The 71,456-nt window shown below is 40.0% G+C and overlaps 4 protein-coding genes across 5 annotated transcripts in view; 1 reads left to right on the forward strand and 3 right to left on the reverse strand.

The window, feature by feature from the left end:
* The first annotated feature begins 225 nt into the window (after positions 1–225).
* Positions 226–4,228, forward strand: ankrd53 (ankyrin repeat domain 53). Its single transcript, XM_014986697.2, has 6 exons — positions 226–509; positions 758–836; positions 1,620–1,822; positions 2,095–2,259; positions 2,347–2,467; positions 3,374–4,228. The coding sequence occupies exons 1-6, from the start codon at positions 457–459 to the stop codon at positions 3,914–3,916; spliced, it is 1,164 nt and encodes a 387-aa protein (XP_014842183.2). The 5' UTR covers positions 226–456; the 3' UTR covers positions 3,917–4,228.
* Positions 4,229–5,916: 1,688 nt separating this feature from the next.
* On the reverse strand, positions 5,917–11,622 carry tex261 (testis expressed 261). 2 transcript variants are annotated; one of them, XM_088015311.1, is made up of 6 exons: positions 11,424–11,622; positions 9,726–9,873; positions 9,493–9,646; positions 9,253–9,320; positions 9,067–9,169; positions 5,917–8,321 (listed from the first exon to the last, which is right to left on the reverse strand). In XM_088015311.1, exons 1-6 carry the CDS (start codon positions 11,501–11,503, stop codon positions 8,206–8,208), a joined length of 669 nt encoding a protein of 222 aa, XP_087871437.1. In that variant the 5' UTR covers positions 11,504–11,622; the 3' UTR covers positions 5,917–8,205. The 2 variants fall into 2 exon arrangements, with proteins under 2 accessions (XP_087871437.1, XP_014842238.2); XM_014986752.2 differs by having other exon boundaries at positions 9,726–9,805; positions 11,424–11,620.
* Positions 11,623–14,145: 2,523 nt separating this feature from the next.
* Positions 14,146–28,802, reverse strand: shtn2 (shootin 2). Its single transcript, XM_088015310.1, has 17 exons — positions 28,632–28,802; positions 27,190–27,239; positions 26,750–26,810; positions 25,574–25,668; positions 25,235–25,472; positions 24,637–24,734; positions 24,204–24,285; positions 22,361–22,455; positions 19,071–19,223; positions 18,768–18,987; positions 17,474–17,609; positions 16,807–16,859; positions 16,500–16,597; positions 16,389–16,409; positions 16,228–16,281; positions 15,976–16,126; positions 14,146–14,414 (listed from the first exon to the last, which is right to left on the reverse strand). Exons 1-17 carry the CDS (start codon positions 28,663–28,665, stop codon positions 14,224–14,226), a joined length of 1,830 nt encoding a protein of 609 aa, XP_087871436.1. The 5' UTR covers positions 28,666–28,802; the 3' UTR covers positions 14,146–14,223.
* Positions 28,803–65,725: 36,923 nt separating this feature from the next.
* vax2 (ventral anterior homeobox 2) overlaps positions 65,726–71,456 on the reverse strand; it is a 25,185-nt gene continuing 19,454 nt past the window's right edge. Inside the window, exon 3 of the mRNA XM_014986756.2 lies at positions 65,726–66,841. Within this exon, the coding sequence (XP_014842242.2) occupies positions 66,344–66,841 (498 nt within the window). The 3' untranslated portion in view covers positions 65,726–66,343. The remainder of the gene's footprint in view (positions 66,842–71,456) is intronic.

The raw sequence follows: 71,456 nt of genomic DNA on the forward strand, positions 1-71,456 counted from the left end.
ACAAAGCCTTAAGCTGCATGTGGTTCCTGAATAGACGTGTGGATTCAATTTACTGGTAATAAAAAAAAGGATTTTAAAAAAAGGATGTTTATGTTGTTTAAATTAAAATCAGACATCATCTCTCTTTATCTGTTTTTTTTATCACTTTAGGTAGAATTTGTAAAATGACAAGCAATTTTCAATATTAATATGCTGTATTTTCTATAGTTTGCGCAGAAAACATATTTTCGACATGTTTTTACAAACAAGAAATTGTATTTAAAAAATAAATAAAACGTCACAATACCGTAATAACGCCATATTATATTGTTCAAACGTGAGAAATACTGTTGAAACGATCAAGTTACAGCGCGGTGTAACTCTGTTTTCTTTTGCCTGAAGGACAGCCTCCGCACGCAGTTTTTTTTTTTTTTTTTTTTTAGCAGTTTACAACAAGCGTTCGTTTCCGTGGCAACCATGGAGCGCTCTAACACAAGCAGGAAACGAAGCCGCGGACGAGGTAAGAGCAGGTAAACAACTTTAAAAAATCAAAACAAAGAAACGTTTGAAGTTTTTAGCTTGTGCTGAAGCCTTAGGTCAGAATTTTTTCCACATGCGTAATCTCTAAACGCTAGCAGTTCCGCACTAAACTATATCACGTCACGCATATAAAAAAAAGAGGTGATATTTGGTCATGTTGGCAAATGAAATAAAAATCCTCCCTACTAGCTTCACTTCTAAGGTTCTACATCTCTGTCATTGTGGTTTTGCCTCGCAGGAAGAGTTCCTGTAAAGCGTCATTTCGTGGGCCTGTACTGCCAGATGTTGATCCTGACAGCTTTGAGCTGCTGGTGGAGGTGAGGTCAGACTGGAAAAAAAAAATCAGAACCTGCTGAATAATTGTGCTGACGCCATGTTTGATTCGAATCAATAAACAATCATGTGCAGATGATGGTTATTATTACACAAAATCGCATAGGGTTTTTATTATTTAACAAGAGAATATCTGGCATTTATAAAAAAAAAAAAGTGTGCAAAACGCCTTCCTCTATTTCTACGTGTGAGTAAAGTGGGAAAAAAAGATTTGAAATTTCATTTAAATATTTTACATGATTTTCTTTAGAATTTATTTATCTCTCTATGCATCCATCCATTTTTATCCAATTACACCTCCATTCATAAGACTGATTTTTCTAACATCATTCATCCATTTTTTTATTCATTCATTCATTCATTCATGTATTTTTTGACCATTTTAACCAAGAGTCAAAGCATCCATACATCTATCCATCCATTTCGATGTTCCTCCATCCATCTGTCTATTAGTTCATCTCAGTCTATGTTTTTATTTTTTTGCAGGGTTTATATTTACAGCCATAAAACCATCACCCATAAGGACAACATTTTTGTTTTAATACTTAAAAACTTGCCCAAGACAAACTGAACACTGACTTTAGAAAACATTTTTGACGTTTTGACATAAGAATGTGCAGGAACCCTGTAAAACTGAACTATCGGTGCAATCAAATAAAAAATTGTTTTTAGTGGCACCAAGACTACCGAGTGCTATTAAACAGAAATAACAGGGATCACTGTCTGCTTAAAGCTGGATTATAAAAATGCTTTTTCACTCTGTCCAGGAGAAACTCCCAGCCCTCCATGTAGCTTGCCTGTATGGTGAACTGCGGACTGTCCAGCTCATAATAGAGGCCAGTCCATTGTGGGTCAACCTCAGTGATTCTAAAGGTCACCGGCCCCTGCACGCCGTTCTGTCCTCGCAACGGTTGTCCGACACGTACACCATTTTAAAATACCTGATGGAGCAAGGAGCTGACATCAATGCGTAGGGGCCCCTTCTTACAGAAATATTCTCTTTATGTTGGTATTTAATTCAGCTGCATTTTATTTATATATATATATATATATATATATATATATATATATATATATATATATATATATATATATATATATATATATATCTTAAATCCAACTGGATTTAAGAAGAACTATTGACTGAAAAACAAATTGATTCATTTAAAAAAAACAAAGTATGGATTTTAAAAATAAATGTTTTTTTTTTTTTGTTTTGTTTTGTTTTTTGTCCCATGGTAGTACATCAAATTCAGGGGAAACCCCGCTGCACATTGCCGCCACCAGGGGCCTCTTAAACTGCACAGAAGTGCTTGTGAAGGCCGGAGCGGATATTTTGGCAAAGGACAAAATGGGACTGACGCCTCTGGACATGGCGCACATCTGGAACCACAGGAAGATAGCTCGGTATCCAGCTAAAGACGACGCCGGACCAAAAGCACCTCAAACAGTCTTCAGTCGGACTGATTCAAACTGATTCTTCTGTGTTTTCAGGTACTTGAAGCACTCCTTGTGGTATTACCAAAAGAGGGACGAAATGGAGGAGATAAAGTTGGCTCAGATGTTATACAGAGATCTCATAGAGCTGGTCAAGCAGAAAAATCTGGATATGAAGGTGAGCGCTTGACATATACACTGCAAAACATTAACGTAGAATTAACTACGAAAACACCGGCTTCAGTTTCTCGACTCCCGTACTTGAAATTTCTAAAAACCCTTGCAAAAGTATTCACGTCCCTTGAACTTTTACACATTTTGGCCGCTTAACAAGTACAAATGAAGATGCTGAAATTCACAGCTCAGCTGGGAGAACTTGTTGCTAGGGCAACCCTTAATGTTCGTCACATTATGGAAGAGTGAAACACGACAATGCTCTACTTGCAGTTTTCCACGAGTCATGTACGAGGACTCAACAAACACACGGAGGAGGTTGCTCTGCTCGAAGGAGGCCAACAATTAAAGCAGAACTTTTAGGTGACAGCAGCGTTTTGATGTGGGGATGATTTTCTACAACGGAGAACCAAGAGAAGATTTCAGATACATTTCAGTTTTAACGTGTAACTTGATCAAATGTAGCGACGTTCAGGGGGATTTCCTTCGTAAGGCTGTTTGTGTTCTTTACCGAACGTTATATATCACAAATAAAATGACATCAATAAAATAAAAAAACATTCAAAGGATGGGGTAGCAGTAAAAACCCAACCCTTCTCCAATACGTCACAGTTATAATATCTTCCTATTTATCAGTGTTGTAGCAAAATATCTTCATTCCACTCTCAGGTTATTTATTAATGCAGTAAATTCAAAGATGTGCTTACAATACCCCTTTAGGTATGAGTATTACTAATAGTTGTATTAATAACATTATTGATGTTAATAATGATATAATTACATGATATATCAAGATCATTTCCCATATTTAGCGTAAACCGTTTAGTAGTTTGTATTGTTAAATGTTTGGATGTTGCTTTAAGTCCACAGTCAAACTGTTCCAGACGCTGTTTCTCCATTTTTGCTTCAGCTGGCCCTTGTTGAAGAGTGGGCAAAGAAGAGAGGCTTGTCTCCGCTCAATACGCTCACGCCCAGATCCAAGCCGTCCAAATACCACCGTAAGTGCAGCTTGTCAGAGCAGAGCAAGAGGCAACCCAAACCTACCAAGGGACAGTGCAAACGCATGCAGGGGAAGCAGGACGACTCCAAAGCACAGCAGCCCCGCTTACTCGACAGTCCCTGGACCGTCTTTGGCCTCCACTCAGAGATACCCTCCACAGACCCGGACCTCAGGGACGATGTCGTCTTGCTGAAGGACAGCATCACCCAGAGGCTTCACTACATGACCAAGTGGGACACGGTGCCTCACCTCGCCCCTAACCTGCCTCTGGACGTGATTCAGAGACTGTTGTTTCCCAAAGCGTTTCCTTCTCGGCTCAGCACGTCACGGGACTTTGAGCCGCACGACATCGAGAATATCCAGCACAAAAGATTCCCTCTGGGAAGGAGCACCTCTCCCTGGACAGAGGTGGTCATGCACCTGCTTGAGGTCCTGGAGCTGGGACACTACTAGTCTTCCTCCTGTCCAGGCAATAAAACTAGGTTTAAAATCCTTTATGACATCATGGAGGAAACGCTCTGAGGCTTCGCACGTGGATGTTGATGTTGCTAGAGCAACAAACTCTCTACTGTAGTCTTCCTGAGTAAAACATCTTTGATCAATTATCTGTCAGATTAAATAATGTGCACAAGTTCCTTCCATTAAACCCCCAAAGAGATGATTTGCTTCCAATTGACATGAACAAATAAGACCAGACAAAGTGTTGCGCATTCCTGAAGCAGTAAACTTATTTTGTCAGATTTTATTTTTGCTAGCAAAAGCATCCTGTCATAATGTGCACAGCTGAGGTGTAAATGTGTTATATGAGCAAAAATCCTGAGCTCCACAAAATAACAAATCTCTGCTTTATCTTACAGCTAAAGAAGACCCTTATAGTGGACACACACTGTTAAAATTGAAGTTTTTTCCCCCCTAAAAAAAATTCCAGCCATGAAGAATAATTTCCAAACTTTCCCATTTTTTGTACATTTCAACAAAATGTTAGAGGAAAAATATTTTTAAAGACTAACAAACAGTCCAATATCCTGGTTGCACAAGAGCACACATATTTATTGGGCTTTAATGAATCTGATAAACCTGAAATGGAGTTCAGCTGTTCTAGATCGATTTTTTGGACATTTCCATCCTTTAGCCCAATGTGACGTTACAGAGCATCAAAATCTTATTGCATAAAGGAGTCGGTTAAAAGAAGTCTAAAAATAAACATACGCATTGCTCAATGACAGGAACCAAAACCAGAAGCCTTTCCAAAACTAATTTAGACACAAGAGTGAAACTGGTCAGAGAGCCTAATACGTCTGTAAAGTAATTTCCAGCCGGTACAAGTTATATTCTACTCATGAAAACACTCTCCTGAATTCATCAAGTCTGAAATATGGAGGAAGTACAGTTACAGCACAGACCACCACCAACTGGGGAAAATTAGCCTGGCCGTAGGCATTCTGTCTAATCCGCTCGATTCTCATCTCCCTTGAGTGCTCTGCCTGGGCTTTCTCCCATTGAACTGGATTCCTCCATTTTCTACTGGGACTATGAGTGAACAGAAGAAGTCGAGAATGATGTTGATTTTCTGCTGTGCTTTAGAATTGAAGTCATCCTGTAGTTTTAGCAATGGCAACGGAGAGAGTGAATAAAGCCATTCAGTCCATGTTGACCACATATTGAATTAACATCAACAGCTGCCTCGCTAATGTTTTCTTACAGCACAAGCCATTTCCAGTAAACTTCATAGTATCAAACTAGTCCATTGCATACATATACAGGGCAATCATTAGCCAATTAGCATAAAATTTAAAATCCCAACAATTAGGTTGGCAAAAAAAAAAAAAGTTTCAAGCGATTCGTCACGGTCTTGAAAAGTTGGAATTATAACAGGGACGTGGAGACTTTTTGAGAGCCACTGCATATCCCAGAGTTTGACAATACGTAGCTAAAGTGACAAAGCCAAACATGTTATGCTCTCCAGATGCTACCCCAATGAAAGCAGGGCTGGCACAGGGTGAGTGAAAGGTGAGAAAACCTCAGTGAACTGGGTCGCCTGTCACAGTTGCATGCACTTTCACTGATCTGCCCCGGGGAAATGAACCAGGATCCAGGTAAGCATGCGAGTTTGAACCACAAGTCACAGTCTGTCAGCTGAAGGCGTTTGGTGTTCTGGAGTTTGTGTGCGTGTGTGTGGGGTTTTGTCTTTTTCCTTTACTTGACGAAGCACTTCACACCTCGGTCGGGGTCAGGGTCCACACTGCTATGAACCCGGTGCTCCCCCTGTGACCAAGTCACATGAGACTAGAATAACATTATCCCATTCGGTTTGACAGGCTCAGGCACAGAAACGCGTTCTGCGAACGGTGAAGGTCAACCGTCTGTGGTCGACTGGACGCGTTGACCTTATTGAACTGTAAATCGTGACCGCAACACTTTGTTTCCTTTAAACATCAAGTTAATTCCACAAATTTGTTTCATAAAATTATTTATTTCACATCTGTGTACATACCGACCTATGATGAATTTTGTAAAAACGGTTTCAGCTGCTTTAGCGTTTCTTTAATAAAATCAGTTTGTGCAGTTTCTGTCCGTTATCAGTAATCCTGAAAAAAAATTAAAAAATTATAATTTCACAGGTTTGATTTGACATGAAAGAAGCTTTCATGTCAAATTTAGTCTTAAACACATTTAGAACAACAACAAAAACCAAACGGCTTTATTACTATAAACTCCAACATTAAGACAAATAGCTAGTCGTCAGGATCGGGTTTAACTGCAAGCGATGTGACCAGATGTAGATGCCTGGGTCACTGAACGCAGTTTCCAGTGAGCTTCACTGAGCTTGCAGTTTACATATGTCACAACCAAATGTTAGCGATTGGGAACAATCAGATCCAGTTGTTTAAAACTTACAGAGCTCTCCACAAAGCAATTGTTTATTGATAGCCGAGGGTCCAGACTGTGTATGAAACAAAGGGCTGGTTTATAATCAGGCTGATTTTGTTCGAACCAACCTCAAGTTTGTGTCCTTAGAAACTATTTTATATTCATGGACTACGTGAAAACGTGTAAGATTATATGGAAAGAGAATTAAAGAGGTTTTATTTACTTGTCATTGATTGAGGTTCTGACTCGTGTTTGAGTCGGTTGACTCTTCTGACATCGGATTTTACGATCAATGAGTAAGTCAAAATAACTAAATAACCTTCTGCCTGCATATCAGGCTGATTAGAATCTCATCACTGCATTTCCTTAAACAGATTTTACAAAATTGCTTTAAGACCTTGGCTGTCAAATCTGCTACAGACTTTAAAAACCTTGCACCGTCAAGATGACAAAGGTGGTATGAATTGAATTGGTAGTTAGGCAGGAACGGGTTTCTGCTACCACACAAATGTCTCTAAAATAGTTGCAAATTGCCGCACGATCTGTCCAACACATCCCAAATTGTAAAGAAACGTCCTCCAACATGTACAATAACAGTACAGGAGGTACAACCTGACACACTGTTTGTATGAAACATCCCCAAAGCAGCTCTGAATGGATACACGAGTCTTAGGAAATGGTTATTGTAGGGACAAACGGTTAGGTAGGAATGCGTGCCTCGTTTGCAACGAGTGGTGCGGTTCGGTACGTGTCTGTTTTCAGAACACACTACTCCTGGTGCGCCTCGCAGGTTGTAGGTTTCATCGGATGACGGTACGGTTAAGGTGAAGCTTCTGGCATCACGCAACACGTGGCGGAAAGACTCCTGAATCCGCCAAACTATTTTTACAGTACGACGGACACCAAGCCTCAACGACCCGCGCTTTGGAAACGAGGGATTAACATCCTGAATGCTGGTGCAAACTGAAGCGCTGTCGATACGAACCGCTCCCGTTACGGGCACAAATGAACGAAACATTTGTGTCGTCCAGAAAACAATTCTTCTGCGGTACAAAACCAAAACTGCAAATTGACAAATTAAACACCCAGTTTAACTGATCCAGAGCAAAGTGATGTGCTGAAATTTAAGATTAAATTTAGACCTGGAATATGCATCTATGTGACCGATTTTATAGGAAGTAAAGGTCACTTTCCACCTATACTGGAATAAAAGTCATAATATTTATTTGAGAACTCCCTCGCAGATTTTCAAGTAACCTTTAAAAGTGATTGCTGGATTTCTTGTTAGTTTCAGCAGCCAAGTTGTTTCACATGTTTTTTTGCTGTGCTTTCTAAGATTACCGCTTTTCATGCCATTGCTCTCTCTCTGATCTATTTTACTCATTTAGTGGAAAACATTTCACCCCTCTGCGTGACTTTGGTGCTACCTTGAAGACTTAATCAGACAAACACAAAAATGACAAGAATAGATCTTTAAAAGGAAATCCAATTATGATTTATCCATCCGCAACAAGTTTGTCAGTTAGTATTTTAAACCCCTCTCTCAGAATTGCTTCGATACTAAAGCTTAAAAAATATGTCGATGATACAAAAATCACTGCGCTACAGTCATGATCCCCCAAAAAAAGGTCTCAAAGAGGTGCTCTTGGCAGTCGGAACAAACCCAAAGATGAACATGGCCTTTGTAAACTCAATCAATCATCCAGTCTGTTTATTGGTCCATCCTTTTTGTGCGCTTTCCTCCATGTTTTGGCCACTGCTTTGCTTCAGTCCAATCCACAAAGGACTTCCGACGTCCTTCTTGCTCTACCGCTTGTTGTCCAACTTCTCCACACACCTACACATCCCCGGCCCCCCCGAATCCGAGCCCGTCAGTACATTTTCTGTCGGCTGGGTAGTATCGCCTCCTTGAGGAAGGAGAATATGAGGAGGATCCCAGACCTCTTGCCTCGCTTGCCCTTGGTGAAATAATTTGACACAACATCGTCTGAAAAAGAGCAACAAAGAAGAAAATAAAACGTCAAAGGAAGGGGCTTCAAATGAGCGGAAGGAAACAGTTCGATAAGCGGATAGGTCAAAAGAAAGAAATCTGGTACAGACAAGAAAATAATTGTGGTGAAAATGAGCCTCATCCTCCCATTAGCAAACAAAAAACAAATCTAGCTAGCAAAAGTATATTAGCAGTTAATAGCTAGTAACCAGAGCATCAACTGAGTCACATAATACAATGAAGATGTCTGTGCATAAATTTTGGCCTGACAAAAAAGTCCTGCGAAAAAATAAAATTACATATCTGTCATTAAACAATACTGCCACAACAAAATTTAAGACGTGATAATCAGATTTAAGACCAATGCACATTTTTGTAATAGATTTAAGACAATTGAAGGCCTTAATTTTAGATACATGAATCCAAGACTTTTTAAGGATCACCCTCTATTTAAAATATTTCCTGTCATAATCAGCTTGAAATGACATATATCCACATTTTGACGCCCAGACACAGATTTTTACCCATGTCTGATCTGATCTCTATCAAAGCCTTAAAAACATGTTCCTCTAATCGGTTCCAAAAATGTTGGGATGTTTGTGAGTAGAAATAAAAAAATTAAAAAAAAGCAGTAAAGAAAAGGAAAATTTTTCTCTAGGTTACACATCAGGTGGAGGGCCGTCATGTTATACTTTCAACCTCCATTGTGCTAAACTATTATCAGCCATAACCAAATTCTCACCTCCTTGCTGTATGGTGGATGGAAGCACATTTTCTCCCGCTGACAGCGACACGAAGAAGGCAAACGGGATGACCCACAGGCAGATGGTGAAGTAGGACAGCACCTGACACCAGTCAGAAACAGTCGGTAAAAAACTGGACAAGAAACACATTTCCATGCTTCCAGAGCCGTAATGACATGCAATACCTCTGAGAACGGGTAATACTCTTGTGCAAAGTACTGGAAGGCCATGTAATGGTTCACCACCACTAACACTGCAGTGTAAAAACAAAAGTACGTAAATCATACTGAAAACAGTAACACGTGACCAGAAGCAACTAATCAAGCCTCAACGGTTAGTGTGTCGCTTTATTATACTAACGTATTCTTCAGCATTGGTGAATCCTGCAACAGGATATAATGAAATCTGATCCAAGTCGCGCTCACCACAGGAGAGGATGAAGTTGGGAGAGCTGAGCAGAATGTAGGGAAAGGTTCGCAGGAGGCCAAAATACACCAGGTTCGTAAAGAGGCCGACGCCGACCATGAGGAGAGGGAAACCTTCAAAGACGTAGAGGCACACCAGCACACCTGTCGAGAACTGGACATACATTCACACGCAGTGAGATGCCCGCCGTGTACAGATTAAAAAGTGCATCATCCTGCACCAGCATACTCACCAGGATCATGTATTTTATTATTCGACTTGTGGCTACTGTGTACTCCTCTATTAGCTCTGCCAAGTAGTATAGGCCAGCCGCTGGTGGAAGACGAAAGGGATTACGTAGGCTGCAAAACATCTCTGATGCAAGACTGCTTAGCAAGGAGCTAAAACAGGCGTCAGAGGGTGTAAATGGTATCGTTGCTTCATGACTGGAGTAAGACTGGAGTCAGTCGAAACACTTACAGATGTACCACACAGCATTACCAGCATAGATGCCTTACAAACAAATATTTCTCTAAAACTAAAACATTATCATTATTAACCATGCTAACCTCTCCACCAGTTAGATGAGGCGAAAGAGCACACATTCAATCTTATTTTTTACAAATTGTTCAAAATTTGTTGGTACCGCTTAGTGTTTGGTAATATTTTCTAGCACAATTTAAAATAATCCATAGTAGTTTATTGGGGAAATGTAGGTCAGAGTAATAAAAGATATTTTATCTTTATACCACTATCTGTTTAGTTTAAAAATAGGCCTTTCCCCCCCCCCCCCCCCATCAGCAAAGGAAAAACAAAGAAGAAAAAAAAATGTTTTGTGACATTAAAATACTTAAACTATTTCAAACTATTATTTAAGAAACAAACAGCTATTCAAATTATAAAGAAAACTTAGTGAAGGCTAAATAGCAAAACTCGTTTCTCTTCATTTCTTGAATGTGACATGCATGTGTTGCTTAATAGATTTTTTTTTAAGACTTTCATCTAATTTAGTTCGAGTTAAAATCCTCAAATACTCTCTGATGCACAACCAATAAAAATGTAGGAAAGATCTGGCTATCACACTCTGGTTTAGCTTGTAGTTTCACTAAAACAATTTGATTTAATTGCACTTTTTGTTTTCCTTTTTTGTTGTTTCAAACCAGCTTCTCTTTAGGAAATAGTTTTCTACACATTTTAATTTCATTAGTGGACAATAACTGATTTAATGAGACCCCAAAGAAAACAAAAAAGACTGCAGCATCCACAAAACTTACACATGTACAAATATCTCCTTCTGAAGCTAATTATTTTCCTAAAATAAAATGAATGCGTCATCTCTGGATTGTTTCTTCAGCCCTAAATAAAAAACAGTATTAAAGTTTTTTTGTCTCTTATATTGTGTGTTATACGGTTTTTGTTTCACATTAAAAAAATAAAGAGGCCTGCTTGATACCAGCCAGCTAAACCGATTCTTAAGTCTAATGTGCTTCTTTGTGTGTTTGTTTTGGGCAATAATTTACTAATTACTGAGCATTCAGTAAACTTTTGTACTTTGTTTCCACATATAAACAATTCCCCACTGACTTTGTGAAACTGATAGCATTGTCGTCTTCAAGTTTCGGCTTCCTGCTGTAACTCTGATCTTTGCTTAATCGAGTAATGTCAGCGTTTGTTCTAGATTATAAGATTAGTTTTACAGTAAACCCACAAGGAACTAAAGGAGCTTGGAGTTAAACGGCAGCTAGCTAGCTAATTTTCAACAAATTTACATCTAAATTGCATCTCCTGCATGGAAATCACCCCAGTCATCTGAAAACTGCGACATTAACTTTGTTTTTCGAAGCTCCGCTGACGTTCACCTGAGCTGATTCACCTGTTCACAGCGTTAGCATTACCAAGCTAATTTGAGCCGCTACGTTATCAGCGGCGGACATTCTCAGCTTCAACTCACCTATCGCTAGAGTGACGAAGGACACTTGGACGATCAGCGACAGCCAGCTCAGTAAATAAATAAACCACATCTCTCTGCATATGCTACAACACACACAATAAAGAGAATAAAGACTAAAATAAGCTAGCTGCCTGCTAGCGCTGTTCAGAGCTCTTTCCGCTGTGTTTTCAGCACGAGCCGACAAGTGCAGGAAAGAAGGGAGTTTTTTTTTTTTTTGACAAGAAGGTTGCGACGCTGTCGCGACAGCGCCACCCGTGGTAGGAGCAGGAATGCAATTTTGTCAAAACTTTTAATCGTAAATTGTTTTAATTAGACATGCTGAACATTATTACACACGATTAAAACTATAACTTTCGAAAGACGTAGTTAAAACTAACAAATGAGCGGATTAAAGGAAACTTAGCAAGATGAGACAATTAAATTAAGGTTTCTTCCCAACAGTAACAACAAGAATGGTTCTGGCATCACTAGACTCTGATTAGTCTCACAGATCAGGTATAGTGCCTCTTTACAAATTTCTTCCACTTTTGATACACTTAAGAGTTTTAAATCATTAAACTAATTTTGATATCACAAAGGCAGCATGAGTAAGTAAACACAAATAAATAAATTATAATTTAATTTATCAAGGAAAGAAGCTGTCCAAAGCCATCAGTTAGCTAACTAAGCTAATTATTTGCTCTCTAACTGTAATAACTGGGTGCATCATTCTTGTTGGCAACAGTGGCCATCAAACATTTGCAGTCAATGTTTGTTTTACATCAGTGTGGAGGAATTTTGTTTGGCTCTTCTTAGCAGAACTGTTTTTGTTTTACCCACACTGGCATATTTACAACCACGCGCTGCCTGTAAAGGCCACACCATAGTACCTCAGTCAAATTCAAGTACAGACTTTAAGTAGGCCACTCTAAAGGCTTCATTTTGTTTTTTGAGGAATTCAGAGTTGGAAATGTTGGCATCATTGTCGTGATTCAGACCTGATAGTCAGACATTCTCCATAAGGATTTTCTGATAAACTATAGAACTCATGTTTCCATTAAACTTAAGTTATTTTCATCATGTTTGATGGTTCGTTTGACAGTTTTTTGTTCTTGAAATTCTGAGTTAGTTTTAGCTCAAATGTAACAGGAAGCAGATCTTAAATAATAATTTAAAAAATCCTCTTTTGTCTCACCAGCCCTCTGGATACTTTTTTTTTTTTTTTGCCAAAAGCCTTGGAGTCCACCAATATGTGTTTTGGTGAATGATTCCCATTATTCAATCTCTAGCTGCCTTGATGCGTGTCTGGTGTTCAATTGGCTATTTTCATGTCTTTTTGTTATACAGATTTCTCAAGTTCGCACATGGAAACGTATCAAGAGCTGCAGGTTTGAACATAACAGGAAAATGAAATAACCTATGAGGACTTTAACCTTAAAATGGAACAGGACTTCTGCTTTAAAGTGGCTTATAAATGGTTCAAGATGGGGTTAATATTTCATAAATTATGACATCTAGATTATGAATATCATACTTATTTCAATTATATTTAAATGACTAGAAATGTCGTCTCCATAGAACATGTTAAAAGAAAAAGAAGCATGAATTTATTTATTCTTCCCTCTTTATTTGAGTCTTTAACCTACACTCACTCCCACGTCTAGGACACACGTACACACACACACACACACACACACACACACACACACACACACACACACACACACACACACACACACACACACATATATTTGTTTTGCTATCTTTGTGGGGACTTTCCATTGACTTCCATTCATTTCTACAGCCTAAAGGTTTCCCCTCGTGGGGACCAGGCTCCGGTCCCCACGAGGAGCAATTGGTCCCCACAACGTAGTATATGTCAGGAAAATTGTCCCCACAAGGTATTACAAACACACACACACACACACACACACACACACACACGCACACACACGTATAGATTCAATAACCAAAAACCAAAAAAAAAAAAGCAGGTGCCACGCATTTCTACATCTTAAAAGGCGCCACTTTTAAGACCAAGGTTCAAAACAATAAAAAATGTATACCTGGGCGTGAAAAGGCAGGTGTTAAATAAGGTAAATATATAATGCGAAACAGTGTGAAGACACTAAAACGGTGTCAGAGTGAAAGGTGAGAGGAATGTCCTCTTTTCTTCAAATGCTTTCAGCTGAGGCGTATAGACGGGCAGCGAGGAGCAAAGGTGTGCGCATTCATTCATCCGTGCCGCATATATATGCAGCATCTGAGGAGAGGTGAGAAAACTGAAGGGAGTGGGGAGAGGGAGGGGAGGTGGGGAGGGGGGTCTGCTGCATTTATTTAAAAACTTTCAGGAGGGGAAGCCATGGCTCTTATCTCAGCGACGCCTCTGGGCTCGGGGTGTGACAGCCTTAATGTGCCAAAATAAGAGGCAGCCTGTATTCTGCTGCCGGATCACGCTTCGGGAAAGAAAGAGACACCCAAGGAAGGAATTGGGCGAGGGTATTCATAGAAGGGTTTTAATGGCTCTGGTCATCTTTTATCTATTTTCTGTTGAGAAAAAAAAGTCCTTTAACCTACATCTGGTGAAACACGAGGGGTAAAAAAAAAAAAAAGGCTGCTGGACATTAAATAGAGCTGAAAAAGCTCAGGTATATATGTCACAACAAGGACCGGCTTTTTTCCAGCTAAGGTCAAACATCAGTCTATAGTGATATCCTAAAATGACTGCAAGAAGAACAGAATAGTTTGTTTAATACGTGTTTTATTTGAACATTAACCAAAAAATAAATCAGGCAGTAGGAGTGCGTCTTTACGTAAGGCGTTACGATGGCACATTTTGTTGGAGAGGCTGCTGTACGCCTCCGTGGCTGACGATCAGCGCTGACGCTCTGATGCGGGAATCTCTCTTCTCCCTGTTTTGCTTCAGCCTCCGGAGCACAGGTGCACTGCCGCTCTCACCGGCCCAGGGACAGTCACCTGCCGCTGGGACACGCTGCTGGCCCTGCTGGAGATCTGACCGAGAGAGATAAGCACATATTCAGGTTAGGCACGAAGCCGAAGAATGAGAGCTACGGGACGCACCGGAACACATCCGTTCGGACAAAGAGGCTCGTTTCGGATGTACAGGGAGCTCTCGGTCACTGTCCTTCTGCAGTCGGACACCATACAGCAATTCCTTTATTTTAAAGATCAAATTCTTTCACTTTTGTGTGGATGAAGTCGTTTTTACGACGCAGTAGTGCAAACAAGCACAACTTTCGAAGAGTCCTTTTGTGGTTTTATGAGACAAAACAACACAAAGCAACACAAGATTAAGCGAAGGGAAAGTGACAAAAGCAAATCTTGACAAAATGTGGTCGCTCTCCACGACCAGAACTTTCTAAAACTACATTTCACAGATGTTAACAGATACAAGAGACTGATTTTGTTATTTATTGGTATTTGACTTTTGTCTCTTGGTCTTTAACTCCAGCATCAACTTCATCCAGCTTTTATTCCACCAGCGAAGAAACGTAATCCCGCAGCATAATGCTACCACCCCCACGTTTCGCAGCAGGAATGGTGTGTTAGTGTGTGTTGGTTTCCCACCACGAATATCATTATTTTTGAGTGTAGACCAAAAGTATTACAGCTTCCACATGTTTGCAAACCAACTTTCTTTTTGCCGCCGATTCATAAAAGTCAGGCTTGTTGCGTGAACGATGTCTGTCCTTGTGGGTCCTTAGCAGCACAGATTCAGTACTGACGTCGTCTCAGGGCATTTTTGCACAAATACACTGTCAATTCACTCATACGTACACTTTCAAAGTCAAGTAAATACATTCTAGCAATCTTAATTATTAAACAATGCAGTTAAATTTAGTTTATTATTCTAGAGGGTGAAATGTTTCCTGAGAATATCTGGCCGATAACGAATCCCTGACTTTGCAGCGCTCATCTTCTTTCCATGTCAGATTCAAGATGATTGAACAGAGTACAGTCAATAAGTTATAATTTGATGAGGCTTGTTTGTGAATTCAAAAGTACTTTTTGACAATAATCTTGAAGCAGATGGTAAATACACTTCTCGTTAAGACCACATTTCCATGTTAAAATATTTCATTTTCGTCTGAAATTATCCCAATGGTAAATGTTGTGTTTTTTTTTCCATCAGCCGGTAAGACGAAAATCTTCATAATTAACAGAAATAAAAGCTCGAAAACATCAAACTGCTTGTAGTTAATGAACACAGTGTGTGTGTTTCACTTAGGAAGCCAAATAAATGAACTTTTTAATAATTTTCTAATATTTTGATTGAGTGCAGTTTTTTCAACCTGAGCATGGTTTAAACTTCTCTACAACTTTCTCCCCTTTAAATGTCTGAAGTTACTTTGCCTCCACGATGCCGGCTGTTTATTAATCTCCTCCAAATGACATCCGAGTATCAAAAGTTGTTGTGTTTATTCAGAAAAAACGTCTTACAGGAACTAACAGGCTGGAAGACAGAGAAACAAACAACAGAGAAACAGTAGAGGATAGAAAATGGCGGCCAACCAAACTAACAGAAGACAGAGGACAGTAGAAGTGGCTGTACCGCAGGTTGGAGCTGAGGACTGCCGGTCCGGGTTTTCTCCCATCGCTCTTCTTCTCCTCTGGAGGACCAGCTGCAGCTCTGCCTCGCCGACGTTCCTGCCGATCCCCCTCCTGGAGGGCACCCTGCGGAGGTGCTGCCGCTTAATGTTGTCCTGTTACAGCGGGCGGCAAAGCAGCACAAGAGAATTAGAAAACTAAAAATAAAGAAAAGCTCAGCTTCTCGGCGAAGTGATGAAAGCTCTGAGCTTATTACCAGCATTCCCTTTAATTCCAGGACGGCTGACTTCCTGTTTTCACTCCTCTGGTCCTGTAGGAGGATACGGTGTTGGAAAAATAAATGTTTTATTAAAAATCATATAATTCTTCTCATAAAGCGAAAGAGAGAAGGAGAAAGAAAGGTAATCTATAGCTGACCCTCCATGAGCTGTCTTCTTCCTGCAGGCAGAGAAGATGCAGATACTCAAGACAGTTTATCAGTTTTATCTTTAGATTAGATTCATAACACGCTCAGTATGCATTAATTACCTGGATGTTTTTTATGGGCCTCAGGACAATGCCTTTCCTTATTCTCTCCATCATTTCATCCACTGCCTTTGCCTTAATGTCGTTCAACGGCGCTGGCTCTTAAAGAAAGTCAAGTCACACGCATTGCATCATGGGAAGGAGGCAGCAGAGTAACTGCTTTAAAAAAACCTCAGTTTTCAAACAAAGCATTAGAGGAACATGGATTACTTTATGAGCTCCAAAACACTGAACCGAGTTCAGATTTTAAACCTCATGTCAGGGAGCAGAAAAAGTAAAAACAACACCAAAAAAAAAAAGGAAAACTCACTGTTATCGCCTCTGTCGACTCGATGCTTCCTGCTCCTGAGGAAATCCTGCAAGCTGCATGTGGGTAGAAAGACAGTTCAGTTTTAACTCTAACGGCCTCCTTACTAAAAATAACGAATAAATACACTATGTGGTAAAAGTATTCATCTCCTGCCTTCTCCTCCAGGGCCGGTGTCCTGCTGCTTTTAGATGTTTCACTGCTTTAACTCACCTGAGTCAAACAGGTTAAATAATTAGCAGGAGTCTCGAGACCCTGACTGGATACTGAGAATGTGATTCAGCCGTTCGATTCAGGGACACATCTGAAAGCTGCAGGACACTCGACCTGCGGATGCCTGGATCTGAGGATCACTGGTCCAGAGGAAGAGTTTATCCAAACGGTTTAAAAACGATGTCGGCCCACCGTTTGAATCTTCAACCACCACAGTTTGATGACTGGCGTTAATACACAGATGACAAGCTATAACTCTGGTTCTGTTTGCAGAGTGGATTCTTCACACGTGCTGTGGCCAAAGTGATCGAAACATCTGAATTCAAGTATTTGGAGAGCTACGCATGTATTTATGCTTGGGACTGCTAGTTGGTTTTAAAAAGAAAACAACTGAAACAGTAGTTCAACCTTCATGCCATCCAATGGAAGAGAGCAGAATGAATTTTGATCGACGTACTTGATGACAGGAGTGGCTGAAGGAAGAGGAGGTGGAGGAGGAGGAGGAGGAGGAGGAGGTGGAGGAAGAGGAGCAGTTACTTCCTCCAGATCTTCATTTTTCTCCTCTGTGTTCATCCTTTCCTGTAATTGTTTCACTATAAAGAAAGACAAATAGTAACACTTTATTTGAAGGGATGTGCATAATACTGCCATGAACAGGAAGGAGTCGTCATGAATGCTTATGACTGTTGTCATTCGGTAAATAATGACTCTTTTAATGCGAGGTTGTTCTAAAACTTCCATTGAAAGCGCATTAAAAGTGTCAAATTTGCACTAAAAGTGTCTTTATTTATCCAATGGCACTTCATGACAACAGTCATAAGCATTCATGAAGACTCCTACAGGTGTTATAACATGTTTATGACAGCATTATGTCAGTCTTATACACACCACTTCAACTAAAGTGCTACCAGACAAATGAACCATGCAGAGCATGTCCAAGTTTTATATGACAGCAGTTCATATTTATATGTGCATAAAAATATAGTTCAGGTAAGACGTGGCAGTAAATTGGTTCTTATCTCCTGCTAAATAACTAAAATCTTGAAAGTGATGACTGGAAAAAAGCACATTAGCACAAAAACCAAACAAAAAGGGTTTTTTAATGCTGCCGCTGCTACTCTCCGTCCTGCTGTGCCTTGAGTCCTGGCGAATTGATAAACATGTGGGTCTAAATGTGACGTCCTGTGTTGTCTTTGAAGAATGCGTGTCGGTTTCTGAACGGTGTGTGTAAATCAGGATCAGTGCTGTGGAAACCCATTAAATCTTCAGTGTGCTGCTGTTCTGTGAAATACTGATGGATAAAAGGATCTGGGAACGACATGTCAGTGCTGTGTGATGCTGTCGGTTCAAGCGTCCACCATGCCATCAGGACTTGCATCAGATTAAGTCATGTTGCGATTGGGTCATTGGTGCGTAATCGGTGCTGCAGCGGCGTCGGTTCTCTCCAAATCAGCTACAGCATAAGTTTGTGTGAGTGTGAGTGAGTGCAGTGCTTATGTCAGACTGGCTTATGTGGTGATCCATTGATGTGGAAAGCGATATTCATGTCTTCCAATGTCAATGAAACAAAAGGCAGTAACAATCCCGACTGCCTAACGGCGCGGCCCGGGGAATTAAACAGCATTCAGAACCAGCTGGATCGTGCTTCATCAGGCCAAACCTTTACCGAACCCCAAGATTCAGATTGGTGCGTCTCCAGTTTTCTGCGCGTGGCGTTCGCTGTTGTTGCTAATGATGCTTCAAGCTGTTACCTTCCTCTCTCAGCTCCGCCACTGACGCTTCGGCCTGAGACAGCTGACCCTCCAACGTCTTCCTCTCCTCTTCACTCTTCCTCAGCTGCTCCCTCAGCTCTGTGACTGGTGCGTCGGCCTGAGACACTCGACCCTCCAACGTCTTCCTCTCATCCTCGCTCTTCCTCAGCTGTTCTCTCAGGTCCTGCAGCTCCTCCTCAGCGCCTGTACCCGGTTTGATCTGACCCACAAACACAGGAGAGACTGACGAAATGTCGCTGCATATACGTCACAAATCCACGTTTCTGCCGCTGCGGCGCGCACCTGGTCCTGGTAGTAGCGCTGGATGTTGCACAGGGCCGTGTTGATGCCGCAGATCTGCGTCAGCGCCTGCTGCAGCCCAAGCCGCACGTCGGCCTCGGAGGCGCACGCCTCCGTCGCGCTCGGCCTCTCGGCCACCTTCTGCTCCGCCAACATCTGATGAGACAAACCAAGTCTGGCTTCACCTCTAACATTTTCAACCCATCCTTGTAATCATCTGCTTTGAAGGAAATGGAAAAGAAACACATCGACTACAATGAACCGCCATTAGAGGAAAATGAAGGGAACTGAATTGCTGGTTGTAGAAAACGTCTCTCCCCAGGAGGCTGTCACAATGCGGGGGGAAAATGTTTTCAAACCATGTGTTTGACTGAACAACGACTCGGGAGCCGTCATTACTCATAGGCTTCACTGTAGAGCAGGAACTGTGTAAACAGGACGGTTTTTCTGTGAGACAAAGCGTCATTACTCTTCCATTATGAAGAAACAATTCTGGCTTTGCCTCAATTCACTGTGAAATTGTTTCTTTCTCTTTTTTTAACCCCGTCTTTTCATTGTGACAGATGAATGCACCAGTTGTGGTTATTAACTAGAGAATCAAGTTCCAAATAAACCTTTTGTTCTTTTTGTTCTTTTACCCAAATCCTGTCAAGAGCTCGAATGTTACAGCTCAGATCTCTGCGACGTGGTCGTCGAACCGGTTTAAAAGCAAAAACAGAACAAAAAAAAAAATCCAATAAAAGTCACACATTTATAAAATGCTGGCAGGTCTGATGAAAACTGATTCCGTCCAGGAACGCTTCCTGCCCTCTTCCAGGTTTTTAGGTTCGTAAAGATTTTCAGGGCAATTTTTTTTAAGCAGGAAATTTTAAAAATGTGTTTTCTGAAAGTGAGCAATGCACTTATTTTCTAATACTTTGGTGATCTGAAATACTTTAGTGACGCATGTCCAAGTTGAGCCAGTGTTAGTGGCATTAAAACCATTAAAACATGTCGATGCCGCCTGCGGTTTTCTCGTCCGCCCTGATTTTGACACATAAACAATGACTGCGTTACCAGAAACTAATTATTTGGTTTCATTCTAGGTATTTTTAATTTTCCACTGAATACATAAATACAATTTCAACATTGTATTTATCTCAGATGAGATTATAAATGACATTCTTGACTTTCAGCTTAATTTTTAAACACGTGTTTTCAGATTCTGCCGGATCTTTAAATGTTATTTTCAATTTATTAAGGGATGACCAACGTCTGACTGAACAAATGTATTTGATGTCATGAGCAAAATGATTGGTTTTCAGCTTAAAGTTGAATTTATAAATGCTGTTTAGAGCTTTCAGCTAAGCTTACAAGCACAATTTTCCTCTTTCAGATAAATCTGTAAAGTTCGTTCTCTACATTCACCTGAATTTTGGACTTCCAGCTGGTGAAACAAAAAGTTTTAACCTCCAGCTGAGTTTAAAAGCAACTCTTTTCGTCTTGAGGCTGGATTTTAAAATGCTGTTGGCTAGTTTACAACATTTTTAAACCTCAAGATGAGTTTTAAAAATGCATTTTTTTGGGGTTTCTGTTGAGTTTAAAATCAGAATCTCTGGGGGGGAAAAAAAACATCCAGAAGCAGCTGTTTACATCCTTTTGCATCAAACAGTCATTGGGTTTACATGTTCTGTGAGGATCACATTGTAATTGTTTAAAGAATGATCCAAATCCCTTTTACTCAACATTTCTTACTGTTTTTTTCTCTTACTGGTCAGGAAAACTGATCTATTTGTATTCATTATCTTTTAAACTCTGTGTTATCTTCCTTTCTTCTGTTTTTCCTCTTAGTGCACGAAACTCTTCCTACAACATAGCAACCAGCGGCGTGTGATGGGTTAAAGTTTGCTTAAAGCCACATAGCTCACTTATGATGAGAATCCTGAGGACATCCACTTGCCGTCCCTGAAATCAGCTAAGTGAGCATTTTTATGATTAAGTACGCCACTGAAAAACAGGAAGTGCGAGCAGAAAATGGGTTTTCATTTCTGCGTTTTTAGCCTGAGAACACACGGCAGCTTCAGATTCGGTTTGGTCTCCATCGGCGACGTGAACCACGAGTCTTTACGCTGCAAATTACACCACTCCGATCTCTGGTTCCCCTTCAGACGAGAGCCGTTTTCACACAGCAATTAGCACAGTTAGTTCACACACACTCACACGCACACACAGCAGAGCAAAGAGACAAAAGACACATCCGCACACACACACACACACACACACACACACACACACACACACACACACACACACACACACACACACACACACACACACGCACACACACACACACACACACAGGAAAAAAAGCTCAAAATTGTTTCCTGTTTGAGGATCCACATCATTATACCACCACACATGGCGGGGAAGAGGTGTGAATGGTTGTTGTTTTCAAAACACATGAAAACAGACAAATAGCAGCGCATACAAGAGGCATTCAGCGCACGGGGGGCCGGACGCCGGGGGGGTGAAGGGGGGTTTCTTTTACCCTGAACTGAGAGTAAAGGGGTGGAATTGTGTGAGGAGTTGGGGGTCCCTTTCACAGGTAAGGACCCCTGCAAGGCGGCCCATTGTGCGCCTGTCCGGTAAATGGAGGACGCGGCGCACAAAGGCGACAATTGCTATATGCTCGGCAAAACATAAAGGTGTCAGGCGAAGACAGGTTGTGCTTGAAGGCCGCTATTCTCCCACAGCAGCAATGATGACCGCTAATTATGGGGAGGGGAGGGGCGGCGCGGGAGGGGGAGAGATGTTTTGAAAGAAAAAAACAAAAAAAGCTGCCTTTATTTAAGGAGCAGCTGGGACAAGAAAAACTGTGGCTCGGTGTGCGTGCGTGTGTGTGTGTGTGTTTGGGTGTGGGGATCTCAAGTGAATTGATGTTTTCTCTGTCTGTGTGTGTTTTTGCTAGTGTGTGCGTGAATGCCAAGCCTCGTTGAGAGGGTCCAAATCTGACGGGCGGTGTGAAAACGGAGCCCCCCCCCTTTCATTTGACCTGCCACCTCTGTTGTACCCTGACACCAAGACCGCATGTGTGTGTGTGTGTGTGTCCCTGTCCTTTCTCTCACCACGGCCACCCGAAGGTCAGCGCCAACACCCCTTCTACCTTCCTGTGGCACGACCTGTCACCCTCAACGTCCACAGGTGCAAATGTGTGATAAAAATATTTCTGAGGGAAGATGAAAACACACACACACTCACACACACACGCACACACACACACACACACACACACACACGCGCAGACGCACACACACCTGATGGGCGAAGACTTCGGCGTGTTGCCGCAGGCCCTGCTCCAGCTCCAGCTTCTGAGACATTTCTGTGAACTCCTCGGTGACAAGCTGGGAGACTGGGCAAACACAGAAAAAAAACATAACAAAAAAGAGGAAAAACAGAGAGATCCAGATTCATTATGGTAACGCATCCCCGCCGGGGGAATTAACATATTATTTAGTCCGAGGGAAACAAGCTGAATTTTACTTTCAAATATCAACATAAAAGTAGCATGTTGACTATTCATATCCGTTCTCATGACCTCACGTTGCCCCGTTCACTTCTCATTTTCTGCCTCGGCTCTTTCAGCGCCTCAGATTCTGCGCTTGCTTGTGTTTGCAAGCATGCAGACATGTGGTGAGACCAGGCCACCAGGACGAGATCGTTTTTACACTTCCAGGCCCGTCAGCCGTCAACGACTTTGACGGCTGAGTGCAAAACGACCCGGGACGACTTATGAAACAGCTTAAAACCCGACTGTGTAGAGCTGCTTTTGGTTGGTAGCAAGTGGAACATCGATCAACATATTTGATGCGCATTTGCTTGACGATTTTCATGATGGTATTTGACAAAATGTTACGACTGTTGCTTGTTTCATATTTGGTGACCGCATGATATTTTTTATATCCTCGTTGATGAAAATGTGCCAGACAAATAAACTTGACTTGAAAGACATTAAAATTATGCTGCAGTTTCTTTACGCAGCTGTGCACTTATGATGAGAAACTATTCTTCAAACTCAAGTTAGAAAATCTGTCTCGTTATCGCTGGTTCTTGACCGCAGAGGTGAAAGTTGGGAGATATTTTACAAATTTTATCACTTTTGACTGAAATGATCTTGACCACCGGGTGATAAACAGAGGCCGCAATTATTGCAGCTGCAATTCCCACAACCAGGCAAACAGACTTAATGTCATTCAAATGGCATTATTTAGACATTAAAAGTCTATTCCTTGTAAATAAACTTTTCCCAATATTCAAAAGTCCAAAAAAATACATATGCAGTGCTGTGAAAAAAACGTTTGCCTCTTACAGATTTCTTCTTTTGTCACTTTTGTTTTGTTTTTTTGCCAGTGTTTCAAACCAGCTGGTAAATTTTAATATGAGACAAAGACGAAAAGACAAAAAGGAAACAATAATCCAAACCAACCTGACTGGGTGTGAGAATATAAATGCTTGGAAAACTGTGGAATAACTGCAAACCAATTGTTGTGGCCTGGTGACTATCAGACCTGTGGCGTTACGTCAATATGGCGACTCGAACGAGGCCGGAAAAAGCAGCAACTCGTGGCGTCTGTCATTCTGGAAAGGGGTTTTAAAGCCTCTTACAGCTTCAGGACTCCAGTGAGTTACAGTGAGAGTCGTTGGAGAAAACATGGAGCAGTGATGAACCTTTACATCCAAAATGACTTTCGAGCTCATTCGAAGGGTCGTGAAAGAACGTAAATTCAACTATTTCACATTTTGAGCTGCCGCCACAACATTGCGCAAGATTTGGAGTCTGTCTTTAACGAGACTTGTTCAAAAACGAATCGTAAAAACAACCCAGCCCCGTTTTCTCGAAAACTACAAATAGTAGCAAGTGACGGATATCTTCCTGACGTTGCTCCCCCCGTTTTAGTTGCTGTGAAGACAACTGTCTGGAAAACGAGCACACATTGCACTTCTGACGTACAGGTTTAAGACTCTAACCTTCCTTTCATGTCAGAACCCTGTGTTTGGTTAATGACTGGTGAGAAAGTTCACAATTACAATGAGTGATTAAAATGTTCCAGTGCAACATGCTTGATAATAACAGAAATTAAGATTTTAAGGAGACTTTACCTCTTTTGATTTTGGTCATGGTCTTGGTCTGCTTGCTCATTTTCCTCAGGATGGCTTCCTTCTCCTCCGCCTCTGCAACAAGCTGAAAAAAACATCAAGGTGAGATTCTCTCCCTGACCTCCATCATAACTCTTTCACCTCAGAGAAACTTTTTTATGTTTTTTTCTTTTCTAACCCATGACCTTTACAACTACCTGCCTTATTCTTTAAACATGCAACTACGTCACTTCCTCCGATCCTGAAATTGAAGAACCATAATCTACCTGCAGGGGTTCAATCGCAGTCCCCACATGCACAAAGAGTCCAAAACAGGAGCCGTCCCACCGGACCACAGATCCCAACACGATAAAAAACAAACACCCACGCACACGCACGCACGCACGCACGCACGCACGCACGCACACACACACACACACAGAGTGGTATTTAATACCTGCTCTCTGAGCTGGACCTGCTCTCTGGTCAGTTCCTCCACCTGATGCTCCAGCTGCAGCTTCTCAGCCAGCAGGCCGTCCAACGACGCCTGCATTGCTACAAACACACAGACAGACCCACCAAACTCACCATTAGGCTTTAAGAGTTGAACTGTTTTTAAGTGGTAGTTTTTTTATATCTTCATCTTCACGCTCTTTGGAAATACAGTCAAAAATGATGCAATACGTATTCTGTGCCAATAGGAGGCGCTGACATCGACAGCTTCATAAGGCAAAAGAACAACTTGAGCACGGCTAAAGCACTTCTAGGTTACACGGCCCCCCAAAACCAACAATGTTGGTTCTCCTTAGTCATTAAAAACCTTTCTTAGAGTTTTTTAATGAACTTGAGCAGATGAGAGTAGAAATAATTTCAGTTTTGTTGAATATTGACACTGCAAATTGTAGATAGCATTAAGGTTACCCAGGTCTTATCTCCTTGCTCCTTGGCTAAGGACATGGAGGTAAGATCTGTTTTTTGTTTTGTTTTTTTGTTGTTTTTTTTTAAGAAAAATGTTTTTAGAGGAATTAGATGAAATTACGTTCTGAGCAACTAACCTGTGATCTTGGCCTGACTTTCAAGCAGCAAGTTCTCTTCACTGTTACTTTCCCTGAAATTAGCCAGACTTCCATCAAACACATCGCCATCAACCACATCGCAACCAACCGCATCGACATCAACCGCCAGGTCAGTCTCTGGGTCAAGGGTCACAGTGACCAGGTGCTCTGGAAGGTTGGAGATCAGTGGCAATAGCATCTGGCTCTTTCTTTTCAGGGCCGTGTTCTCTTTGCTGACCTGTGCACCAGAGGAGACGACGGTTAGATGAGGAGAACGATGCAGCGCCATTGCCTGCCTTATTTGTGAGCTTTAGTTAATTTCTTGACATGAAGAGTTACTTTGAAAGCCAGAGCCTCCGCGCTCTCCCTGCAGGAGCGTTCCACCTGGAATTGGATCTCCAACATGTTCATCTCCTTCAGCAGCTGATTGGAAGCTGATCACAGAAAGGAGAGAGGGTTTTTTTTTTCTTTTCAGGCACAACAAAAAAATACCCTAGAAGAATCTTTATTATTTTCAATTTGGACATCTGAAACATTTTTGTGTGACATTGAAAAATCTACAATGCCCTAGAAGTGTTTCTACTATTTTTTTTTTTATTAACTTTTCACATGGTGTAAAGTCGAGTGATAGACCAACTGCATTCCTTAAGGACCAATGTCTTAAATGTCTTAAATGTCTTAAATGTGTCCCTGCTCCAGCAGATCCAAAGCATGTCAGCTGGTTCTATTCATCTCATACTGGTGTGTTGAATCAGGGAACATATGTAAATCATGCAGCACATCATCCTTTGGTGACTTTCAAGTTTTGATTTTTTTTTTTTTTTTTAATGCTCGCCTTCATGCACAGGAGAATTTAAAATTCTTTACAGATAAAATAGATGGAAGTGGAACAATATTTGGTGTTCAATTTCCTTATTTAGCCCCCTTTATTTTAATACCCTTAAATGATGAAATGGTTTTTATGGTGGAATAGTTTAGATTAAAGCATATTAATGTTGTACTTCCCCAAATCTAGTAGAAAATTGGAGGCAAAACTTAATAAATGGTTGAAATAAATCTTTTTTTTTATGTCCAAGCGGTAAAGTAGAAAGAAGAAAAATTCCTTCACCAGAGAAGTTTCTATTGACTCCAGAGAGCTGAACAGATACACACATCTCTCTTTTTTGTTGTTGTTTGTGAACTATGAATCACGTTGAAACATTATTACATCCGTGATTGAACACTTCTTTTATGTTAGCCAGTCATGTAGTGTTACCAGGAAATACAATAAAGTTTGAGGCTTTCAAATAAAAAAGTCTGACAGCTGTAAAGACATTTGCAGAGTACTGTATGTTTTTGATTCCCTCCTTCCAAAAGGGAAAAATAAATAAATAATACTTCTGCACATGAACTCAGTCGAAGCTCAGCAGAAATGCCAAGAACCTATCAGTGAACGTGTCCCTGCTTTGCGTCGCTCTGTTTGTGTTGTCGCTGAAACAAACCTGCGACGATCACAAACCTGCTGCAAACTCTCACCTTCCTCCAGCTCCATCAGCCTCTGATTGGCCTCGTCTCGCTGCTTCTCCAGGATCTCGCACTAACAATCAAAATCAGCGCAAGTGAGCAGAAGAAAACACATCAATCCGCTCGCATAAAATTCATTTTTATTCGCATTCTAAAGCCGTCGTCAGCCTCCACCGGAGGCACAAATATGATTTTGCCATTATTAATGCAATCAAGGCTGCAAACGTGGACTCTGCATTGTGCTTTGAGTTCCGCAATTTTGGCTCATTTTTTCACCTTTCTCGCAGATGTCGTTTTAAATTACACCGGGACATTTGCTAAGAAAACATCCAAATAGGAGCAGTGAAGAAGAAAAAAAAAAAAAAACAGATGTCAACACATCTGAGCAGGATTCATCTTTTTCCTCATGTGCTGCTGCTGATTGTCTCTAATGCACACTGTAACAGCAGTACCTGAATATCTTCCCAATCCTCAGAAGACAAGCAGCTGTCCTCATCAGAGTCTGCAAGGAGAAACAAATCATTTTTTATTTTTCATTCGCACAAAGCAGACAGATTGGGGAAACTAATTTGGAAAAGACAAAGCAGACGCATCCCAGCGTGGCTGGAAAAGGAAGTCCTCCGTGCGTTTCGCTCGCACAGATAAAAAAGGGATGTGAAATTTCAGAAAGAAGCCGATCAACATGTTTCGGTTTCTGTCACACTGGACTCAAGTGACAGGGAAAGTGAGTCACTCGCTGCTCGACAGTCTAACACGTCGTTTTCACTGATCTGGTGATGAGACTTTAAATCCCGCTGCAGGCGACTTGGTTCGCTTAGATGAGATGTTTTAGATGATCGAGCTATGTAGTTTTGTTAATTAATGTAGCAAGAAAGTAAACAGTTGCATCCTAAAAGTCTCTCGTTTGGCCTCATCGGTTCCACCAGACATACCTTTTGATTCGCTGTTCTTCTCAGAGAAAACTGACTTTCTCATGAAAAACCTTCCAAGCACTTCAATTATCTTCTTACCGATCGTTCCTGAATTTCAACATGGCGCTCTTGTGTCTTTCTTTTTAGTATTTCTTTGAGCATTGATCTTTGCTTGAGGTAATTTTTTACAGGTTAACTTCTAGAATATAGTGTCAAATATCTTTAAATCTTAAATAACTCTTGCCAGTGTAAAAATAATGGACTTCATGTAGTTTTGGATTTGCCTTACAACCATTCCCAGATTGATTGTTGGCCACAGTTGCTGCTCTGACGTCATTGCTGGTGTCTGTCCGCCCTGACATAAAGAAATCAACCAAAACTCCTGTTTCTATACCCCATCAGTCAGTTATGTAGAATTATAATACAATACAGTAAATTTTGAGGCTTTACTGCACATAAAAGCTTCAATTTGTCCTGATAAATAAATAAAAAAAAAATCAAAGTTTAAAACCCACAGTTCATGAATACAATCTTAAGTGCAAAGGACAGACTCATTGTCATTTTTGCAGTCTTAATTCCTTTTAAAAAACAATGTGAAACAACGTCAACTTGCTTCATGTCTTTTTTTTTTTTTTTTACAATGCTATACACACGATGTTTTAAAATGTGCTTCCAAGCAACATTTCATTTACAGTTTAAAAGTCTTGAAGGCTGCTTCAATTCCTGGTAAACCAGATTAAGTCAGACTAGGTGCAAAAAGTTTAATCAAGAAATGCATCAAGTGAAGCTTTAAAAAAAGGCAAAAGTGAAAGAAATAAAGTTTTCAGAGAATAAAATAACATGTCTACTGGCCAGCTGCCAAAAGTGAAACATTTTCTGCTTTTATGATCATTATTTTAACCAATTTAATCACCACCAATTTAAAAAAATATATATATGTGAAGTTAATTTAGCAAGATTTTATTTATTTTATCCATCCATACCTGCAACTGTGCTCTCCTCATCTTGTACCCACATCTTTCTGAACGCAAGATTTCAGATGTTATAATTTTTTTTTTTGAAAAAAGCTGTTGAATCCAGCACAATGAATATGCTATGATTTCTCTGAAAAGCAGCCAGTTTATACTGAAACTAACAAGTGGTATTTCTGACTAAACCTCGCCCCCACTGCCAAATACAAAAATGAGGAACTTCACGCCTCACTCAAAAACGTAGCATTAGTCACAAGAAGTTTTTCTTATTAGAATAAAGTCAGTCTTAATCAGTGGTATTTAGTGATCAGCAAGTTTCACGCAGTAAAAAGAAAAAAAACGCAGCTCTGCTTTGTGCATGCGGCGTCTTAAGAGTCGACTCTGTCTCTCTGCTGCAGACTCAATGTCACTCAAGCAGCCGGAGCAATGCAAGAGCTGCTTTCACTCCTCTATTAGCATCTGTGCTGGAGTTCATGACCTGTGAAGCATCAGCAGCCCACCGTAGGAACCATATTTCTGGGTGAGAAGTTGGCAGATGACTGAGGGCTGGTGGCACCGATGATGCTGATGACACACATTCCTCCACTGTGAATAATTTACGAGCTTCAAATTCCTGATCCCTCACTCCTGTTTTATTCATCCACCTGCCTTCCAGGAGTTGATTTCTAGTAGGACGCTAGATTTACTGTTTTTGGTGAGTTTTGGCAAATGCTGGATTTGATGAGCTGGATGGAGGTTAGAATATATATATATATATATATATATATATATATATATATATATATATATATATATATAGATATATATAGATAGATAGATAGATAGATAGATAGATAGATAGATAGATAGATAGATAGATAGATAGATAGATAGATAGATAGATAGATTTTTTTCTGAAACACCATAAAGTATAACATTTTTATTTTTATTTTGTTGTAAGTGTACTGTAATAAAGTGAACATTGAATTTTCCACCACTTCATACTATCACCAAAGTAACTGGTAGAATATATTCTTCTTTTTACAACATTTTTTATACTTAAATGTAGAGAACGCAGCAAATCTCTTAACATGATTTATTTAGAAATAATTCGAAAAGTAACATTTATCAGATAATATTTCGATATCTTAAATTAACGCAGTTATTTAATAGAATGTAATAATTGAGTGACATCCTGGTCCACACTCCATACCAGTTGGTGGCGGTAATGCACCATTTTCGTCAAAGAAGAAGAAGAAGAAGAAGAAGAAGAAGAAGCGGCGTCTCTTAACATGACGACACAAATGGACAGAAGCAACAGCAAGTCTTAAAACGGCCAAATAGCTAAGAGTAAAATGAAACGCCTCATGTTGGAGTATTTCACAAGAAAACCAGGTAATGAGTGTAAATTATGTAGTTTCTCTTCCAACTTTTAACAGCTGTTTTACATTTTAAATCTAATCAGCTCTTTTCTACCATTTTCCCCCTCTAAAGCTAACCTGTTGACGTGACGCTAGCACGTTTCTAACAAACAGTTGTTGCTTTTTCAGACTGAAGAAGCTGAAAACAGCTTCAATTTTCAGCTTTTTGTGTAATACTGATTTTTTGTCATTTTAATTTTATTTACCTTGTGCCATTAATCCTAAATTAGTACAAGCAAACTACTTGGCTAACGTCATCATAGCATGCTAGCTTGGTAGCTAAATGTTGAGGGAGGTTAAAAGAGAAGGAAACATACAACGTTTGACCCAACCGACCTTTGACTCCACAGAAAATAATCTTTGCATAGTCATAAAAAAAGTAATTTATCACACTTCCTACAGAGAAGATAAAAAAACAATCAGATATATATTTTGTTGCATATGAGAGCCATATGCAACAGTATTTTTTATATGTTTATATTCTATATTAAGTTTTTACTGCTTTCCAACAATAAAAAAAAGAACTGTTACTTCACTCACCACAGATAAAGCTTCAATAAAAAACTAAATGTCCTCATTTAAATTCCTGCAGACACATTGCTGACAGCCGGACCTCTTTATTTTTAGAAATATTTAAAATAATCACAAGAACTCATTTAAATTTTATTCTTTTCTTCCGCCCCCGGGGTTCAGGAGGACTTCCTGCACAGTGCAGGGATGAAAAGCGTTTTTGTGATGCTTCATCCTTGTGATTTAATGGTTCTTTTCTTCCCTCCTGTACTGCTTGTGGCCGTTCCGGGCTCCACCTGAGCACCAGAACCTCCTGCAGCCCAGGGCCGTGACCTTCACTCGTGACCCTTCAGCGTCTTCAGAAAGCTTCGCCATATCGGGTCACATTAGTGTCTAGAAGAGCTGGACATCATTTAGGAAGTTGATTCTTCTTATTTCTTTTTTTTTTCAGTGTGTTTTATTCATTCTGGTTCGATGGAAAACATTTCTTTGTGAATCACTTGGATCAGTGAAAGTATAAGTTTATGTCCATTCAGCCTTTGTTGCACTTTTTTGTCTAATTACGTTAATTCATCTCTATTTCACTCGTAAGTCTGCTTTCTTTTAATGTGAAAGGATAAAGTTATAACAAATGAATGCATTAAGCCAGTAACATAAAATTTATTAAATGTGTACAATTTATATAATTACCTTTTACAGAAAACAGTGTAATTAAATACAAAAAGTAAAAATGATAAACAGTAAATCATCTTATGTTCACCCACAAAGCATTGAAAAAGTAACCACAAATTTACAAATCTTCAGGTTACAACCACAACTTTCATTGTACTTTATTGTTTCTTGGGACACATTAACACAAAGTAGCACTTAATTGTGGATAATATAATGTGATCAAACTTTTTTAACAATTAAAAATGCAATAAAATAAAAATGAAAAACCCTTAATAAAATCAATTTCAACCAATTATCTCAATTTCAACCAATTATCTCATGAATTTACCTGATTGGTAAAAATAGTTCACCTGTGCATAATAAATGCAGCAGTTCTGTGAAGGCCTCAAGTGAACATTGGGGAACAAACAACACCATGGAGGGCAAAGACGGCAGAGAGAAGGTTGTGGAGAAGTTTGAAGTAAAGTTAGGTAATAGATAAAAATCCAATGGGGCGTAACAACAAACACACATCGACAGACCAGGCAAGGGGAGCGTCAACCAGGAGTCCCGTGGCAATTTGGACGAGCAGTAGCTCAACGGAAAACCAATATTCTGCTCTTATTAAAGACCTGAAATAAGAAAATCAAGTGTGTGCAGTTTGCCACAAGCTGTAAAGAGGACACCGAATCACGTGGAAGAAGTTGTTCTGGTCAGCTTAGACCAGAATTTAACTTTTATTGGCTTCATGAAAAATTACTTGCTGACAGGAAAAGTGGTCAGATGTAATAAAGCTAAATCCAGAGCAGCGGTCAGAGGGAACAGAGTCTTTAGACATGCTAGTTGGACAAATCCAACCAACATCTGGGTATACAGATGTTGGAATGAAGAAGTCCAAAGTATATTGGGTTGAGTAATGACCCAAAGTCCTTGTTTAACCCTTGTGCGTGCGAGGACAGAGGCAAACGTAGAGGACTATGGCAAATGGCAAATGATACAAGTTTTACGTGTGTGGGGTCGGTTGGACCCCATTCTACATACAAGGATTAAGAATGCAAGTAAAGAGCCCACTATTCAGATTTTAGAAACAGTTTCATTTTCCTTCCACGCTCCATTTACGCCATGCTTACATCACATTTATCCCCAATAAACAACCCAATCGAAGGTTGTTGTAGTGTGAGGACGTCCTTAAAACTCCTAAGGATGTGAATACTTTTTCAAGGCATTTTGCAAGTTGAGGATTTCTTCACACGTTTGTGCTGAGATCAGCCCCGTCTTCAGTTCTTTCCTCATTGAATCGCGCGGACGATCCGAGACTCCGTGAAGTCACGCAGCATGAAGTAGCTAATGTGCTTTCAGCTGTGAGCCGCAGCCTGCATGTGCTGCTACGCACTAATGACCGAGCACCGTGCAGGCGAGGGCAGAGAGGGGTTGAGCGAGTGTTGTCCTCGGACTATAAGTCGATGGCACACCAACAACGCAGGCGAGCTGATGAAACGACGCAGTTCAGAAATGAAGCGGCTGCTGTCCCAACGAAGAGCGGCGAGCTGACCTGTCCGTGTTTGACATCAGTCACAACAGGCATTTCATTTCATATCAGATTTGGACATCACCATAGATAAATTTCAGCCTGACTACATTGAAATATTTTTTTAATCTGACATCGCTGCGGTTCATAAAAGAAAGAGAAAAAGCTGAAAAGCCGATGTTAAAAGTTCAAGTTCGCGGTCATCTGAGGACACGAAACACGTGCAACCCACTAATCTGCCTCTGAACTGTGGCCCTAACGTTCGCTCTGCCGTTTCCTATTGAGGGATATAAATAGTGTATGTGCGCTCAACTTTTATTTGACGCCATGTGATGTTTACACAAAATGAAATAATCTGACCCCTGAAAAAAAAAAAAAAGAAGGATCCAGCCTGTGTTTTGATGTGGAGGTTGCATCTTTTGTGATTTGTAGGAGGAACATTTACAGAATGAGTTCTTTTAAATCCTTGGTTGCCCTCAGCGTTTTACCTTTAAACAAGCTGATTCAATCATAAATATATTTTAGGATTAGAATTAGGACAGAATAACTTCCTTAATGAGGATAACTATTTGTTATCCACTTTTCAGAGAAGCTACACTATAAAACCCTAAGCCTTAAACATTTTTAAAAAGCTTTTTCTAACTTTGCTGTAGAGATATGATTTTATTGTATGGTCTGCAATCTAAAAACAATCAATTTTCTGACATTTTAATCTCTTAATTTCTGATTTAAGTGTTTAAAGTTCCTCTTTTGTTTTTTTTTCTTCAGAAAACAAAAGTTTTTCTTTGTCCCATTTACTGAATTTGTAAATTATACAGAGGGTTTTTATCTATTGCCTGAATCAACAACTGGCTGCCACATTGATTGATTTTGATCAATTTTTATATTTCGTGGAAAGTTATTTGACAATAAAGTGCTCCATAAGGGTCCCTTAGAGACACACACAAAAAAATGCTATAGAAATGTTTCAACATGTTTTATCAATTTTAAATTAAAGAATGCTATCATTAATTACATTCCTCATCACCTGGCAAATATAAAAAAATTTTCTGAAAATACTTAACCCTTTAAATCTCAGTATTATTGATTAAGATATCTCTTTTTTTTTAAAGAATTTAATAATGTTTAATAAAATTTTGGTGGGCATTATTTAAGTTTGTAAAGAATTATATATATCATTTGTTTTATTTAATTTGTTTTTATTTTTATAATTTTTTTTATTTTAAGGTATGCAATAAGTTGATTTGCAGCACATAAAATACAATTTTCATGTTTTGTGAAGAATAAAACATGAAATATTGAAAAGATTTCAATATTCTAATTTTAATGTGTTATCTTGAATTTTTAATGGGAGACAAAACATTGCCAGAGAAGCACAGATTAACTTATTTAAATAAGAAAAAAACTAATGATGAAATATGAGATTTTATTGAATCTGCATTCCCACAACTAAAGTTATGTAACAAAAATAAATCTAAATCTAATCAAAAACCCCAAAATAAATGTCCTAGAGGAGGATTAAAGGTGAGCAAAGCATAAATAAGCTCCAGGTTTCAAAACGCTATAGGCAGCAGAACGACTCAAAACGGGTCGCTTAATATTTTATTAGTTGCTTAAAGCGTCGCCAAGCAACAACCAAAAAAAATGGACTCAATTAAAGGACATAATCTTTCTAAAGCATCTTAATTGTTGTTTATAGGTTTTTCTTCCTCCCTGTTGCCTCACTTCCAAATATCACGATTGGTTCGAGCACAATGCGTGCCTCTCAAGTTAAAAAACTGAACCCTGGCAACCCTTTACGCCCTCCGTCATCTGCATGAACTCAGCTGACTCTGCTTAAAAAACAAACAGCTCCCTAATGAAGCTGAGAGAAAGTGACGCGGCCGCGGCATCAGTTCGTTTAATACTCGCAGCACAATGGGCCGAGGTGACAGATCGTTGGATTTCATCACCACTGATATGATTTTTGAGGGAGTGAGGGGAGCAGAGGGGAGGGCTGAAGGATGTGATTATGGGCTGGGGTTTTGCATCCAGCGTGTGAAATTAGCCAAATCTGAGTCAGGCAGCGAGATTAGGAGGCAGAGGAGGGGGGGAAAAATATTTTTAAAAAGTCACACTCACCTGTTTCGGGGCCGCGGCCTACTCAGCTCTAATAACTGTGTGATTGGATTATGCCGGCTTTTAGCAGCGCCGCAGCTGCAGCTGACAGAGGGAGCTCTCCGCGCTCAGGTCGGGGCCGGGGTCAACGAGAGGCCAGCGGAGGCCGTGACCTTTTTTTTCTTTCTTTCTTTCTGCGGAAGACGCAGCCTTCGGCGGCGCTGCGCAACAGGAAGGGGAATGAAAGATTTTAAGAGACAAATCACAAGAGGAGGAGGGGAGGGAGAGGTTTTTCTTTGTTGGTTTCTTTTTTATTTTCATCTTAGCTCGGTGGTGACATGTTTGATTTCTGTAAATTCACAGAGGAGGATGTTTGAATTTAACAGGGGGAGCGGGAAAGATGGAGTGTGCTTGAGGAGGGAGACGGGATGTGTTGTGACAGAAGAGCCTCGCAGATACTGCTGGCCTCCTGGTGACTCCACTGTACGCTGGAAACACAAACAAACAAGCCAAACGCTGCTGCTGCCGCCTCCACCAAACCTATATCTGCTGCCTCACACATCCCTCCTTTCACAAAACCTATTCAGTTTTGTCCAAACAGGAATCATCTCTTTTTTTTTTTGTAGTAATAATTTAGTTGTTTTTTGGGGTTTTTTAGAGCCACCGGCTATTTATGCATCCTCCTAATGGGATTTTGCATACGATTCCCATTTGACATCATATCATGAAGTCACAGCTTCCAATGGCAGCTATTCCATAATCCTCACGCAAACATCCGAGGCTGCAGGTGTAAATGAACGAGTCCGGGCTGTTGTCACTGAGAATAGCAGCCTGATTATTCACTCCTCCCGTGGGGGTGGAGGTGGGGCAGCGGATTTGTCTCCGCATCACTTTAGACCAGGGGATGATGTCCGAGTCTATTGGAGAGAGTAAGTGACGATATTCCCCCTCTGGGATTGGTCTCAGTGCAGCAGCGCACAGACGCCCGAGCTCCCTGATTGGTAAAGCCGAGAGGACGAGCGTCCAGAAAACGGGATTTCAGGCTTCTCAAGGACGAAACGTGCAATCCGGCATCGTTCACACCGAAACACTCTCATCCGGCTGGGTATTCCGTATGAAGTCTAATCGATAATCAATGGTGAAATAGTACGTCTGCCTTAAACAGAGCGGTAGCTTCTTCCTCACCGTATCTTGGTTGCAGGTTTTTTATCACAGATGTATCCAAATTACAATGGCTCCTGGAAGATTTCTGAGTTATGCTGCACCAGGATAACCAGACTATGTTTTCTCAAACAAACAATATTGATCGAAAGAACATAATTTAGAATCTAATACATTTTCCAGGGGCTTGCTATGAATGAATAAATGATTTTCTGTAACTTTTTATTGTTGTGCTGTTCCTGCCATGTTTATGAACGTCACTGTAAAACAATACAAAAGAAATGACTGACTCTGCAGGTCATTTTGACATTTTGGATCATTTTTGTGTGTAATTCTTTTCTGCTTCAGAAGGATTATTTTTTGTTTGCTTGCTTTATCATCAAAGAGCAAACCAAATAAAACAATATTTTCTCTCTTTTTTATTTGGGCTTATCCTTTTAGTTAATTTGTGTAAAATAAAAATCAATTGAAGAAATAAAATCAGGCAAAACGTAAAAATAATTTTGGAAAATAAACGGTCAAATAAGAGGTAGTCTAAATATTAGAAAAATTATTGAAGATGTTTTATTTTTTGTGTATCCACATTTTTTTTTTACTTAATTTTTCTTGGAAGCCTTGTAATAAAAGCTCTTCTATTAAATCATAAAATAATCTGCTTATGCTGTATGTTTACTAATGTTTGGCTTTAATAGTAGCAAACGAACCGTCTTTTCTGAAAGCGTTTGTGTGTGTGTGTGTGTGTCTGTTCCCTTCATGCGCTGTAGGTGGCGCTCTAGCTCTGCCATCTGCCACTTGTTGCTCTGCTCTCTCTTCAACAGGTTCCTCTGAGCTGCAGAGGTGAATCGCTTCATAAATTCACATTTTCTTCCTGTAAAACAAAGAGGAAGGTGCTGCCTTCCAGCATCCTCTTCACTCCTTATAATAAAAAAATATAGAATAATTATTTTTATTATTCTATATTATTTCTACACCTCTGCATTTATCTTCACGGCTCCACACAGACGTCATGCATGACTCCAGAAACAACGGCGCCTGACAGCAGCCCAGACGTGCCGTCAGAGCCGTCCCTCACTGTGTTTTTAGAAAACCATCACCGCCTCACAGGGATGAGTTCAGGGGTTGGGGGGTGGGGGGGGGCGGCGACCGTCTGCTGGACCCGGCACTAAGTGGCACCATCTCTGGGTTTTTACAGAGGAGGAAGCCCGGTGTCTTATGGTGATACACTGTCTGCAGCTCAAACAGTGAACAAACACCGAGCGCTTGGCGTCCAAATCACACTTTAACACCGGATCGCGTTCTTCACTTGCTATTATTGTTTCTTTCAAACTGAGGAAATGTGTTGGATTGATTGCCGAATAGCACGAAATGGACTGGAATAAGTTCAAAATCAGGTCTGACAATAGAAACAGAATAATCAGATATAAAGGAGATGATATTTGTATCGTCTGAAACATAAAAAACACCTGAAGAAGGAGTTGATTTTTTTTCCTATTTTGCCCTGAATTAAGTTTGTTTTTTTTGTTGTTTTTGCTAAAATGCTGGCTATAATTTCTGAATTTTTTTTCTTAATTTACAGATTTCTAATTACTTGATTCTAGTATTTATTAAACAGGTATAAAAACTTTTGAATCTGCAACATCAGTAAAGATGAGCAACTAATTAAATAGACCGATGAGTGAAAGGGTTTTTTTTTTTTTTTTTAAGTGACAAGAATTTAAATATTTATCCATTTCATTAACACTTTATTTATGCGCATTAAAAATATATCAAAACATCTAAAAATTATTAGATTTCTTTACATAAGAAATACAAAAAAAAACATCTATTTTGTTTGCTCAACTTCTTTGTTTTTCTAATGTTTCGGTTTTTGTGACATCCAAATATTCAAATGAAATTAACACTGCATAGTGCTAAAAATGACTGAAAACAAACTTTAAACTCTTTTGTTTTGTTGTTCCAAATATTAACTGGAAGCTGTAATGGAAATAAATATTTTCTCCTAAGCAGAAATGTTCCTATAAATTTTATAAAAACTGAGTTTCTTGATGCGCAAAGAAATGAATACATTTTGTTTTACTGGTATTACATTAAACTTTATTCAATAACAACATCTAATAAGTAAACGAGAGAATGTAGAGCATTACAGCCATACTTTACAGAATTAAACTGTCTAAATGTAAAGGTGTTTTTTTAAGTACTTGAAATTAAAAGTGACACATTTTCATAATTTGTTATAAAGAATTTTTATTTTGAAGAAAATAATTTTTCTTTTTTTTAGTTGGGAGTTTACGGCATAAATTAAAACAAAACTTATGAACTACAACCAGTGAATTTATGAGTATATTTACATCTGTGGTGAGACAGAAAAAATTTGATTTTAACTCTTCATTGAGACATTAATATTGTATTAAATAAACGTCAGACTTCAGTATTCTGAAATATCTTTATTTTAGATTAAAACTGCATGCTTCAACAAGAATGTTGGCTTAATTAAATCCTGGCGTCAGATTGTGTGTGCAGAAGTCTCAGTTTTACAGCGACGGTTTCAGTAAAGCTGCTGATGGAGATTAAAGGACGGGCCGGTCCAGAACCAGGAGCTAAAGGGAAAAAAGTCAGTTTTTATCTCTCAGACCACACCCATGTCTCTGTTTCCTTCCATCTCTTCATCCCTCTATCTCTCCTCCCTCTTTTACGGTTACACAAACACATTTTCATCTGCATCATGTTGTTGTTTCTTTTTTATTCCTTACCTTGAATTTTCTTTTAGAAACCTTCTGTTTCCACTCAGTATCCATGTTTGCAATATTCCCTCTTCTTCTTCTTCTTCTCCTTTCTCCAACTTTTTTCTTTAAACACTCAGCTCTCCCCTCAAACTTCCCTCTTAAAACTCTTCCTCCCCCCGTTTCCTCCCACCCTCTCACACCTCAAACTACTTCTTCTTCTTCTTCAGCGCCATTTCTCCTCCCACCATCCCTCCCAAAACTTCCCGTCCCGTTTCTTCTTCCCCTCCCCACCGCCCCATCGCAGTGTTTGTTCACTTCTCCTTACTTCACCCACCTCTCCTCTTCCTCCTCCACCTCTTCCTCCTCCTCGGTGCAGCTGGTGGGGCCCTTCCATTAGTCCTGACATGCAGAGGCACTGATTCTGTAAAGGTCATGACCTCTCGCAGTAGGCTGCACCAGGGCTTAGCGCGACACTCTTGCACATCTGCGTGCCCTGGGTTGCCCATTACATGCATAGCTTGCCCTTTCCACAGCACACACACACACACACACATATACACACACACACACACGTACATACACACACACCATCACAAAACTGCAAAGAAACAAACCCACACACACACACCGTTAGATGAACACACACAACTCTGGCCCACTCTCATCAATGCTGACAAGACTTAACCCCTCCTTCGGTAGCACCTACTGAGTTCACAGCAGCTCTGTGTGTGTAGGTGTGTGTGTGCGTTTGTTTGTAATACCTTGTGGGGACGATTTTCCTGACATATACTACGTTGTGGGGACCAATTGCTCCTTGTGGGGACGGGAGCCTGGTCTCCACAAGGGGAAACCCTGTTTTTGGGTCAGGGGTCAGAGTTAGGGCTGAGGTATGAATTGAGTTTTGGTTAGGGATGTGATGGTTAGGAAAAGGGTAAAGGTAAGGTTTAGGTTGTAGAAATGAATGGAAGTCAATGGAAAGTCCCCACAAAGATAGCCACGCAAATGTGTGTGGGTGTGTGTGTGTGTGTGGGTGTGTGTGTGTGGGAGGGGTGGTGTGTGTGTGTGTGTGTGTGTGAAAGAAAGTCAGATGTGCAGAGGGAGAAACCCTGATTAATTGGACTGCTGTGGTCTTGGGAAAGACCTACAGCCGACTTTTTACCTCGCTCCCTGTTTCTCACGCCTCTTCTTCATCAGCTCCAGTCATCGTCGTCATCATGCTTCGGCGGCCATGATGTTTCGGACACGCTCAACAGGTGTGAAGGTGTTTAGACTTTCAGGTCAGATGTGGTGGGAACATAATTGGCCCTTTAAACATGTTTTTAAAAAAATGAGCATAAACTCAGTGCAACAGCATTACAGTAACAAGTTTTATTTGTAGCAATATGATAAAACTTATCCTAACTTTTTTTTCTGGAAGTTTTTGATGATATTAAAACCAAATTTTTAATGTTTCAATATATTTGTATCTGACTTCGAATGTGTTTTAAGAACAGCGGAATGCTCCTTTGTTTTTTAACTAAATCGAGTTTTAAAGCACCACTCCAAAGTTCAGCTGTTTTCTCTGAATCTGTTTCTTAACAAATGTAAAGAAAACTAAACATTTCTTATTCTTTCTGATTCTTTTCCATAAATAACACCTGTTGTTTTAAAATTTGTCACCATTCATAGAACCGGCTCGGCATTTGATTTTTCCTGACTTTTGTTCGCGTTCTGTAACCCTGCGTCTAACGAAATGCTTTATTTCATCTGTTCAATTGGCTCAACTTGTTTGTTTTTCATTTCTTTTCTCATATTGTTCAAGGTTTTGACTCTTAAAAGCACCAGAGCTTATATGCAGCTCTGGTGATGTGACGGAGTTCATCTTTTCAAATTCAGACGGGTTGCAAATGGAAATGGAAAGCACAACTCGACTGAGTCCAGTGGAGGAGCTGCAGACATCCACAGCTCAGGTGGGAGGATCTGTTTACAGGACAGCTTTAGAAAGAGCGACAACAAAGTGAAATCATATAAAGTCTCATTTAAAGTTTTCCGCAAGTCAGATGAAACCAGAACTGATTTGTTTGGCCTTTAAATGAAATCCTATGTCTGGAGAAAAACTGGCCCTCTGAGCACTTTGTCTCCTTAGAGAAGCACAGTGGTGGCAGCAGCATGCTGTGGCAATGGGGCTGTGAAGCTGGAATTCAGTTGAGGTGTTTACATCCCAAATTTGGTCAGAATTTCTTCGGCTGTGATTTGTGTTTGCTTATGTTTGGCTTCTTCGTAGCACATTTTCACCAACAAGGCAATTCAAAGTGCTTTACGTGAGTTAGAGGAAATGCAAACAAAAATAACAAAAGAAAAGCAAGGGAACAATAAAAGTACAAAAAGGTAAAAGTATAGAACTACATATTGGTTCCCCGTGTTAAATAAGAATAAGAGTTTATAAACTAGTAGGGGTTTCTCTGCACTCATGACTTGATAAAACTAAATGTTGGTTCTCCATGTTTGAGTCTATAAAGTAGAGGGTCTTAAGTGTTCATCTAAGGTAATGAGTTGTTTCTCTAGATGAGTTTCTCTGGATTCAGTGATCTGAACCTTTTCTGTAACGTTGAAAGATCTAAATAGGACTTTCTGTGCTCGTTTCTAAGAGTGACTTCACTTTCCTGCAACTTCGAACAATTGAAACAGAAAAATCACTCGCTCCGAAATGAAACGTAAACCGGCACGCAACTCACAGAAACACTCAGTCGAAGCATCGACATCTCATTTTCAAACCATTTTAACATTTTCAGTTTCGGAACCCTGGCAAACTCCTCCTCCTCTCCCCCCTCGGTTTCCATCCTCCCGCCGCTCTGGGTCCGTCGGTCCCCACTGTAACCGGCGACTTTGTCTTCTTTCCCCCCCTTTGTGGCCGGGACAAAGGGGTCCAGTGCCCTCTCACAGGCTAGGTTACAGGCTGTCACATGAGGCGGACACTCTTGGACCGCGCAGCGTTATCTACTGTGACAACTCCGATTACTTCCACAGCCTCCCATCTGATCAGCACATCCCATTCAATTAGTGGCAATTAGTCCTGGTCCCCCCCTATTCTCCACGGCTACAAACCACACCTCCTCCTCCTCTTCCCTTCTTTGCCACCTAACTCTTTACCCCTACCCTGCTGTGATGCTCCGAAAAAAAAAAAAAGAAACTCTGAGCCTTCAAGAAACAACCTGGCACTCTGGCTGGTGAGCAACTTTGGGTCAAATTGCAGTCTTCCCCTTCGGACTCCCGCCGCCCGCCTTCGTCCCCACAGCCCCCTGCCCCTCGTCCTCCAGTTATCCTCTCACACACACCCACACATGCACACAATGACTCATTCACACATTCATACTCAGATGCACCACCAGAGCACATATTCAAAGTGACACATTGCACAGAAACCGTCTGGTTTTCTGCGCACAAACTCCCACTGGTCCGGTTCTGAGACTTGCAGGAAGGTTTTCGTTTGCTTCACGCTGCGGTGCTTACAAAACGTGAAATGTTAAATGCATTAACGTAAAGCAAGAAGTTCTTAAGAGCACATAAGAGTCAGTTAGGGCAAAAAAATATTAATTTTCACACAGTCTGCAAAGATCTCTGTGAAGTTTACAAAACTCTAGCCTGGTCATCGGCGTCCTAAGTAGCTCCACTTGATTCTCATCTCTTTTCACTTGGGTTTCTCCCATTGACTTGGATTCTTCCAAAAGATTTTCAATGGGGCCAATCAGCGAACAGAAAAAGAAGCTGTGAGCCATTATTTGCTGCACAGTTTTAGAAGTGTAGTCTGCCTGTAGTTAATGGCAGCGGAGGAAGTGAACGAAGACGTTCAGTCCATTTTGGCCATGCTTCCAAACACCGGCAGCCATCTTGTTCAGCTCAGCACTTCTCTCTTCTCAGAGAAGGATGGTTGTTTATACTTTTTTGCTTTTTCACAGAACATCATAAAATGCTTTTGAGAAATTTGTTGCAAATTCCCAACGATAAAATAAAAGAGGAAAGCACAAAACTCTTCGATTAGACGACAATGCTGTTGTCACCGTCTATCATGTTGCCTTCAGGCCCATCTGAAGGTCTCGACCCCCAGTTTGGGAACCATAGGCTGGATATATGAATTCAGGCTACAACACAAAAATTCCCAGCATCATCCCAAGGCCTTAGTTTAGCTGTGTATTCCCTTTGTATGCTGCCAGCCCCCCCTCTCCCACCTCTCCCCTGGCGCTGTGAGTTTGCACACACCTGGCCTTCACAAATGAGGGCCCTGCAAACACAGCAAGCGAGGGGAGAAATCGGGATGCACGGAGGCGGGAGGGGAGGAAAAATGGGTGTTCGGTCGTCAAGGTCTTTCAGCATTCCGATGGAGCAAAAAGTTAATGACGGCTCCATTGTGTTGGGGGAAAGCTGGCCGGAGGAGAAGTGTTACAGGGAATCACCGCCTGTACCAGTGAGCAGCAACAAAAGGGGGCCGGCAGTGAGCCGCGTCATGTTTTCTCTTTAAAAAATTATTCAAAGGCGATATTTATTTCATTCCGAAGGACTTTGGGAACATTTTGGCCATTTCGAACGTCCAGAATGCATGCATCGACTTTCTCTTCTGAAAACAACTGAGGAGGAAAAGCAGGGAAATATTATATAATACGAGATTGATTGAATCGCTTCTTGATCAAATTAAATCAATTTATCACTCAGTAACTCCCTTTCGGGTTTTTCTTTTCTTTTTTTAAAGCCGCCCCAGCATGCCCGCCTTCCCTGCAGGCCCTAATGCGTGCTGACAGTTTCCCTCCATAATTGGTGATCACACCCAGATGGATGGTTCCTTAATTTGCTGTTCCCAATAATGCCGGGCGGGCAGCTCAAGGGAAAAGGGGGGGCGGGGGGGCGGGGGGTGGAGGGCAGTGGAGAGCTGCAGCGCTAGTGGAGGTGAGGGGAAGAGGGTGGGGGGCATCCTTGATTTGTTGGTCATAGATACGAGAGCAGTAAACACCCTGGGCTGCAGACCCGACAGTTTGACCAGGCTTTTGTTCACACGTCCGTTGAAAAGCAACTCCCTCCTCCTCCTCTCCTCTTCCTCCTCTTCCTCCTTTCCGAATAAACCCGGTCTCTTTCCAGCTCTTCTCCTCTGCCTTCATAAAGTGATTGTGTTGTGCCTCGGATTCTCTCCTGCGCGTGCGCGCCCGCGCCTCCGGGGCTTTTTGTCGCAGAGACAGGATGAGGAAGTGATGTCTCGTGTCCCCCCTCCCCTCTCCCCCGGTCCTTTATTTCGCCCCCGCCCACCTTTTCCCAAACTAAACGGATTTCTGCGGCTTGTGTGAATGAGGCGTGAACGCAGACAAAGAGCGAAATGAAGTTCCCGAGGTTATAGGTTACAATCCGGGTAGGAACTTTGACTCATGTGTGGTCGCGTTGGCTTTAATAGGGAGAACACAAATAAGGTGATGGACTGGGTCGAGACCCTCTGTTCCTAATGAGGGCAAGCCGCCGTGACCCTGGAGAGCCAGAGGACGAAGAAAGGCCCGTCCGGATGATCCAATTGAAGGGCTGGAATTAGTTTAAGAACGATGCAGGGGCCATTTGAAAGGTGAAACCACCTGCTCTAAATAAAATCAAATGAGAACTTAGTTTAAGGGATTATTGAGGGGAATACCAGTGCACCCATAGCAGCTAAGTGGGACGTTCCCGATTCGCCATCATGGCGGTTTATGGTGCAACATTATAAAAGTGCGCAAAATTTTGTCAACGTTATGCTAATGTAAAAAAAAATAGTATTTTTGTTTCTGTTAAATAAGAAATGATGATGCAAGACATGAATGTTTGTTCTCCAGATAAGTTATTAAAACAGTCCTACCACTTCCTGTCGTCTTCTTCGTCTTTAATGACATCCGGTTGTTGATCACATGACCTGGAATAAAAGTGTACGCTAATTTCAATACGACTGAAAAAACACATCATCCTGGTGCAAGAACTTTTCAGTGAAAACATAACTTGTTTAAAAAAAATGGCATGTTTTCATTACACAAATTGATATTTATAATTCCAATTTGCGCAAATATTGTCAATGGAAACGCTGACTTCTTCAAACTCCTAATACTCAAATAATTCGCGTATCTGACAAAGTTACGTCCCATAATTCTGTTTCATGGCTAAGGAGACATTCAGATGAAACTTATTTCATGTTCAGTGCTGGATGTTCAGCATGAAATAATGAGCAACTACCAATAAAAACCAAGCGTAGCTTGTTAGCTAAGTCAGTCATCAGCTCAGCATGTCAGCCCAGGATCTCTGACTCTGCAAACACAATGTCCTCTACGATTACTGCCGGTGCTGCTAATGCAGAGCAAATGGTTGCTATGAGGACGTCAAGATTACACTTTTTTCTCAAGGACGTTTTTTTTTTCACCTTCCCGTCCATCATGCTCACTGTGTGAAGTAACCTTGTTTCTCACAGTTCTGGTTGTTTTCAACTTTTCAGTTTTTGTTCCGATCCGACTGCGGCCGTTTCATTTTTTGCCATTTTAATTATTTACAGAAGTAATTAAGTCTGTATCACATGTCCTGTTCTCAGGGCATTTTCTCCTCTCATATTTATACTTCAGGAACACGGAAAGTTAAGAATTGCCACTTAGATATCCCTGACAGCGTGAAAAATGTAGATTTTCAATAATTGCTGAAAAGTTTATGTTGGTTTCACGTTAATTAGAAGGAGTACCAATCAGTGAGCGTGGGTTAGGTTTGTTTGTGAGTTTCTTTTTCTCCTGTTGATACAAAGTGCTTAAAGTTTGTAGTTTTCTACATTTTTTATGGAACATTTTAAATATTGAGAAAGAGCCCATGTTTATTCGTTGGCTTTTTTTATTTACATCATCTTCATCAGTAAGTGCTCTATGAGAAATCCTGTTAATGGAAACAAAAAGGAAAGACTCCTAAAAAAACATGAATCTTCACAACATCGCTGACATCAAAGCACTAATCAATATTATCGCTGAGTTATTCAACTGAGTGACTCAGTACTCTTATATATTTTAATAAAAGTTCATTCAGCAGGTCAGCTAATAAACATGAGCCATGTTCTTTACCAACAGAAAGACAAAAATAAGAAGATAGAGTTCAGTAATGAGGTAATTTAATTTCTAATAAAGTTTTCTTTTGTCCTGGTTGTAAATTGCTTCATAAGATTTTAAACTGTAATTTATTTAGCCTCTAAGTCCTTTTGTAGGATTGATTTATCAATATCAATGCAAACAGAAATAAACTGCAAACCTTAAGTTGTTTTCATGAAAAGCTTTTATGACTTCTTCTACAGAGAAGCGAGTTCAACAATAATTTCATGATTAAATATGAGCTTAATCTCTTTTCTTAACTGTAAACAGTGGTGGAAATTTACTGGGGTCGTACTCTTTTACTGCTTTTTATTTTCATCCTCTTGCTTCCTTTTGAGGGAGAAGAGAGCAGACTTTGTGTTAACAAATGTTTTTTTTTTTTCCCAAGAATGTGAGTTTTCTCCAGTTATCTGAACCGGTTTCACCTGCTCGTTTTGCTTTCTACTCCATGTTAATGAGGATAAGACTTTTCTTGGATCAGACAACCCAAACTTGTCCCTAATTCATCAATGGCTTATTATGTGAGATTTGAAGAATGTCATTTTACCAGAGCAGCGAACAAAGAGAAGTTGGGACTCAGCCAGACAATGGCAAAAGCAAACAAGTCTACTTAATAGAATAAGTGAAAATAAAGGAAATCTAATGAGGTCAAATTGACCCGGTCATTCAGGAATGTGCGAAATACCTGCTAGCTCTTCGCACCTCATTATCTAGAGGCGCCTGAAATTATACGGCCGCTTCGGCGCAATAATGCTGATGGAAAATCAATCGGCACCTTTGCGGAGCTGAATGCATAAATCTCAGGGTTCAAATTAAGTCACAGAGAGGAAAGAGAAACGCAAGTTGACATTTGGAAAAAGTGGCATATGTATAAAGTCTGAAATCCTTTAAACTCCACAATCCTCAAATACTAGGAGGGACGAGGTAACAGGATTGATTTCTCCATGCAGTGTTTGTTTCTATTGCCTGCAGCTTCCATTAATGTTTCTGATAAACAGGAAAGCTGCAAGAAGACAGTACAGGTCAGGTTAACTCATCAAAAAATGACAACAACAAAAACACTAAAATGGATTTTGCAACAAATGTTTACCTGAAAATGTCCTACCTTGTCATATAAACTGCTGGTTTCCACCTTTTGTGACTGACAGCATTACTTGAGGGTTTGCCAAGTTAAAAACTGTAATACAGTTTTATAAAGTTATGAATTCAACACGACCAAAATTGTCTGTCTTTCAATTCCTGCAATCAAAGTTGTTGTTTTTTTTAAGGATAGGCAGAGAAAATACAGGGTTTGCTCTGGTAGGTGTTTTTCAGAGTAAAGGCAGCAGTTCATCTCATCCCCGTCCTGCATGCAGCTGGTCAGCTGCACATGTCAGCCAACTGAGGAGATTTCCTCAAAATGTTCCCTTTATTCAAAAAAAGTATTTGGAAATATTTGCTTTCGTGAAAAAATCTCTCTTATGGTGAATGAGAAGTTAGAAATGTTTCTGACAAAATAAGAGACGTATTGTCTGCTGCGCACTAGATTTTTTATATATTGTGTTGCGTTATCAGAATATTAGCAACTGGAGAGAAAACTACATGCAGGAGCATTTGGTCCGTTAGCAGAGGAGCGATAAGGGGTCTCTGCAGCAACTGCAAGGGTAACCAGATTAGAGAAACTTGCTTTATTTTTTTTGTCTTGTGGCGCTCTAGGAAAGGTTGCTGAGAAAAACAAAGGATTTGGAAATGAGACCGGCCAGCTGGAGAACTTTAACACGAAGCAGGAACATTTACAATGAAGATTAATACATTTAGGGAGTGACAGCTGTTACAATCAACCATGCTAACTGCGCTAGCTGGGCTAAAATTGTAAAAAACAGCTTTAAAGATGTTACCATCTGATGTTTCTGACTTTATGTCATGAAAGTAGTAAACTTGCCAAGGTTGTTTGGTGTCACTTCTCTTAATCTTAAAAGTGAATAATTAGAGTAGTTGGGGTTAGGAAGTGCATAAATAATGACCATTAACAAGAGAAAGTAGTAGGTCAAAACAAATTAATTTTAAAAGGCATTAAAAAACTTTTTGAATGCACCAGTACGGATTATCCAAACTAGAAATTAATTCAGATGTTGTAAAGTTAGAATTTGCAGGGGAATATAAGTCCTTCAATTTACCATTTAAAATCTGAGGAAATCTGGCTGATTCGCTCATTTCATTCAGAACAAAATATATACGAATGTTTTCTGGTAATCCAGTGAGTTTGTGTTTATCTCTAATTAAACTCAGATGATATTTCAGTAATTACCAGAGAAGGACCTGAAGTTATCATACTGATCTTTCAAACTTCATGTGACAATCATAAGTGGTAAATAACCGACCTGGTTTTTAACCAAGCAGGGCTTTATAAGTACGTTTCACAGGCAGCATATAAGAAATATTGATTATATTCCATTTTGTTTGTGCTGCACAAGCAGGCAGGCGGTATCCCACCCATCGGGGCGCGGTGCGATATTTATTAAAGAGGACATGCATGAAACAGTAGGAGGCACGAGGATAAATGACAAGGAGCAAACCGGTGACACATCGATGATGGAGAATCTAGAAAAAGACTATAAATACGCAGGGAACAAGTTACAAAGAACAATGAGGAGGAGCCAAGGAGAGCAATGTCAATTACTGAGAGGAAATAGAAATGACAAAATAAAAGCACAGGAAAACAAAGTTAGACTAGATTACTATAATATTTAATATTACACTAGAGAAACACCAGGATTACGATGACAAAACATGAAAATGCAACAAACGCACAACAGAAACCATATTGACACAAATCCTAAAGAATGTAACTTTAAATTCATCTATATTCACGAGCTAAAGTAAAAAAAAAAATAATAATCTTATTTAATATTATACAGAAACATATGACCTCATAATAATGTGGCTGCAGTGCTGTTAAATCTATCAGATTGATTTTAGATTTCGTCTAATTCTGATTTTCTGTTGCACCTGATTGTTTTAGATCAGGGGCGTCAAACTCATTTTCATGAATATCTTCAAAGGGTCGTTTGTGGCAAAACATACAGACAAAACTGAATGTCAAAATATGAATAAATAACTGTCTCTGCTTTCTCAAGATAGAATATTATTAAACATCTTTTCACATCTATGTAATTTGGCAGTTTACAGATTTGATTTGGTTGATGTCAAGAATGGTGGTGGTTATGTCATTTTATTTCATAATTTTATTTTAGTTGACAAAATGACAAATTCTGGTTTCTAGTTTAGCCTAAAGCTAGCTTGATGTGTCAGCCTTTAGCTGTGGTGGACAAATTATTACAACAAGCCAAAATGGATACAAAATAAGAGGAAAAAAAACATTAAACCATTTATTTAAACATATCTGCTCAGGCTGACTTTGTCCAATTTTAAAATCTATTCAGTCTGAAACATTTAAATGGAAAAAAAAAAAAAAAAGAAACCTCCAAAAACTGAAAGGAGTTTTATTTTTTCACAGCACTAGAAGTCTGACTGAAATGTGGAAAAAAAAAACATCAAGAGATTGTAATGGAGCGCTATAATACGATCATTAAGCTGCATTAACGTTAAATCAGTATCCTCAAGCTTTCAATGAGACGCTGCCTGACATTAAGACGCAAACATAAAAAACACTCTCTAATAAGTTTGTCTCGTGTAGATTCTTGTTTCTCGTCGTCATGCCGCGATTTCCTTGAAAATAACTGCGGCGTTTTCACCGCAGATTGTACATTACCCGAGTTATTTTCAAAAACACATTAATGTCCTCGAATCCTGAATAACAGGCTCATCACCAGAGTCCCTGAGTATCTAATTAGCTTCTATCAGTTCACCTTGAATGCATTCCCAGCTCAGTGAGTCTTGATTTTCTGACAACAAAGAAATGTATTGCTTCCTGCAAAAAAAAAAAAACCTTGCATGCATTAAGCTGGGAAGCACTTTGCATTACTGCCGTCAGATGACTGAACATAAAGAAGAAGAACAACTGGAAGTCATTACTTTGGATTCGAAAAAACAAACTTTTTTTCAGTTTTTCCTCTCAAGGCTGCTGATGGTTAACAGACAAACGGGTGCTGCAGAGATCTCGCTCATTGTTGGTCGAGGAAACAAAGCACGGTGCCATCTTGTGTCCTTGAGCTGTGATCACTTTCAACTACTGCACTGACCTAATCAAGGCAGATGAGCACAGAAATGGGGCTGGTTTATATCCAGACTCAAACCAGACGAGGCTGGAAAGTGTGTGTGTGTGTGTGTGTGTGTGTGTGTGTGTGTGCGCGTATGTGTGCTTGTTTTTAATACCTTGTGGGGACCATTTTCCTGACACATACAACATTGTGGAGACCCACTGCTCCTTGTGGGGACCGAAGTCTGGTCCCCACAAGGAAAACCATTGTTTTTGGGTCAGGGGTCAGATTTAGGACTAAGGTGTGAATTGAGTTTTGTTTAGGTTTAGGGTTATGACAAGGGTAAGTTTTAGGCTGTACAAATGAATGGAAGTCAATGGAAAGTCCCCACAAAGATAGCCATGCAAACATATCTGTGTGTGGGCTTGTGTGTGTGCGTGCGTGTGTGTGTGTGTGTGTGTGTGTGTGTGTGTGTGTGTGTGTGTGTGTGTGTGTGTGTGTGTGTGTGTGCGTGCGTGTGTGTGCGTGTACATGCGTTTGTTTGTAATACCTTGTGGGGACCATTTTCCTGACACATACTACATTGTGGGGACCCACTGCTCCTTGTGGGGACCGAAGAGGAAATGCTGTTTTTGGGTCAGGGGTTAGATTTAGGACTAAAGTGTGAATTGAGTTTTGGTTAGGGTTATGATAAGGATAAGGTTTAAGCTGTACAAATGAGTGGAAGTCAATGGAAAGTCCCCACAAAGATAGCCATGCAAACATCTCTGTGTGAGTCGTGCTTGTCTCACGTGATGCACCTGAATAAAGACAAACGATCAGAGGTGTAAAAGCAGAGGGGAGGAGGTGATGGAAAGTATCGCCCGCTCATGTACTTGGTTGCACAAACAAAAGAAGCGACCTTGAAGCCTCTATAAGCAGGGCGGTGAGTTTGAATAGAAGGATTTAGGAATTAAAAAAAGAGAGAAAGAGAGATATCTGGGCAGCATCACCACAACCATTTCAGGAAAAAGACTGTGGGCTCTCTTCGTATTACACCATGGTTTAGATTTCCTCTGCGGAAAGGGAAAATTGAATGTGCCAGCTCAACTTTCCAAGCAATCGGCTGCACCTCTTTGCATGAAGGAGGGGATTTATTTAGCCCTGTGAAAGGTTGACAGATTGAAAGAGGGGAAGATTTAGGCAGCAATGATGGCCAACGTGTGTGTGTGTGTGTGCGTGTGTGTGTGTGTGTGTGTGTGTGTATGTGTGTGTGTCACAATGCCACAAAATACACAAAATATGATGGATCACCTTCTATTCTTGATTATGAATGCTGGCTATTTCAGCTTTCATCCTGCAGCAGGCCTTGGTTTTCAAGCTCGCAGAAGGGACTGAAAATGATTTTTTTTGTATGTTTGGAAACACAATTCATCTACAAGCTTCCAAAATATGCCCTCCAAAAATGTTGCAATAACAAAGCTGTAATTCAAAGGCATAGTTTTAGCATAATGATATTTTTAAGGGGTTATTTATACTTTATTTTGATCATTGTGGAAAATTCATATCGGATAGTAACATTGTAAATTCAGATTTAGGCCATCTGGTCCATAATGTAATACCAGGACTTTTGAAACAGCCACAGATCATGAAATTATTTCATCCATTCAGTTTCCATAGCTGAATAATAACAATCAAAACAAAGAGGCTAGATGGAAATCAAAATATCACTCAAGCAAAGGAATTTGAGTTCTGACTGGTTTCCTTTCACATCATCCATTTTTAAATATCTATTTATCATAAGATTTAATGAATTTTCATCCAAAATGGTTCGTAATGTGTTTTCATAGACTACAGACTGGTGACCTTCCATTTTTGCTACCATTTGGCAGAAAGACTTTGTATCCCTTTTGTTTTGTTTTTATTGTTTTTAAAATAAAACCCAGAGTCAAAGTCACTGGAGGGAAAGTGTCTGTGAATATCAGTTTTCAAGTCTGGCAAAGATTCCCAATTGGATTTATTTCTGGACATTGAATGGGTCATGATGTGATTTGATCAAAACCAGTACACCTCCTCCTGCTGGAAGAGGAACCTCCAGTGTGGACTCTTAGATTTTCTTCCAAGGTTGTTCCTGGTTTCATCATCTCTGAGCAGCTTCACTGTGGAGGACGATGTTAGGCCAAAACGTTCAGTTTTTATTGTCCCTATATTGACAGTTTGCTGTATCTCTTCCAGGGCCTTTGGTAAACTTTCTTCCAACAATGAATGTATTTTTCTTGCTCTTTTTAAAAAGTTGCAGATTTGTGAAATGGGGAACATACCTCTCAACAGATTCTTCCACCTGAGCCGTGAATCTTCGCCACAGTCACCGTAAGCCTCTCAGCTGCTTCTCTGATTTTTGACCTCACTTGCTGCGTGACATCTGTGTCTTGGTAGGTTTTACGGTTGCAAATCCTCTTTGCTCATTCTGTCCTCAGTAGATTGGTTGAACAGCGTTCTGTTGGACATTTAATGTTTCCGAAATCTTTTCATAACCTAGTTCTGCTTTAAACTTTTCTGTAACTTCCTGTCTGAACTCTCTGGTCTGCTCCTTGGTTTCAGTGATGCTCCTGTGTCTCCATGGATGCCCTGATGGACGATGTTCACTGATTGGATGGCTTCTAAAGACAGTTGATTGCACAGAATGCAACTTAGGGGTATCAGGCCAAAAGGTGTTGGAAACAAAGACAGTAAAAACATTTATTTCAACATATCATTTAAACACCTTCATAAGACCCGGTGTTCCACTTCGTCTCACATCCAGTGAAGAAAGAACCGTTCCTCCCGCTTCCCGCCGTGGCGTTTGGGTTGGCCTGGTTCTCAGGAATGCAGCTGTGAACCTTTGGGGCGAGCTTAAGCCCGACTCTTGTGTGAATTGTGTCAAAACAGCGAGCCATCACTTAGTCCACGGAGGCCAGGAAAGGCAGGCGGGTTCTGGGGCCCTCGGCCCTGCAGGTCACCTGACAATTAACCTTTGACCATCCGCCCTTATCGCTTAACACGTCTTCCTGTCTGTAAATGTTTGTCGTTGTGTTGTTTACCTTCCCAAGAGCCTCTGCAGCGCTCTGTTTTACCCTTTTTGTTGTCTTGTCTCTGACCACGTTCTTATATCCCGTCTCCTCCGCCGTCTATTCTGTCTAATCCAACACCCCCTCCCACACCCCAACTCCGTGACCTTTCACCCTACGCACCTCTTTGAAAGTCACATGATCGTGCAGGTGTGGAGGGGTCTCTGCTCTGACCGACCTCCAATTAGTGACCCTAATTAGTGGAGAGGCCCCCCGATGGGCTGCTGAGCTGCTTTACAGGGGGAAGATACGGGAGGGGGGGAAACGGAGGAAAGAGAGCAGAGAAGAAGAGACGGGGGCTGCAGCCGGACAGTGAGGCGTTCCTGAAGGTCAGCGGACCCTCCAGAAACACAGACATACAGACACATACAGTGGGCACAGATAGAGAAACGGAGCCAATGTGGAGCAGAGTTCATTCAGAACCACAAACAGAATCCGAGAGCCGGAGAGGAAGTGATCTGATCTGAGCGAACGCATCGGGTGCAGGGTTCACTTCCTGCTAATCAGAGAGGGACCAACCACCAGTCTGATTCTGCTTCGTCCTGGCTTTAAAGATACTTTTAAATTGTCTTTAAACCAAAAAATCGTCATGAGCAGGAGAGCAACCCAAATATGGACAAGTCCTCTGTGATAATAACATCAGAATATTTTCAAACGACAACTAAATACAGTCCAGAATGTCGCCAAGGTGAAACGTTTACTAATTAAGGATCACAGGTGAAATTATGTTAAATTAAATTTTAGTTTGTGGTTTAAATAATCCACTAGGGTTTTGGGTTTTCTTCTAATTAGTGTCATAAATTCTTCATTTAACAATAAATTATAATGACCTCTGCTGGTGTTTTATTCTCAATGCCTTACAAATATTCAACTCTGTTACAAAAAAAGGCAATTTTTAAAAATTAGATTCAAATTTTAAATCAAGATGTTCAATCAAGCGGTTTAAAACAAAACTTTCAAATTAAACTATGATTTCTTAAAATTATTTTTGTGCATTTGGATGCCTTCAAAATCCGCCATATTCAGACTACTCTGGTTTCATTTAATTTGATCTGTCTTTTAAATTTTTTTAGGCTTAATGTACCAGAAGGCGACTTCAGTACATCGATTGGTTCTGTTGGACTTTTTCTTCTTCAGAAGCAGGAAGATGGTGAAACACAGAGATGCATAGCATCAGTAATGTTTAATTAATTAATCATTACAAAGAGTTTAGTTGCTTTTAATTTATTTATTAAAGAAATTAACAAAATACAACCAATAATTAAATAGAATTCCTCTAAAAAAAAACTTTTACAAACATTTCTTAACATAATTAGGACGAACCAAACAGAATTTAAAAAAAAATCAATTCATTCATTTTGAAATAATTAAAATGAACAAATAAATCAATGTACTTTAATAATCCCAAGGTAAAATTCACAACAGAAGTTTTTAATTGCTTTAAAGTTTTTGATGCATAGAGTTACTCCTCTGTTACGGAATCTATTTTCAGTTTTGCTGCATGTTCTACGTCAGGGGAGTCAAACTCATTTTCATTTTGGGCCACATCAAAAATCTGAATGTTCTTAAAGGGCCGGAATGCCAAAACATGTATTGATAAAACCAAATAAACTGTTAAATTATCAATAAATAGATGTTCCTCCAAGATTCTGTGATTGTTTTAATTTTTGTTTGGGTTTTTTTTTTTTTTGCAATCACATTACAGATTTTGTGGTGCCAATTTAGAAATGTTTGTAAGGAATTTTTATGATATTTGCTCTAATGTGTTAAATGTGACTTTTTGTTACTCGCCATATCAGTTACACACTATTGACATCAAGTAAGGCTGAGGCAGCTGTCACTTAAAACTCAGTGTCTCTGACCAATTTTGAGAAAATTTACAGTAAAATCTAAGAAAAAAAATGTGGAGATCTGTTGATTTTGTGTGAATTTTGCAGATTTGTTAAAAACTGGAAGGACTTATTGATGTAATTTTGAGTCTAAAGGGCCACATGAAAAAGCTTCGGCGGGCCAGATTCGGCCCCTGGGCCTTGAGTTTGACACATATGTTCCCTGCAGAACATGTTTCTCATAAGGAAGCATGTTCAGGGAAACATTTTGCACCTTTTGTTTACCTGTATGTCTCCTCTGGTTACGGTTTGGAGGATGTAGGAATCGTTCCTAAACTTTCGTCTTCATGTGAGGACAGACGCGACGCGACGCCGTCCCGTTCCTGGAAGCCTGTCAGATGTGGAACCGGCATCAGGAGGATGTTGTCATGTTGCTGACCCAACCCAAACGGCGAGGCCGCTTCTGTTTGTTTGTGTTTCCGACTGGATGGAGCTCACCTTTTCAGAAAGAGCTGTAAAGAATCAATTAGTTCATTCCTCTGTAGGAGATGTTTACCGCCGCAGCCTCTTCCTCCGCTCCGCCTCCTCCCTGCCCGCCGCCCCTCCAGTTCCCTCCCTCGTATTTTCAAACTGGCCACCCATCTGGTCTTCTTTCTGCTGCTATGCTCGCCTCTTCCTCGCTCAAATAAAGGTGCCAATCGCTGTAATTGGCACCCCGCGGATCCATTGTCCCGGTGTGAAGAGGTGCCTCTCTCTAAAATCTGGGCTGAAGGGAGGGAGTGTGTGTCGGAGGGCTCGGCTTAGTGTGTTGCCTTCACAGCTCCAGGTTCTTTGCTAGTTTTTCTCCACAAGACTCGCATCTTGTTTGTTTGAAGGTACCAGAGAGTTTCTGCTGATATTAAGACCACAGATTTGATCGATTGTGTTCAGTCCTGTTGGCAGATTTAAGCTAGTAAACTTTACTATCCTCTGGTTATGAAACACCCCAGGCTCAACTCTTTTATTACCATATTTCATTCGATTATTTATTTATTTTATTATTAACGAAACATACTTTTTCACAAAGTTTTTTTTTAAGAAAGGATCTTTTGAGTTTGCCTGTAAAACACGTTAAAGTTCGTTCATTTTTAATGCAACTGCCTAACCTCATAGTTACTGGCATAGAAAAATTCAACTTTTAACTTTTGCACATTTTTATGTTACAAGGAAATGTTTTATGTAAAAAAAAATCACTATAGGCACAGTTGTGGGTTTGCTGTTAATAATTGGTGCAACATAATGTTTGCGACACTCTTCTTCTATAACATTTTACAAAGTTGGAGCCTACAGAGAGAACGACCTTTGACCTTTCCTTTCTGCACAATCTCTCTCCTTCCTCTCTCCTCTTCTTCAGCTCAGCTCTCAACAGGATTTGGGTTTGTTGACTCTGGTTGCCATGGCAGAAAGTTTATGTTTTGTTTATTTATTTATTTATTTATTTATTTATTTATTTATTTATTTGTCTGCTGAACAGTTTCTTTTTATCTGGACGTTTATTATCATGTCGTTAACAACTCATTTTCAGCTTTCCAGGAGATTTCACCAGATAGTTTTTTATTTTAAATGATTTATGCACACAAGCCCACTGCATTATAGGTCTTTCACTGTGCTGATTTTGGTGATTTTGAGCTTTGTTTAACATCAGACCCACCTGAACATTTTGATTCTAGCGATTCTTCTGCATGTTTTGATTCAGTATATGTGCAGAATGCAACAGAAGAAAACCGCAAGGCCACCGAAACCAATGCAATGTGTTTCAGTTTTAAATTATGTCCTTATTATCTCTAAGTGTCCTTCTTCTCTTTCCATATTTATGTAGAGTGCACCAAGCTGGCCTTATTCTATAAAACAGAGTTCTTTCTTTCTTTTGTAAAAGCTCAATCTGACAATTATATGTTTTTGTTTAATTTCTACCATATTTATAAAAATCTATCCTCTTTTGTGCTTCTGGGGATATTTTACTTTGTAACTATGGGGGTTTAAAAAGTGGCTCTTTTGAAATGGAAATGTTTAATTGGCACAAAGAAGGCAGTTCAAAGATTTCACTGAACTCTTTGTGTTTTTACGTTTGTGCCGGTAGGAGTGACAGAAGTTGTGAAAGCAGCAGTTGTGAAAGCTATTCAGAGTGCAGCAGCTCCTGATCAACCTGAGGATCCATCTACCACAGCCACTTCCCCAGCTAAGCCAAGTAAGAGGAAGAGATGTCAGTTCTGCCCTCAGACTGTAAAACACATACTGTGTGCTGCAGGTGTAAGAAATATATCTGCAAAGGCTGTGAACTTGCATACTGCCCTACATGTGCCAATTAGTTGAATGGGTTATGTTATTTTTCATATTTTTGTATTGTACATCCTCTTGTTCACTGGAGAAAAGTAAAAGAAAATTAGTCACTGTGATGAATAAAAATGCATTCGAAACTCATTTTGCACATTTTTTTTCTTAAGCTATAGAAATTCAAGTGGAGAGGGAAAACTCAAGTATTCACACATTTTGTGGTGAGTGACAATATACAAGATAGAATTTGGTGCTTAAAATTCAATTAAGCTGCTTATATTGGGGGTTTATTGAAGACGGGTCATTTTGACCCGGAGGATAAAGGGTGTATACAGAAAATGAGGACAACAGGACAACAACGTGTCTGTGTTGAATTCTCAACTTCCAAAATAGCATCAGTTCATTGTGTAAGTCTTAACATGCATAAGTCTTAAAGTTGTCATAATGTGAATCATATATTAATTAATTTATATTCTATTATTTTCTAAATCTGTCCTGAATTGGTAAATTGCTCCCAAGTGAGTCCTGAGTTTCTCTAACAGGTCAGTGTATGAACCATTAGCTCAACCAACGATCAACCAGTTTTCTGAAACAGATTGGAGGTGCATCTTGTGAACCATCAGTTGGCAACAATATGCTCTATATAGCCAGAACACAACACAACGTTACATGTCTGAGAACTGATGAACAAGTATCTGGACAGAGTGAACAGCCAGAGAGAAGAAGAGGAGTGAGGCTGAGGAGGAAATAGTTGGGAGGAAAGCAGAAGAAGAGTCAGAAGAGGCTGAGGACATCTGCCAGTTTCCATCAGTCCAACATCAGGACATGGCTGAGACCCACAACATGATGCTGATGGAGGTCCTCCCACCCTACTGTTCATTCCTTAACTCCACTGAGGAAAAAAGATTCCTCAGTGGAGTTAAGGAACAAAGTGACTATGGAAATTAAAATGTAATGTAATTTCTACAGCACTGTACAGTTTTCCATGAGGAGATTGTCCTATGGCTCCTTTTCTACTTTTGTTGTTCTCTGCATTTCTGTCTTTTTCTTTCTGAATCACCATGGCATGGTCCATCAATAAATTATAGCAAAAGCGTAAATCAGTGTTTCTCAATCCTGGTCTTCAGCACCACCCTGTCCTGCAGGTTTAGGTATTTCCCTTCTGCCACACAGGTAATCAGATACCTGAATTGTATCTGATTAACAGGCTTCTGCAGTTCTTGATTGTCATCCAATCATTTGAATCAGCTGTTCTGGAGTAGAGGCACATCTAAAACATGCAGAGCAGGGGGGCGGTGAGGACCAGGGTTGATAAACACTGGCGTAAATGATCCTTTTGTAGTCTCTTCCCATGACTAATCAATTTGACTGTCTCATCTGTACATAGAGAAACTATAACTTATTATTTTGAGTCACTGATATGTTAACAGACAGAATTTTAAGAGCTGAACTAAGGATTTTTAAAGCAAACAAATGCTATTTTTCCTGTTTCTACAAATTGTTTTGAGAAATGCGTTTACTGTTTTGTAAATGCCAACAATGACTTGAGAAATGCACCAAAAGTGACTGAGAAAAACTAACGTAGCATAAATTGTCTCAGCTGTATCTATTTGTTTGCCTGTATGAAAAGTGTTCACATTTACAGCTTTGTTTCTGCTAGCTTGCAGGAAATGTAACTTACATAAATGGTTGAAGACAACTTATTGGGCTTCATGAGACTCAGATAAATGGTGAGTATCTATTTCATAAATTGCCTAAAACAGTTATATTTGTTTTTATTTATGTTTTTTGTTTGTGTATTTTGTCTGGTTGCAGAGAGGATCACACCTGTTGACAAAAAACAAAGGTTTAACTACTGAATTTTCAGTCAGAAATCATCACACCACCTGGTTGAAGTACCTGTGTCCATATGCAAGTCAACAAAGGTGAAACAAACATTTAAGCGAATAAGATGTTCATGTAGTGCATCTTTCTAACTTTTTCTTTGTTTTCCAGCGGAGAGGAAACACCCGATCGACAACATGTGAGTCTCAATTTCAACCTGTGACTGGGAAGACTACAACCATCCTGAGCAAAGTCTGATCTCAGCGACTTGTGACTCTCAACCCAGAACAAGAATCCTTTTATCACCATTTTTTCTTCTACAATAGCTTATCTCTTATGTGGACACATACTGTTTTTTTTGTTTGTTTTGTTTTCCAGATCTCAGTAATACCATGAGGAAACTGGACAGAAAATAGAATCAGTTTTTTTTTAACTGATTTTTTAAAGAGAAATGGTTTCTTTAAGTGGATTACTCGTAATCTGTATTTTTTTTTAATTTGAAATTATTTTCTTTATAACTTTCTGTATAGAAATGCTTGACAAGTTACACTTCCTTGTGTGTTGTACTATAATTTGTATGGTAAAATTCTGGTAGGAACAGTGACCAGTAATTTACCATAAGTTTTTTTTGGGGGGCGGGGAGGGTTTACAATAAAATGTCAATATATCATACAGTCTGGATGTGTTTTTCACTCATGTAGATATTATGCCTCAGGCAGCATGACCGTATTTCCTACGGCAAAACCACATTTTATTTTTTTTAACATATTTTAGGAAGTACGGTATTTTACCGTATTTTAAAAATACTGTAAAATCCTGCATTTAACAAATACGGTAAAGAACTGGCAGCTGTGGTTGCCAGAATTTTACCGTATTTTAGAAATACGGTAATAAACTGGCAGCTTTGGTTGCCAGAATTTTACCGTATTTTAGAAATACGGTAATAAACTGGCAGCTTTGGTTGCCAGAATTTTACCGTATTTTAGAAATACGGTAATAAACTGGCAGTTTTGGTTGCCAGAATTTTACCGTATAAAGACGGTAAACTTCTGGCAACTCAGCTGCCAGTTTTTTACCGTAAAATGAGGCCGTTTTTTTTTTACAGTGTCATGTGATATGAATTTATTTCTAAGCTTCTTATAAATCTCCTACAAATCGTGGCTGACGGCCACATTTAGCCGCTAGATTTAGAGTGAAATCTGAATAACAGTCTCACTGTGTGAGATGTTAAGATTTAACATCAATGTTGGTAAAGATGAATCTAACTTAATAAAAAAATGACAAAAATAGCAGCTAAACGAAAGCCTATTTTGTTATTTTTTATGACACACTTAAAAATGTATCGCTCACATTTACTCTGTGAAACTTTTCCACAAGAACTTGAGCGATAGCAGATGGATCATTTTCAAAGAATAAAAAAAAACTTTTTCCAGAAAAAGACTGAAATAATTCAGCTGCCATCAGTGAAACGTTTAGTTTTTTCTTTTTTTTCTTTCAACTGGCTATATGTTGCTTCATGAAGAATAAAGAGGTTAAAAAATTGAATATTCCTCTAAACTCTACAGCGCTGAACACATTTAAGCAGTTTCTGATAGCATCAACCAAAACATATAATTAACCCTTTCATGCATCGTGGTCACTACAGTGGACAGCTATCTAAAAGTCATTTTCTTGTGCTTCTTGTGGATTTGTATGTTATAAATGCACACAGACCACTGAAGTGAACACTAATGAATCATAAAATGCACTATCAACTACTGGCCATCAGCTGCAAATGCAAGAAATTATTTTTGTTAAATCCAATATGACCGACAGACAAAAAAGCATGGCAACCGACCCGGTCCCTCCTTCTACTGTAGACGACACTTGCAGGTAAAAACATGATCAGATAACCCCTAAAGATGCATTTTTCAAATAACTTTGTACTCAGAGAAAATTACAACCTAAAAAAAAAAAATCACCTAAAAAAAGTGATCACCTAAAAAAAAAAAAGAATTTGTACAAAAAATTTTTCCTACCTTTTTTTAATGCCTTAAGAAAATTTAAAAAATGGAAAATAATGCTGACACAAATGATCATAATTCATGCATGAAAGGGTTAAGAGTGCCTAATAGATTTAAAAACAGAACGTTTATGCAAAAAGAGCTTAAAATGTCCGTCTGAGAAGCAGGAAGACTGTCAAGGTTTCTATAGCAGGTTGACGCACTAATGAAAAAAAAAAGGAGGAATGAATAGAGACGGAGCAAATGTACTTTTCTGGCCTTGATGAAGGTGGAAAGAAGCAGACAGAACACCAGAGTCAAATTACATAGACATATATTTATATGCATATGAATAAAAATACATATACATATTGTACAATATCTCAGCAGAGCGTGAAAACAGCTCCGTCAGCCCGGAAACCAAAGAAAGCTTCTTTAAATAAGTGCAAAATGTTAATGAGACAAAGAACTGTAAAGCATATATAACGTTTTTTTTTTTTTGCCTAATCTTTTTTTTCACATTTTGCTTTTTTTTCTCCTGTTAAAATCACACAGAGCAGACACAGAGATAACTTGTGCAAAGACCCATTTATATATATATTTATATATAAATTTATATCTATGTACATGTTTGTCACAAGTAGTAGCTGGTGCCGTTAGCTTGACTTTAGGTTTTAGGTTTTACTGCTCAAAGAGAAAAAAAATAAAAAGGGGTTGGGTGGCTTCTGGATCATGAGAAGTTAAAACAGCTTCATACAACCTAAAAGAATCACGGAGAGCATTTCTTTAAAAAAAAAACAACACAAAAGTAAAACACTTCCTCTCAGCTGGAATGAGAAGATAAATAAACAGGAAATGGGCTTTGTCCAATCCGAAGCAAGGCTTTATCAGTTCTTTCTGGGAGGAGAAGCGGCGTCTCGCTCTCTCAACCTTTTCCCGCCGCCGCCTCCAAGCTGAGCGCACGATACAACAACTGCAGATATACATTACAAAACACCATCGATCAATGACATAAAAAGGAGTCGGTGCTGAATCTCAAGAGAAGAAAACATGAAAGTGAGCGAAGCCTTAACCTGTGTGGGGTTTTTTTTCTTTTCTTTTCTTTCCTTCATTTACAACGCTGTCCACGCATCTGAGACTGAAAATGAGCAGGTTTCTACCGATAAGAGATTTTCTTTTATTTTTATTCTTCTGCATCAATTATCTCAAGCAACTGAAGCAACGTAAAAAAAAACAAAAAGAAGAACGAGAACAGATGCTGCGAAGGAAAAGGGTGGAGTAAAAGACAATCTGCGAAGGAGCGCGGTGGTTTTTACACGAGAAGCGGGCCCTCCTGACCTCTCAGCTCCGTTTCACTGCTCAATATTTGATGCAGGAGCGTGTGAATTATGGATGGTGCTTATGGAAAATAATACAGTGTTCGACAAGAGCACAGGTGTACTGCTGCAAAGAGCCCAGAGTGGGTGTTTTCTTTTTCTTCCTCCTTTTCTTTTTGCAGAAATCATCAGCTACAAACTGCTGCTACACGGGCGCCAAAAGGCCCCGCGAGCCGACACACCGAGGTCAGATCCTCTCCACGCGCTCCCCGGGAAATTTATCGGAAAAACGAGCCCTGCCTTCACTCGTAAGTGTTTTACAAATTGATGTCACGGCAGTACCTTTCTGCTGTTTGCTTCTTTTTTCCTTTTCCTTTTCTATGCTGCAGAAACACCCCAGACTGAGAGAAAAATAATAAAAAAAATAATAAATAAATAAACCGCACACACAACAGGAGAAAGGAAAAACATTCAAAAGGAAAAAGTGATGACAAACAGGAGCGAAGAGGGGAATGAAAACTCAAATGACACGTGCAAATTGAGGGCAAACTGTTGCAAATGGCAGGTTCTCGCGTTGATTTGGACAAGAAGGAAACCTGGATGAATTGCTTCTCGTGAGAAAGAAAAACAACACAAAACAGGTGGTCCCTTCAATATTCCCTCGGCTCTCCACGTCCTCAATGAATGTCATTTTCACCAACCCAAACACACGGAGGTCAGCTTAGCTTCAAATCATTCAATTATAAAGAAAAAAAAAAAGTGCAGTCAATTATAAAACCAACTGAGGGACTGCAATAATGAAAATCGACTTTTCTAAGACTAAGCCGCCGCCAAATGCCAACCAGAGAATAAAACATTAGATTTTTCTCTCTCTTTTTGCCTTCGATAAATGGCTTCTTCTTCTTTTTAAAAAAAAAAAAAAAAACATAAAAGCTGAAGAATGAAGCAACAGCTGGCGATGTGAAAAGAAAACAAAACCATAAAGTGCTTTCAATGAAGAGCAATCAGAAGGAAGGGCCAAGGTGAAGCAGGATGGGAGGTGGAAAACAAGAGCAGGGTCAAAGTGAAACTCACTGTAATGATGTTTGTGTGATGCGGCGAAACGCGTCTCCGCTAGGCATGGGCCAGGCAGCATCTCAGGGCTCACCAAGACGCCCAAAGGTTTTCATATACATCTTTAAAAACGCTTAAGCTATTGGCGTGAAACGCAAAACATTTAGATGAGATGATCGGAGAGAAGTAGCTTTGTTCTCTGGCTGTATGGAGTGTTTAGTGTCCTGCCCCTCCCTCACCTGCTGCTGCACAATGTCCTGATAACATGGAAACTGAAAGAGTCCCACTTTTTGTTACTATTAAGGTTAGAAAGTTGGAGAAGTACAAGTTGACGACGAGCAGCAAGCGTGTAAAGCGACTGTAGTTCAAAAGATAACCCTCATTTACTAAACAGGCATATTTTCTGTAGCTGTTCCATCGTCATAATCTCACAAACTGTATTTATGAAAATATGTCTTTCGATAAAAAGTTTTTACCTCAGGATGAGGAAACGTTTTTGCCTGAATCGAAATGAGTGTATTTCTGCAACAGGAACACTTTTTCCACATCGTGAGTCATGTGATCAACAGGATGTTACTGCTGGAGGAAATGACTAAGAAAACGACAGGAAGTGGTAGGGAGATGATGTCATTAAGTTTTTTTAATGACCTTAACGCATGAGCAGATTCATTCGCATGTGGTTTTAATAAAATTTCTTATTTAAATTCTAAAATTACGTTTCTTGACATTAGCGAAACATCGACAATGTAATGACACCGCAGCTACTTCTTCTTTGTGACGATCACAATAAAAATGACATCAGTATCTGAGCCTTTAATCCAGCTTAACTTTGCATCAAACCTTTCAAAGTAAAGTCAGGTCTATTCCTTTAATCACTACATTATTTTCCTTTGGTTACCAGCAGACAAGAAATAAACATGAATTTAGCTGAAAAACCTAAATTAAGCCACTGAAGAAGGCTTGTAAGTTTGCTACTTTTACCATTGCTAACTGAGCTCTTTTTCAAAAACATATCATTTTTCATTTATAGATAAATCTGGAGACGTTTTTCAGTGTTACAGGACATTCTGACAACAGTAAAAGCCTTTTTTGCTCCTACTATTATTAACAAGTTCTCCTGCCACGAATCACTCACAGGCGGCCCGGTCCTCACATAGAAGTCCCAGCTGTAAACAAATTCCTGTAAAAATCTGATCTGATTTTACATTTTAAAAACGATTAGGGTTGTTGTGTTGTAGGATCTGGAGTGATTCATCACTACATGAACAAACCGGACCACATTTTCAAACTAAAATTAATCTCATCTGTGATTTAAAACCATAAAACGGCAGAAATATTCTCTGTTTTTACCTCCAGTCTCTGTTTGTATGGATCGATGCTCTGGTACATATAGTCAGACTTTAGGTCACATTCAAAGTGTTGATTTTATAACATGTTTTGATCCATATTTGCTCAGAAATAACCTGGTAGATAACTGGAACAAGGTGAATAAGGATCAGAATAGGAAAACTGTTTTTGGCAAATATCTGAAAACATTTCAGAGGTTTCTGTATTTTTGCTCCATTTGGTGACTCATAACAAAAATAAAGTCAAGAAATCACATTATTGTGACTACTTTCATCAGATTACTCTAGCAACAGCAGGAATAATTATTTTTTTCCTGCATTGAAAATTGTAAGTTTGTTTGTTGTTTTTACATTTTAGTGTATAGAACATTTTCACTCAAACCGTGAGAATCTCCTACCGGCCCATGCCTAATCTCAAATATTCCACAAACATTTTCAGATTATGGATTTTAAAAAGTGAACAAAAAAAAAAACAATGACACAAACTTACTGTTTTACAAAAAGCAAAACACACGCAGTCTAAACATGCTAACTTTGGGTATTCTTTCAGTCGAACAAATACGAACGTTGGAGGTGAATTTTCGGTGGAGCAACATGTTGATTCATCGCCTGCAGCTGAAAAGGCAGCTGGAGCAAAAACCTCCAGATTGATTTTCCTTAAAAAGATTATTTTTCTGTCTGTGAACTCTCTCTCTGAGTTTGACTGAGAAACTGCGAGACACGTGAATCAACCTGAATCTGGGTTCAGAGGTCGTCCCTTTCTCTCTCTCTCTCTCTCTTTCTATCTCGGGGCTGCGACCTCGATGAACGAAACGTCGGCCAGCTCTGTAGCTTCATCTTTCCGCCGTCTTCCTCACACCTGTGTTCGTCTTCACTTCCTTTCATGTTAAACTGTCAGCCCTGGATATGTACTGCAAGTTTGCACCATTTGTCTGGATCTTAGCATTTACACAAACACAACCAAAATAAAATAACTAAAAAATAAAAAATAACAGAACGATTTTACAAAAAACTACATCTGGACACCAAACAGACTGATATTAAGAAACTACGATTATTATTTTTTTTTTTCTGTGTGTGTGTGTGTTTCTTTTCTATGGTGATAGCACGTGAACTAAAAGTCAAACATGGCCACTTGAACAGGAACTGTAAGATGTAATTACTGCTCATCTCATCCAGACACTGAGCTCAGCTGCAGCGAAAACCGGGCCTCGCCACAGAACCCGGAACCAAAACTCAACACCTCTCCTGTTCCAGACTCTCTGCTGAGAACGGCTTCAAATTATTTATGTCAAGTATGTTTTTGTTTTTTTTCTTCCTGAACAGCAAAAAAAGGCCCATAAAGAGAGAGAGGGGGGGGGATATCTCACACACACACACACACACACACACACACACACACACGCACAAACTCACTGGACAAAAAGTGACTTAAAACTACAGTAAAGAGAGTGATGATAAAAACATCTGTCTGCAACAAATACACAGCAATTCTCCAACAAAAAAACAAAAACAAAGTTTTAACACTTTTCACCAAGTCTTTTTTTTTATCATTGTACACAAAATGATGCTGCCAAAGAGCCACCCTGTCACTGCCGGTCACAGGTTTTCTTTGCCTGTCCGGTGGCAGGATGAGGCTCCTGAAGTCACGTCCCACATGCTTCAGGTCCGCTTAGGAAACAGTTTTTTTCCCACCTAGATCTGCCTCCTTCCTGTCCAGGCGCATGTACGGCTCGAAGGCTGACGACCCGCAGCCGTAGGTGGACGTCAGTTCGTGATGGGCCCCCCCCAGCAGGGGCATGGAGAAGCAGAGGGAGTGCGGGGGCGGGACCCCGAGCCGCGGCGAAGACGGCGTGCCGCCCAGAGACGGCAGCGAGAGCCCGAACGTCCCGCCGGGTAGGGAGCTGGGCGAGGTGCTGCTGCTGATGCCCGGGGAGGTGGAGGAGCCGCCGCCGGGGCTGCCCAGGAGGGAGCCGTTCGTGGGGTGGGCCGGGGGCCCCAGGAGGGAGTTTGGGGGCGGGGCGGGCCCCGACAGAAGGCGGCCCTGCTCCAGGAGGCGCAGGATGTTGCAGGTGGCCAGAGACTCTGACGTGGAGGAGGAGCGCTTGTCCGAGTCCTTGGTGGTGTCCTTCTTCTGCTTGGTCCGGCGGTTCTGGAACCAGACCTTCACCTGCAACGGCACAACACGCGATGTTATCGGAGGACTGGGGAGTAAACGGAGCAAAGCCTCCAGAGGGAAATCACACATCCAACAACACGCTGAGCTTGTTTTTGTTTTGGGGCTTAACGGATTTTTTAGCTTCACAATGTAAATGCACAAAGGCTTCATGCGTCTTGATAAATTTACACCAATATAGCAGTGGGCAATAACGGACTTCAGGTTTTATCGCGATATTTTGTGGTACTATTGTGATAACACTAAAAGTGACGATAAGAACAATTTATTGCTTCTTTGTTAAGTAACTGTAAAGCAGTATGATTTATAGCATTACAAAGTAAAATAGTAAGAAATAAAAGTAACAATGTGGACAGCTTTGTTGTTAAGCCGAGAACGATAACTCAAGTAATCATGATAAGGAATATGTCATGATAAATGCACACCCCAAAACCAATACCAAAGGTTTCCATTTGATAGAAATAGTTTTTTAAAAATGCAACAGAAAACCTCAGACTTCTGTGTGCTGATCCACCATCACCAGCAGTCTGAGGCTTCAAAGCTCAGTGAACTCCACCTGTCCTCATCCTTCATGTTTAATTGATGCAGTCCAGCGTAGGTTTATAGCATTTGTGTGATGAAGAGTGGAGGGCACCAACGGGTCATGGGAGGTCGCCGGACGAAGAGCCCAAACCCTCGGTGGCTTGAGAGGAATCACACGCATGAATAATGTATCCACTGCTGCCCAAGATACAGCAAACTGTGTGTTCCCTGCAGACTTTGTGCCAGTCATCCTCTTATACCCTTGTTGAATGTATTTAATAAAATACTTCATATTACTGCTGAAAGCACTTTAGCTTCTAACGACTCAAATTGTGTTACGCAACTTACAGAGAGAAACTAGAGCACAAAGTATGGAAGCCATTTTTCTTCCTCATCTGTAAGGATGATTTTTTTTTTTTTTTTGCTAATTTATAGTAACAGTAAAAAATCTCTTAGTATTATCCGAACTGCTAAAGCTTTCTGTAATAAGAACCTCTTCTTTAAGTACCAAGTTTTAAAAATATGATGGCAGTTTGGAAACAATAGTACAATAGAAGAACTTTGTCAATCATTTTTTGTTGCGTCGCAAAATCAAACAAAAAAGAAAATAAAAAAAACTTTAAAACCCCACATAGTCATTTATTGATACTTTATAATTAGTTGAAGGATACAGGATAAATATGCCTTTCAGTAGCTGACATTTAAAAGTTGCTGGAAGTCAGCTTTCTATACGGTTAAAGATGGTCACTAACCTTTAGCTTGAAATGTACATTTTTCTTTTTTCTTTCTTTTTTTTAAGCACATTTTACTATTCAAATTCTTCACACGCACAGTTTTACAGAACTTCCTTTTGTACAAAATTTTGAAATATGCTGAGAAGCTTATCTATTATGTAGCTTATTACTTTTTGGGGGGAAAATGATAAACACTGAAAAATAAAATAAAATAAAAGACATACACTGGGCTACACTGTGCTAACAGAGTTCCAAGTAATTTAACAGTAGCTAACAGTTGATGCGCTAAATAATCAAGCTAACAGTAGCTAGCTTGATTATGTAGTATATCAACTAGTAAATCCAACTTGTTTTTAGCAAAATCAAGTTGGGTTTGATGTAATTCCCAGATCCAAGTTCCCTACTACACGTATAATAAAAGGAGGTGCTAGCATGTCTTCCTGGTTTGTTGTTTAAATATTAACTTTGTGTTTACTTTTCAACAATTGATGCTAAAGCTTTCTTTGAGTATAACCACAGCCAGCCTGAGTACTCTTAATGAAACAGCCCTGAAGTGTAATTAGCTAGACCCAAAGCAAATGCTAAGTTAGCATCATTAGTGGCCAACGGCTAGCCAGCTACTATAATTGGTCAAAAATAGTTTGTATCTTGTCTTCCACTCTATTTTCTTTCTACAGAGTATCTATTTTCTTCAATGTTAACACAAAGCAGGAAGTGCTCCCACAATCGCTTCAAAATAAGAGTCACAAATTTAGCGGAGAGCATACTTCCCTACTCACTGTCTTATAATCTCAGTTTTAAATTTTTATAGACAGGTAGCTACTATTAGGTTTGATGTAAGGATAAAAACAAAAACAAGACTGTGTGTGAGTAAGATAGTAACCTTCAGGTTTTACCGGCGCCGGTACCAAATTAGATCACTCAGAGGGATGTAGCAGGAGGGACAATCTGCTGTAATTAGTAGCTAGGCTGGCTAAAAGGATTGGAGCTTGGGATTAGAGTTGGTGGGTTTAGATGGTACAACTGATCCAATCTAACAAGTGCAACAGTGCCTCACAACTCATTTTATTTAACTCATTTTAAACTTCCTCCGGTGTGTCATTTCGGCTCGGCCAACGAGTCGCTTCCCAACTCTGGACCTTTATTTCTTGCAGCATTCAAATCAGCTGGTCAATAAACTGCTGAAGGACAAAGTTGGAGATCGATGGTGTGGTTGGTAATCAAGCTGGCAGGTGTAAACCATCGTATCACCGCACCGTGGAGGCAGGCTCAGCAGGAAGTTAGGTCAAGTGAGCTCATGGGTTTGACTACAGACCTCGGCGCAAATAATGGGATCGGAGAAGATCCCACAGCTCAGGGGAAGAGTACCAGAAACAGTGAGTCTTACTGCACAGCCCAGAGAGAAACAGAGGAGGAAGGAGGCACCTGAGGTGGGACAAAACTTCTTCCCATGCTGGGCATCTTTTTTTTTTTTTAATCCCCTACATTTGCATCTTTAGATCTTAACGTGAATTCTCCTCATGTGCCAACTCTTTCCAGAACACCCACATCCCATAAAAGGCTTTGACAGCAGATAAAACTCTCAGCCAATCCCTTTCCTTTATCCCTGCGTGGAGGGCGTGGCTCAGACCTCTGCTCACATTGCAGCCCTCCTGCCTCTTACCAAAGGAGGTGGGGAGGGGGAGGGGGGGATCAGGGGGGAATAAAAAAAAAGAAAAAAAAAAGCTTGATGGTGTTTTACAGGGATTTTATTACACGGATGGAAATGATGAGCAGAAAAGAAAGCAATACTGCCTTTGGTACAACTACACTATTACATATAAATCCCAGTTAATGGGATCCAGAGTTCAGAGCTGGGGCAGAGATTACCGAGGGAGATCTGGATCTGCCGTGACCTGCGTTTGCCCCGGGCTTCACCCTCTGGCCTTCTCCGCTCGCGCTGCGACGAGGACGCCAACCAACGCCGAGGACGGCAGGGAAACCCGAGGGCGCAACGTGCTAAAATAAGCAATACGCCAAGTAAAATCTACTGACAGGTTGTTGGGGGTTTTTTGCCTAAGATCTGCATTGTTTAGGTCGTATGCATGCTGTTTGATTGAAGCAGCGCGGTGGGGTTTTCTGTATTTTTTGGGATTCGGGAGCCGTCTCTGTGGGAGCAGGTGCGATGAGGAAACAGCTGCATTTTAAAGATTAACCCAAATCTGCATTTAGCCATTAGACAAACCCCTGCTGCTCCCTGATAAAAAAAAACCCAAAATCTTTATAAGGGTTCCCCTAAATTTACTGCTTTACTTTAAAAACAAAAAAAACAAGGAATGGGTGCCATCTGCGCAAAACATTAACTGTGTTAGTGAAACGTATGCCACTACAATCTCCTTTTGACAGACAGGAGGAAAAAAAACAGAAGCATTAAATGATATGGACCAGATTAGGCATGTTCGGTTTTACGACAACAAACTATGGCAATAATAATTCTGGATAATATTGTTTGCAACTCAAACCCTTTTTCTCACTACTCTGTCTTTTTTTGTCCTATATGAGCTGACGCTATGCCAAAATCTGCTGAACAATAAATTGTCCCAGAAGTTATCGTGATATACGATAATATTGTTGTTTTTTTTAGATCATTTTCAAGGGATATAATGGCAATGGCATAATAATGCAAGAGCACATTTTCAGAGATCAATAAACTATAAATTTTAATGAAGATTTAACATTTGGACTATAAGGAATTTTAAATATTCAAAATAAATAAACAAATCAATAAATAAAATGTGTTATGAAGTTTTTGTAAACAAAATTGTCCCTCAAAATTGCGCCGATTGAGACCAATGCACCTGACTGGAGATTTCTGTCACCCAGTTTTTTGGTAGAAAGAGAAAAACAATAAATCGTGTAAATGGAAATTGAATGATTTATCGATTCATTGCGACAGGCCCAGATTTTTAAAACGCAACCAAATACTGCGTCTGACGTTGCGAATAAAACATTTTACCTGCTGACGTCGCAGTAACTTTTGAAGTTCAACCTGCAGGTTTTGTGGAGGCGGCACGCGGCACATTCAAGTTCATGGGAAGGAGGATGGTATTTACGCGCCGGCCAGTTGGGCCAGTTGTGAACTCGCTGGTAAACTGGGCCAGAGGTAGAAAGGTTAAGCCAGATCAAGACCAGGACCGCAGATCAAGTGGCCGTTTGATAACTCACCTATAAACCCTGCTTAGCCCTGGAAAAACACAGAACTGAACCAGAGACAAGCAGCGGGGAAAACAATGGGACAGGGAAAACGTTTCCCCTCCCAGCGCCTCGCAGCAAAGCGGCGCTGATGGAAAATATTATTAACTGAAGGATCCAAG

The sequence above is a fragment of the Poecilia mexicana genome, unplaced genomic scaffold, assembly GCF_051168715.1.
Source record: "Poecilia mexicana isolate PSO_F unplaced genomic scaffold, ASM5116871v1 scaffold_18, whole genome shotgun sequence".
Lineage (NCBI taxonomy): Eukaryota > Metazoa > Chordata > Actinopteri > Cyprinodontiformes > Poeciliidae > Poecilia > Poecilia mexicana.

Coding starts and splice junctions, on each gene's coding strand:
- tex261 (XM_088015311.1), bottom strand. CDS start 11,503: ATGCAGAGAGATGTGGTTTATTTATTTACTGAGCTGGCTGTCGCTGAT. Junction 9,647..9,725: donor TAATAAAATACATGATCCTG/GTGAGTATGCTG, acceptor ATGTATGTCCAG/TTCTCGACAGGTGTGCTGGT. Junction 8,322..9,066: donor ATCCACCATACAGCAAGGAG/GTGAGAATTTGG, acceptor GCTCTTTTTCAG/ACGATGTTGTGTCAAATTAT.
- shtn2 (XM_088015310.1), bottom strand. CDS start 28,665: ATGTGGGTACAAGATGAGGAGAGCACAGTTGCAG. Junction 25,669..26,749: donor GCTGATGGAGCTGGAGGAAG/GTGAGAGTTTGC, acceptor TTCTGTGATCAG/CTTCCAATCAGCTGCTGAAG. Junction 16,598..16,806: donor AGTCGACAGAGGCGATAACA/GTGAGTTTTCCT, acceptor ACTTTCTTTAAG/AGCCAGCGCCGTTGAACGAC.
- ankrd53 (XM_014986697.2), top strand. CDS start 457: ATGGAGCGCTCTAACACAAGCAGGAAACGAAGCCGCGGACGAGGTAAG. Junction 837..1,619: donor GCTTTGAGCTGCTGGTGGAG/GTGAGGTCAGAC, acceptor CACTCTGTCCAG/GAGAAACTCCCAGCCCTCCA. Junction 2,260..2,346: donor AACCACAGGAAGATAGCTCG/GTATCCAGCTAA, acceptor CTGTGTTTTCAG/GTACTTGAAGCACTCCTTGT.